The sequence below is a fragment of the Nicotiana tabacum genome, chromosome 14 (assembly GCF_000715075.1).
Source record: "Nicotiana tabacum cultivar K326 chromosome 14, ASM71507v2, whole genome shotgun sequence".
Lineage (NCBI taxonomy): Eukaryota > Viridiplantae > Streptophyta > Magnoliopsida > Solanales > Solanaceae > Nicotiana > Nicotiana tabacum.
Genome location: NC_134093.1, coordinates 17,687,466 through 17,759,554, shown reverse-complemented (window position 1 = coordinate 17,759,554; position 72,089 = coordinate 17,687,466).

Sequence of the window (72,089 nt, the reverse complement as noted above, 5' to 3'; positions counted from 1 at the left end):
GCCGCGTTCGTGAAGGCTTGCCCAGCTTCTGCCTCACGTTCGCGTCCACTGCTTTGCGATCGCGAAGGCCAAATCCAGCACCCCCAAATTTTCTTCTTTGCGGACGCAGGACTTCCTTCGCGTTGGCGATAAAGGAAACCAGATACCAGCAACAACAGTCCAAAACAACCCGAAATGATCCGAAACCACCCCGAAATACACCCGAGGCCCCCGGGACCCCGTCCAATCATACAAACCAGTCCCATAACATAACACAAACTTGCTCTAGACCTCAAATCGCATCAAACAACATCAAAATCATTAATCGCACCCCAATTCAAACTTAATGAACTTTAAAACTTCAACTTCTACAATCCATGCCGAAACCTATCAAATCACGTTCGATTGTCCTCAAATTTTTCATACAAGTCACATTTGACATTACGGACCTACTCCAACTTCCAGAATCGAAATCCGACCCCGATATCGAAAAGTCCACTTCCAGTCAAACTTCTCAAAAACCTTCAAATTTCTAACTTTTACCAAATGGCCCCAAAATGACCTCCGGACCTCCGAATCCACTTTCGTACGCACTCCCAACACCAGAATCACCATACGGATCTATTCCCAGGCTCGAAATCCCAAACGGACATTGATAACATTGAAATGTATTTCCACTCAAATTTAAGAAACCCTTCTAAAAATGCCAACTTCCATAATAGGTGCCGAAACGTTCTCGGGTCATCCAAAATTCGACCCGGACATACGCCCAAATGCAAAATCATCATATGACTCTGTTGGAACCTTCAAATCCTGATTCCGAGGTCGTTTACTCAAAAATCCAACCTTAGTCAATTCTTCCAACTTAAAGCTTCCGAAATGAGAGTTTTCTTCCAAATCAACTTTGAACTTCCGAAACTCAATTCCGACCACGCGTTCAAGTCATAATACCCGAAGTGAAGCTACCCATGGACTCAAATCACCGATAAATGTGCTAGGTCTTAAAACGATCGGTCGAATCATTACAGGCTGCTTCACCGCCTGCTCAGCCAGCTAGAGGTAGGGGTCAGGCAGCTAGAGGTGGAGGTCAGACCATTAGAGGTGGAGGTCAGGTTGTTAGAGGTGGAGGAAAGTCAGTTAGAGGCTATCCCAGAGATATAGCTCCGAGTGGTGGGGCCCAACCCCGATTTTATGCTTTTCCAGCTAGGCCTGAGGCCGAGTCATCCGATGTTGTGATCACAGGTATTGTTCCATTTTGCCATAGAGATGCTTCAGTTTTATTTGATCCAGGATCTATTTATTCCTATGTGTCCTCCTTCTTTGCTTCATATTTGGTTGTGCCTCTTGATTCTTTAAGTGCTTCTCTGCACATGTCCACACCGGTGGGGGATTCTATTATTGTAAATCATGCCTATCGTTCGTGTGTGGTTACTATTGGGAGTCTTAAGACTAGTGTAGATCTTCTACTTCTCGACATGGTAGATTTTGACATCATATTAGGTATGGATTGGCTGTCACCTAATCATGCTATATTGGATTGCCATGCCAAGACGGTGACCTTAGCCATGCCGGGGTTACCTCGATTAGAGTGGAAAGGAACTGCTGGTTATTCTACCAGTAGGGTTATTTCCTATATGAAGGCTCGTAGTATCGTTGAGAAGGGCTGTCTAGCCTATTTGGCTTATATCCGCGATACCATAGCGGATGTTCCTTCTGTGGATTCAGTCCCAGTTATTCGTGAATTTCCAAAAGTATTTCCTGCAGATTTGTCGGGGATGCCACCCAATAGAGATATTGACTTTTGTATCGATTGGGCTCCGGGTACTCAGCCCATTTCTATTCCACCATACTGTATAGCCCAGTCGAAGTTAAAAGAATTGAAGGAGCAGTTACAAGACTTACTTGATCAGGGATTCATTAGACCTAGTGGCTCGCCTTGGGGTGCACCAGTGTTATTTTTAAAGAAGAAAGATGGTTCAATGCGGATGTGTATAGGTTATCGGTAGTTGAACAAGGATACTATCAAGAACAAGTATCCATCGCCAAGAATCGATGATCTATTTGATCAACTTCAGGGCGCCAAGGTGTTTTCGAAGATTGACTTGAGGTCTGGCTATCATCAGTTAAAGATTAGGGCATCTGATGTCCCTAAGACAACTTTTCGGACCTTGTATGGGCATTATGAATTCTTAGTGATGTCATTCGGGCTTACCAACGCCCCAACAACATTTATGAATTTGATGAATCGGGTGTTCAAGCCCTATCTTGATTCATTTGTGGTTGTATTCATTGATGACATCTTGATTTACTCCAGCACTCTAGAGGAGCACGAGCAACATCTTCGGATTATGCTTCAAACTTTGAAGAATAATCAGTTATATGATAAATTTTCAAAATGTGAGTTTTGGTTAAACTCAGTTGCCTTCTTGGGGCATGTTGCATCGGCAGATGGCATAAAGGTGGATCCTAAGAAAATTGAGACAGTTTAGAACTGGCCTAGGCCTACTTCAGTTACAGAGATACAGAGTTTTCTAGGTTTGGCGGGTTATTATCGCGGTTCGTGGAAGGGTTATCATCTATAGCAAGCACATTGACCAGACTTCCCCAGAAAGGTGTTCCATTCAGATGGTTAGACGAGTGTGAGTTTTCAAAAGCTCAACTCTGCTTTGACTACGATGCCAGTGTTGGTATTACCCACAAGTTCAGGATTTTATACGGTGTATTGTGATGCATCTCGCATTGGGCTTGGTGCAGTATTGATGAAAGATGGCAGGGTGATTGCATATGTGTCACGACAGTTGAAATTTCATGAGAAGAATTATCTTGTTCATGACTTAGAATTGACAGTCATTGTCCATGCTTTAAAGATTTGGAAGCATTACCTTTACGGTGTCTCGTGTGAGGTATTTAGTGATCATCGTAGCCTACAATATCTGTTCAGGCAAAAAGATCTTAATTTGAGGCAGAGAAGATGGTTGGAGTTGTTGAAAGATTATGATATCACTATTTTGTATCAACCCGGAAAGGCCAATGTGGTGGCTGATGCTTTGAGTAGAAAGGGTGTGAGTAGGGGCAGTCTTGCGTATATTCCGGTTGGTGAGAGACCGTTAGCTGCAGATGTTCAGACTTTGGCTAATCAGTTTGTAAGGTTAGATGTTTCAGAACCCAATCGGGTTCTAGCTTGCACAGTCGCTCGATCTTCTTTATATGAGCGCATCAGAGAGCGGCAGTATGATGATCCTCATTTACTTGTCCTTAAAGACACGGTACGGCACGAGGATGCCAAATAAGTTGCTATGGGGGAAGATGGAGTTCTACGAATGCAGTGTCGCATTTGTATGCCTAATGTGGATGGGCTTCGTGAATTAATTTTGGAAGAGGCCCACAGTTCCAGGTATTCTATTCATCCAGGTGCTGCCAAAATGTATCAAGATTTGCGGCAACATTATTGGTGGAGGAGAATGAAGAAGGATATAGTTGCATATGTAACTCGGTGTCTGAATTGTCAGCAAGTTAAGTACGAACATCAGAGACCTGGTAGTTTGCTTCAGAAGGTAGGAATTCCTGAGTGGAAGTGGGAGCGTATGACTATGGAATTTGTTGTTGGGCTCCCACGGACTCATAGAAAATTCGACGCAGTTTGGGTCTGTCGCGACCCAATTTCACCTATAGCTGATGGCGCCCAACACTACAGCTAGGCAAGCCAACTAGTGATTTAAACACATATTCAACTCTTTAAAAAGAATTAACCGAGTAATTAATCTCTTATAACTTGCAAGAATTAAGATAATATAAAAGGATCTGGTAAATAAACAAAAATACAAGAACAAAATTAAATCAAAAAATTCTACTAGTGTGTGCCAAGACTTGGTGTCACACGTGTATGAGCTCTAGTAGATTATACAAAAATTCTAAATATTTTCTGAAATATAATAGACAGAATAAAATTTAAAGAAGAGGCACTAGTTGCTGCAGAACGGCTCAAAAAGGCAGCTCACCACTAAGCCTCTGGATAACGTGGGTGCGCGCTGATAGGTCCAACTATAGCACCTGTCTCAGGTCATGCACAAGAAGTGCATCAAGTGTAGCATGAGTACGTAAACAACGTGTACCCAGTAAGTATCAAGCCTAATCTCGAAGAGGTAGTGACGAGAAGGTCGACTTTGACACTCACTAAGGGTCAATAATAATAAATAAAATAAAAATAGAAATATTTAAATCAACATGATTTATAGAATTACAATAATTTTCTTTAACCAGCAGAAATAATTAAATTCCTTTAAATATGAAAATTCCCAATTTATTTAACTTCACAAGCTGCAATTAAAATATCAAGGTATCGTATAATTATTATTATTAGGCACGCTTTTTGCCGAGGTCGTACGGCCCGATCCAGAGTGTCGTATACACTACCGAGGGATGTGCGGCGCGATCCATAGATGCATCTATACTGCCGAGGCGTTCGGCCCGCTCCACAAGAAAGGAGGACATTTTCTTATGTACCTCCGGAATGAGAGTATATTTATTATAAGATTAATACAAGATGATGTACAATTTCTTTTAACAATTTATTAATTTATACAAAAATTCAAGTATATGAGATTTCAATCTTTTACTATCTTCCCTAGCAATTCACAATATAGTTCAAATACATTAATTAAATAAAGAATACAATTAGCACACGGAATTCATGATTTGAGTCCTAAAGTACCCGGACTTTGGCATAAATAGTAGCTACACACGGATTCTCGTCAGCTCGTACGTACGTAGCCCCCACAATTAGCAACAATTATTAATTTAAATCACATGTGGGGTAAATTCCCCCTTACAAGGTTAGACAAGAGACTTACCTCGACTTGCTCCAATGTAATCCACTAGTAGGCCTTTTTCTCGATTATCCAACTCTGAATGGCTCGAATCTAGCCAAAATAATTCGATACAGTCACCAAAAATGATAGGAATCAATTTCGTAAGAAAACACTACATTTTTCAATAAAAATCCCAAATTAACCCAAAAATCGCTTGTGGGCCCCATGTCTCGGAATCCGTCGTAAGTTACAAAATATGAACGTCCATTCAACCATGAGTCTACCCATACAAAAATTACTAAATTCCGATAACAATTCTGCCCTCAAATCATCAAATTTATCCAAGAGGGTTTTCAAACTTTTTCCAACTTAATTCACCAATTAAATGATAAAAACAATGATGGATTTGGGTAATTTAACCAATATTGAGTTAAGAACACTTACCCCGTTGTTTTCTCTGAAAATCTCCCAAAAATCGCCTCAATCCGAGCTCCAAATCGGTAAAAATAGAAAAGGGGACGAAGTCCTATTTTCAGAACTTAAACTCTCTGCCCAGTCATTTGCTCTACGCGATCGCGGACTTGTCCACGCGATCGCGGTGAAATATTCTCCCACTGCCTAAATTAACCGTTCGCGATCGCGAACTCGTCCACGAGATTGCGAAGCACAAATGCGTGACCTCCACTTCTGCTCCACTTACTCTACGCGAACGTGACCTTCTTCACGCGTTCGCTAATAACAAACTCCCATAGCTACGCGATCGCAGCTCTCTTCACGCGATCGCAAATTACAAAATCATCACTGCCTCAAACAAGCCTACGTGATCGCAAGCCATCTCATGCGATCGCATAGAACAAAGTCACCTCTGCCCCAAATTAGTTTACGAGATCGCGAATGAACTTATGCGATCGCGTATAAGGAAACCAGAAGAAAAATACCAGCAGCTATCAGCTATCTCCCAAAGGCCAAAAATGATCTGTTAGCCGTCCGAAACTCACCCGAGTCCCTCTGGACCTCAACCAAATACACCAACAAGTCCTATAATATCATATGAACTTAGTCGAAACCTCAAATCACATAAAACAACACTAAAACCACGAATCATACTCCAATTCAAGCTTAATGAAACTTAAAATTTCCAACTTCTACATTCGATGCCGAAACCTATCAAATCAAGTCTGATTGACCTCAAATTTTGCACACAAGTCATAAATGACATAACAGAGCTATGAAAATTATTGGAACTGGATTCCAACCCCGATATCAAAAAGTTAACTCCCCGGTCAAACTTCCAACCTTAAATTCATGTTTTAGCCATTTCAAGCCTAATTTAACTACGGACTTCCAAATAAAATTCCGAACACGCTCCTAAGTCCAAAATCACCATACGGAGCTGTTGAAATCATCAAAATTCTATTCCGGAGTCGTTTACACATAGGTCGACATCCATCCAACCTTTCAACTTAAGTTTTAAACTTTGGAACTAAGTGTTCCAGTCCATTCTAAAAACCCCACCGGGCCCGAACTAACCACCCCGGTCAGTTACATAATAATTATAAAGCATAAATTAAGCAGTAAATGGGGGAATGAGATTCTAAAAGTGAAAATGACCTGTTGAGTCATTACATTCTTCACCTCTTAAACAAACGTTCGTCCTCAAACGAGTTTAGAATTGTACCTAGGGTCTAAATAAGTGTGGATATCTGCTCCGCATGTCTTCTTCGGCCTCCCAAGTCACTTCCTCGACTGGTTGGCCCCTCCACGGGACATTTACTGCAGAAATCTTCTTGAACCTCAACTGGTGAACCTGTCTATCAACAATGGCAACTGGCTCCTCTTCATAACCCAAGCTTTTATCTAGCTGAACTGTACTGAAGTCTAACACATGTGATAGGTCGGCATAATACTTCCGGAGCATAGATACATGGAAAACGAGATGAACTCCTGATAGACTGGGAGGCAAAGCAAGCTCGTAAGCAACCTCCCCAACTCATCTCAACACCTCAAATGGGCCTATATACCTTGGGCTCAACTTTCCCTTATTCCCGAATCTCATGATTCCCTTCATCGGCGAAACCTTCAAGAGAACTTTCTCACCCACTATAAATGATAATTCAGGTGCTCTCTAATCCGCGTAACTCTTCTGTCTGGACTGTGATGTACGAAGCCGCTCCTGAATTTACTTTACCTTTTCTAAGGCATATTTCACCAAATCAGTACCATATAACTTAGCCTCACCAGGCTCAAACCATCCGATGGGCGAACGACATCGTCGACCATATAAAGCCTCATGAAATGGAGCCATCTCTATGCTGGATTGGTAACTGTTGTTATAAGTGAATTCGGCCAAAGGCAAGAAATGATCCCACCGACCTCCAAAGTCAATCACACATGACCTGAGCATATCCTCCAAAATCTGAATTGTCCGCTCCGACTGCCCGTCGGTCTGCGGATGGAAGGCTGTGCTGAGCTTTACACGGGTCCCCAATTAACTCTGTACTGCTCTCCAGAAATGTGAAGTAAATTGAGGGCCTCTATATGATATGATGGAAATTGGCACACCGTGCAACCGAACTATCTCCTGAATATAAATTCGGGCCAACCTCTCCGAAGTATATGTAGTCACAACCGGAATAAAGTGTGCCGACTTAGTCAACTTGTCGAGAATGACCAAACTGCATCAAACTTTCGCAAGGTCCACGGCAACCCGACTACAAAGTCCATAGTAATGCGTTCCCATTTTCACTCTGGTATAGTCATCTGCTGAAGTAGGCCACCTGGCTTCTGGTGCTCATATTTAACTTGCTGGCAATTTAGACACCTAGCTACATACTCAACTATGTCGTTTTTTATCCTCTGCCACCAATAATGCTACTTCAAGTCACGATACATCTTCGTAGCACCTAGATGAATAGAATACTGAGAATTGTGTGCCTCCTCTAAAATCCTTTTCCTCAGCCCATCCACATTAGGAACATATAAATGATCCTGGAGTCGCAGAATACCATCCGCGCCAATAGTAACTTCCTTGGCACCACCCCGTAGTACCGTTTCTCGAAGAACCATTAAGTGTGGATCATCATACTGGCGAGCCTTGATCTGCTCAAATCGTTAAGACTGGGCCACAACACACGCAAGAACTCGGCTGGGCTCTAAAATATCCAGCCTCACAAGTTTGTTAGCCAAGTACTGAATATCCAAAGCTAATTTCCTCTCCTCTGCTGAAATGAAAGTCAAACTACCCATACTCTCTGCCTTTCTACTCAAGGCGTCTGCAACTACATTTGCTTTGCCCGAATGATACAGGATAATAATATCATAATCTTTTAGTAACTCAAGCCATTTGCGCTGCCTCAAATTTAGGCCCCTCTGCTTGAACAAATGTTGCAAACTGTGATTATCAGTGTAAACTTCAAAAGACACCCCATAAAGATAATGCCTGCAAATCTTAAGAGCGTGAACAATTGTAGCTAACTCCAAATCATGTACCGGGTAATTCTTCTCGTTGGGTTTCAACTGACGTGAAGCATATACAATAACTCGCCCCTCCTGCATTAATACACAACCCACACCAACACGTGAAGCATCACAATACACTGTATACATCCCCGAATAGGAAGGCAACACTAACACTGGTATTGTAGTCAATACTGTCTTAAGCTTCTGAAAGCTCACCTCACAATCATCGGACCATCGGAACAGAGCACCTTTCTGGGTTAATTTAGTCAAAGGTGCTGCAATAGATGAAAAACCCTCCACTAACCGACGATAATAACCTGCTAAACCTAGAAAACTCCTAATCTCAGCCACCGAAGTGGGACGATGCCAATTCTGAACTGCCTCGACCTTTTTGGGATCAACTTTAATACCATCGCCCGATACAATATGCCCCCAAAATGCTACAGAATCTAGCCAAAGCTCACATTTAGAGAACTTAGCATATAGCTTTTGTTCCCGCGACGTCTGAAGCACCACTCTCATATGTTGCTCGTGCTCCTCCTTACTACGCGAGTAGATCAAAATGTCATCAATGAAGACAATAATAAACGAATCAATATATGGCCGGAATACTTGTTCATCAAATCCATGAATGCTGCCAGGGCGTTAGTCAAACCGAAGGACATCACTAAAAAGTCATAATGATTATATCTAGTTCGGAAAGTAGTCTTTGGAACATCCGAATCCCGAATCTTCAACTGATGGTACCCTGACCTCAAGTCGATCTTAGAGAACACCCTAGCACCCTGCAACTGGTCAAATAGATCATCAATACACGGCAATGGGTACTTGTTATTAATAGTGACTTTGTTCAATTGTCGATAATCGATACACATCCGCATAGTACCATCCTTCTTCTTCACAATTAATATCGGTGCACCCCAAGGCGTTACACTCGGTCTAACGAACCCTTTGGCTAGTAACTCTTCAAGTTGTTCTTTCAATTCCTTCAATTCTTTTGGATCCATGCAATACGGTGGGATAGATATAGGTTGGGTATCTAGAGCCAAGTCAATATAGAAATCAATATCACGTTCAGGTGCCATGCCTGGAAGATCTGAAGGAAATACGTCGGAGAACTCCCGAACTATAGGCACTAAATCAATAGTCGGAGTCTCTGCAGTAGCATCCTGAACATAGGCTAGATAAGCCAAACAACCCTTCTCAATCATGTGTCGAGCCTTCATAAAAGAAATAACCCAATTAAATGCATTAATAGACGAACCCTTCCACTCCAGCCTAGGCAATGATGGAATAGCCAAGGTAACAATCTTGGCATGATAATCTAGGATGGCATGATATGGAGATAACCAGTCCATGCCCAGGATAATTTCAAAGTCGGTCATCTCAAGCAGTAGATGATTTGCTCTAGTTTCATAACCACATAATGTAATAATATAGGACTGGTAGATCCGATCCACAACAACAGAATCACCTAAAAGAGTGGACACATAAACAGGAGTACTCAAGGACTCACGAGAAACACCCAGGAAATGAGCAAATAGAGATGACACATATGAATATGTAGACCCTGGATCAAATAATACGGAGGCATCTTTGCCGCAAACAGAGATAATATATGTAATCACTGCATCTGAGGCCTTTGCATCTGGTCTGGCCGGAAAAGCATAGAATCGAGCTGGAGCACCAACTGGCTGGCCTCCGCCTGGCTGGACTCCACCTCTAGGACGGCCCTACTCACCTGCCCTCTACCTCTTGGTGGTCTGACGGCTGGTGGAGCAACTGGTGCGGTAATCATAGGTTGCTGACCTTGCTGCACTGGTCTACCTCGAAGCCTGGAGCAGAATCTCCGCATGTGACTGGGATCCCTGCACTCGTAACAACTTTTCGATGTGATGGGCTGCTGAATAGAAGTCTCACCCTGGGGACCTGAATACTCACTGGAAGAACCCTAAATAGATTGTGGGCGATAAGAACCTTCTGGCATCGCACTGAACTAAGGTCGCACTAGGGTACCCCGAGGAGGCAGCGGTGCTGGATATGGGGCCCTGTTGGACTGCCCTCTCATGAACTGACCTCTACCCCCCTAGACGGAGCACCTCTGAACTCTCCATAATATATAAACCGTTTATCTCTCATAAACTACTCTCGGCTATGCTGACGCACACCCTTAATCCTCCGGGCTATCTCCACGACCAACTCATAAGAAGTACCCATCTTAACCTCTAGGGCCATAGTGTCCTAAATGCCAGTATGTAAACCCGCAACAAACCTCCACACTCTCTCCGCCTCAGTAGGGAGTATCATAAGTGCATAGCAAGATAACTCAGAGAACCTCGCCTCATAATCGATCACTGGCATCTTGCCCTGCTGGAGCTTCTCAAACTTAAACCACAACTCTTCCCTCATGGAGGGTGGAATATACCTATCCAGGAAAATACGAGTGAATCTGTCCCAAGTCATGGGAGGAGAATCTGCTAGTCTGCCAAGAAGATAAGACTTCCACCATTTACGGGCCCTGCCCTCCAGCTGAAAAGTAGCAAAATCTACCCCATGAGACTCCAATATCCTCATGTTATGTAGTCTGTCCCTGCACCGATCAATAAAGTCCTGGGGATCCTCATGTCGCTCACCCTCAAAGACAGGAGGATGTAGTCTAGTACATCTATCCAATAGCTTTTGCGGCTCGGCGGCTGCAGCTGGTCTGGGCTCAGGTGTAGCTACTGCCACTGGCTGGGCTCCACCCACGAGTAGTGCACCCTAGGTCTGATATAGAGCAGTTTCCTGCCCATGAGCCTGTGCGGTAGGGGTCTGTGCTCCCCCGACCACTTGATATGTGGATGGGTCTGCCGGAAATAAAATGGCTTGAGTCATAGTGTCCATGAACCACAACATACGGCCCATGACCTCCTGGAATCCCGGTGCAGACGTGAAATCCACCGGAGCTGGTTCTGCCACGGTCACCTCGCCCTGTTCCTCAATAATGGGATCCTCTGCTGGACCCACTGGTGGCATAACTGAAAGTATTCGGGGACGTCCTCATCCCCTACCACGGGCTGGAGCCCTCCCTCGGCCTCTAACAACAGGGGGAGTAGTTTTTCCCTAGTCTGGAACCTCATTAGAGCGTGTTCTCACCATTTGTGAGAGAATAAGAGAAAGATATTTAGTTCTACATCAATTGCACGATGGAAGATGAAGGTAGTTTCCTAACACCCTATAGCCTATCGAAGATAAGTACAGACGTCTCCGTACCGATCCGCAAGACTCTATTAGGTCTGCTCATAACTTGTGAAACCTACATGAACCTAGTGCTGTAATACCATGATGTTACGACCCAATTTCACCTATAGGTTGTGATGGCGCCCAACACTACAGCTAGGCAAGCCAACTGGTGATTTAAACATATATTCAACTCTTTAAAAAGAATTAATCGAGTAGTTAATCTCTTATAACTTGCAAGAATTAAGACAATATAAAAAGATCTAGTAAATAAAAAATAAATACAAGAACATAATTAAATCCAAAAATTCTACTAGTGTGTTCCAAAACCTGGTATCACAAGTGTATGAGCATCAAGTAGATTATACAAAAATTCTAAATACTGTCTGAAATGAAATAGACAGAATAAAATTTCAAGAAGAGGCACTAGTTGCTGCAGAGCGGCTCAAAAAGACAGCTCACCACTAAGCCTCTGGATAACGTGGGTGCGCGCTGATAGGTCCAACTATAGCACCTGTCTCAGGTCATGCACAAGAAGTGCATCAAGTGTAGCATGAGTACGTAAACAACGTGTACCCAGTAAGTATCAAGCCTAATCTCGAAGAGGTAGTGACGAGAAGGTCGACTTTGACACTCACTAAGGGTCAATAATAATAAATAAAATAAAAATAGAAATATTTAAATCAACATGATTTATAGAATTACAATAATTTTCTTTAACCAGCAGAAATAATTAAATTCCTTCAAATACGACAATTCCCAATTTATTTAACTTCACAAGCTGCAATTAAAATATCAAGGTATCGTGTAATTATTATTATTAGGCACGATTTCTGTCGAGGTCGTACGGCCCGATCCAGAGTGTCGTGTACACTGCCGAGGGACGTGCGGCGCGATCCATAGATGCATCTATACTGCCAAGGCGTTCGGCCCGCTACACAAGAAAGGAGGACATTTTCTTATGTACCTTCGGAATGAGGATATATATATTATAAGAGTAATACAAGACGATGTATAATTTCTTTTAAAAATTTATTAATTTATACAAAAAATCAAGTATATGAGATTTCAATCTTTTACTATCTTCCCTAGCAATTCAATATATAGTTCAAATACATTAGTTAAATAAAGAATACAATTAGCACACGTAATTCATGATTTGAGTCCTAAACTATCCGGACTTTAGCATAAATAGTAGCTACGCACGGACTCTCGTCACCTCGTGCGTACGTAGCCCCCACAATTAGAAATAATTATTAATTTAAATTACCTATAGGGTAAATTCCCCCATACAAGGTTAGACAAGAGACACTAAGCATGTCTCAGGTTCTGCACAAAAAGTGCAGCAAGTGTAGCATGAGTACGTAAACAACATGTACCCAGTAAGTATCAAGCCTAATCTCGAAGAGGTAGTGACGAGAGGTTGACGTTGACACTCACTAAGGGTCAATAATAATAAATAAAATAGAAATAGAAATATTTAAATCAACATGATTTATAGAATTACAATAATTTTCTTTAACCAGCAGAAATAATTAAATTCCTTCAAATACGACAATTCCCAATTTATTTAACTTCACAAGCTGCAATTAAAATATCAAGGTATCTTGTAATTGTTATTATTAGGAACGATTTCTACCGAGGTCGTACGTCCCGATCCAGAGTATCGTATACACTGTCGAGAGATGTGCGGCGCAATCCATAGATACATCTATACTGCCGAGGCGTTCGGCCCGCTACCCAAGAAAGGAGGATATTTTCTTATGTATCTCCGGAATGAGGATATATATATTATAAGATTAATACAAGACGATGTACAATTTCTTTTAATAATTTATTAATTTATACAAAAAATCAAGTATATGAGATTTCAATCTTTTACTATCTTCCCTAGCAATTCAATATATAGTTCAAATACATTAGTTAAATAAAGAATACAATTAGCACACGTAATTCATGATTTGAGTCCTAAACTATCCGGACTTTAGCATAAATAGTAGCTACGCACGGACTCTCGTCACCTCGTGCGTACGTAGCCCCACAATTAGAAATAATTATTAATTTAAATTACCTATGGGGTAAATTCCCCCATACAAGGTTAGACATGAGACACTAAGCATGTCTCAGGTTCTGCACAAAAAGTGCAGCAAGTGTAGCATGAGTACGTAAATAACGTGTACCCAGTAAGTATCAAGCCTAATCTCGAAGAGGTAGTGACGAGAGGTCGACGTTGACACTCACTAAGGGTTAATAATAATAAATAAAATAGAAATAGAAATATTTAAATCAACATGATTTATTGAATTACAATAATTTTCTTTAACCAGCAGAAATAATTAAATTCCTTCAAATACGACAATTTCCAATTTATTTAACTTCACAAGCTGCAATTAAAATATCAAGGTATCGTATAATTATTATTATTATTAAGTACGATTTCTGCTGAGGTCGTACGGCCCGATCCAGAGTGTCATGTACACTGTCGAGGGACATGCGGCTCGATCCATAGATGCATCTATACTGCTGAGGCGTTCGGCCCGCTCCACCAGAAAGGAGGACATTTTCTTATGTACCTTCGGAATGAGGATATATATATTATAAGATTAATACAAGACGATGTACAATTTTTTTTAACAATTTATTAATTTATAAAAAAATTCAAGTATATGAGATTTCAAGGTTTTACTATCTTCCCTAGCAATTCACAATATAGTTCAAATACATTAATTAAATAATGAATACAATTAGCACACGTAATTCATGAATTGAGTCTTAAACTACCCGGACTTTAGCATAAATAGTAGCTACGCACGGACTCTTGTCACCTCGTGCGTACGTAGCCCCCACAATTAGAAATAATTATTAATTTAAATCACCAATGGGGTAAATTCTCCCATACAAGGTTAGACAAGAGACACTAAGTCTGTCTTAGGTTCTGCACAAAAAGTGTATCATGAGTACGTAAACAACATATACCCAGTAAGTATCAAGCATAATCTCAAAGAGGTAGTGACGAGAAGGTCGACTTTGACACTCACTAAGGGTCAATAATAATAAATTAAATAAAAATAAAAATATTTTAAATCAACATGATTTATAGAATTACAATAATTTTCTTTAACCGGCAGAAATAATTAAATTTCTTCAAATACGACAATTCTCAATTTATTTAATTTCAAAAGCTGCAATTAAAATATCAAGGTATCGTGTAATTTTTATTATTAGGCACGATTTCTGCTGAGGTCGTACGGCCCGATCCAGAGTATTGTGTACACTGGCGAGGGACGTGCGACGCGATCCATAGATGCATCTATACTGCCGAGGCATTCGGCCCGCTCCACAAGAAAGGAGGACATTTTTTTATGTACCTCCGGAATGAGGATATATATATATATATTATAAGATTAATACAAGACGATGTATAATTTCTTTTAATAATTTATTAATTTACACAAAAATTCAAGTATATGAGATTTCAATCTTTTACTATCTTCCCTAGCAATTCACAATATAGTTCAAATATATTAATTAAATAAAGAATATAATTAGCACACGTAATTCATGATTTGAGTCCTAAACTACCCTGACTTTAGCATAAATAGTAGTTATGCACGGACTCTCGTCACCTCGTGCGTACGTAGCCCCCACAATTAGAAACAATTATTAATTTAAATCACCTATGGGGTAAATTCCCCCATAGAAGGTTAGACAAGAGACACTAAGCATGTCTCAGGTTCTGCACAAAAAGTGCAGCAAGTGTAGCATGAGTACGTAAACAACGTGTACCCAGTAAGTATCAAGCCTAATCTCGAAGAGGTAGTAACGAGAGGTCGACGTTGACACTCACTAAGGGTCAATAATAATAAATAAAATAGAAATAGAAATATTTAAATCAACATGATTTATAAAATTACAATAATTTTCTTTAACCAGTAGAAATAATTAAATTCCTTCAAATACGACAATTCCCAATTTATTGAACTTCACAAGCTGCAATTAAAATATCAAGGTATCATGTAATTATTATTATTAGGCACGATTTCTGCTCAGGTTGTACGGCCCGATCCAGAGTGTCGTGTACACTGCCGAGGGACGTGCAGCGTGATCCATAGATGCATCTATCCGAGGCACATTGCTAGATTTTTCCCTCGGGCATCTATCCCTCTCAAGTTGCTGCACCATCTGCTCAGGCAGCCAGAGGCAGGGGTCAGGCAGCCAAAGGTAGAGGCCAAACTGTTAGAGGTGGAGGTCAGGCTGTTAAAGGTAAAGATCAGCCAGCTAGAGGTCATCCCAAGGACGTAGTCCAGAGTGGTGGGCCCAGTCCCGGTGTTATGCTTTCCCAGCCAGGCCTGAGGCTGAGTCATCTGACGTTGTTATCACAGGTACTGTTTCAGTTTGCAATAGAGGTGCTTCAGTTCTATTTTATCCGGGATCTACTCACTCCTATGTGTCATCCTATTTTGCTTCATATTTGGTTGTGCCTCGTGATTCTTTGAGTGCTCCTGTGCATATGTCCACACCAGTAAGAGATGCTATTGTTGTAGATCGTGTTTATCGTTCGTGTGTGGTCAACATTGGGAGCCTTGACACTCGCGTAGATCTTCTACTTCTCAATATGGTTGATTTTGATGTCATTCTGGGTATAGATTGATTGTCACCTTATCATGCTAGAGTAGATTGTCATGCCAAGATGGTGACCTTAGCCTTGCCGGGGATGCCTCGATTAGAGTGGAGAGGGACTCCTGGCCATTCTACCAGCAGGGTTATCTCTTATGTGAAGGCTCGGCATATGGTCGAGAAGGGGTGTCTAGCTTATTTGTCTTATGTCCGTGATTCTAGTGCGGAGGTTCCTTCCATGGATTCAGTGCCGGTTGTTCGTGAGTTTCCAGAGATGTTTCCTGCAGACCTGTCTGGGGTGCCACCCGACAGGGATATTGATTTCTGTATTGGTTTGGCTCCGGGCACTCAGCCCATTTCCATCACTCCATATCGCATGGCCTTGCCAGAGTTGAAAGAATTGAAGGAACATTTGCAAGATTTGCTTGACAAGGGCTTCATTAGACCTAGTGTCTCACCCTAGGGTGCACCTGAGTTGTTTGTGAAGAAGAAAGATGGATCGATGAGGATGTGTATAGATTATCGGTAGTTGAACAAAGTCACCATCAAGAACAAGTATCCATTGCCGAGGATTGATGATTTATTTGATCAGCTTCAGGGTGCCAAGGTGTTTTCGAAGATTGATTTGAGATTTGGCTACCATTAGTTGAGGATTAGGGCATCCGATGTCCCTAAGATAGCTTTTCGGACTCGGTGAGGGCATTCTGAGTTTTTGGTGATGTCATTTGGGCTGACAAATGCCCCAGCAGCATTCATGGATTTGATGAACCGGGTGTTCGAGCCCTACTTGGATTCCTTAGTGATTGTGTTTATTGATGATATCTTGATCTACTCCCGCAGTCGAGAGGAGCATGCGCAACATCTTCGGAGCGTTCTTCAGACTCTGAGAGACAGCCAGTTATATGCTAAGTTCTCAAAATGCGAGTTTTGGTTGAGTTCAGTTGCTTTCTTGGGTCACGTTGTATCAGTAAGGGGTATTCAGGTGGATCCTAAGAAGATTAAGGCAGTTCAGAACTGGCCCACACCCACATCAGTTATAGAGATCTGTAATTTCTTGGGATTGGCGGGTTATTACCGTCGGTTTGTGGAGGGGTTCTCATCTATAGTAGCCCCATTGACTAGGTTGACCCAAAAGGGTGCCCCATTTAGGTGGTCAGACGAGTGTGAGGCGAGCTTCCAGAAGTTCAAGACAACTTTGACTACGGCACTGGTATTGGTGTTACCCTCAGGTTCAGGATCTTATATAGTATATTGTGACGCATCTCATATTGGTCTGGGTGCGGTATTGATGCAGGGTGGCAATGTTATTGCATATGCTTCGCGGCAGCTGAAGGTTCACGAGAAAAATTACCTCGTTCATGATCTAGAGCTGGTAGCCATTGTTCACGCGCTGAAGATTTGGAGGCACTATCTTTACGGCATGCCATGTGAGGTATTCACGGATCATCGGAGCTTGCAGTATTTGTTCAAGCAGAAGGAGCACAATTTGAGGCAGGGGAGGTGGTTGGAGCTATCGAAAGACTATGATATCACCATATTGTATCATCCCGGGAAGGCCAATGTGGCTGTCGACGCTTTGAGTAGAAAGTCAGCTAGTATGGGTAGCCTTGCATATATTCCAATTGGTGAGAGACACGCTTGCATTAGATGTTCAGGCCTTGGCCAATCAGTACGTGTGGTTGGATGTTTCTGATCCCAGCCGTGTTCTAGCTTGTACAGTTGCTCGGTCTTCTTTGTTTGAGCGCATCAGAGATCGGCAGTATCACGATCCTCATTTGCTTGTCCTTAAAGAAACAGTGCGGCATGGTGGTGCCAAGCAGGTTACTGTTGGAGATGATAGATTTTTGAGGATGCATGATCGTATTTGTGTGCCTAATGCAGATGGACTTCGTGAGTTGATTCTTGAGGAGGCCCACAGTACTCGGTATTCTATCTATCCGGGCGCCGCCAAGATGTATCAGGACTTGCGACAGAATTATTGGTGGAGGAGAATGAAGAAGGATATAGTTGCTTATGTAGCTCGGTGTCTAAATTATCAGCTAGTAAAGTACGAGCATCAGAGACCTGGTGGTTTGCTTCAGAAGATAGAGATTCCTGAGTGGAAGTGGGAGCGTATCATTATGGATTTCGTTGTTGGACTCCCACGTACTCAGAGGAAGTTCGATGCCGTTTGGGTCATTGTGGACAGGCTGACTAAGTCAGCGCACTTCATTCCTATTGCAGTTTCATATTCTTCAGAGCGATTGGCCGAGATTTATATCCGCGAGATCGTTCGTCTTCATGGTGTGCCCGTGTCTATCATATATGACCGAGGTACGCAGTTCACCTCGTACTTCTGGAGGGGAGTACAGCGTGAGTTGGGCACGCGGGTTGAGTTGAGCACGACGTTTCATCCTCAGACAGACGGACAGTCCGAGCGCACTATTCAGATCTTGGAGGATATGCTCCACGCATGTGTAGACTTTGGAGGATCGTGGGATCAGTTCTTGCCCCTTGCAGAGTTTGCCTACAACAATAGCTACCAGTCAAGCATTTAGATGGCTCCCTTTGAGGCATTATATAGTAGACGGTGTCGATCGCTAGTCGGATGGTTTGAGCCGGAGGAGGCTCGGTTATTGGGTATAGACTTGGTACAGGATGCCTTGGACAAGGTCAAGATTATTTAGGATAGACTTCAAACAGCTCAGTCCAGGCAGAAGAGTTATGCCGACCGTAGAGTTCGAGATGTTGCATTCATGGCCAGGGAGAGAGTGTTGCTTCGGGCATCACCATGAAGGGTGTAATGAGGTTCGGAAAAAAGGGCAAGTTAAGCCCTAGGTATATCAGACCTTTTGAGATTCTGGAAAGAGTGGGAGAGGTGGCTTACAGGCTTGCGTTGCCACCGGGGTTATCATCAGTTCATCCGGTGTTCCATGTGTCCATGCTTCGAAAGTATCTCGGCGATCCGTCCCATGTGTTAGATTTCAGCTCTGTCCAGTTGGACAAGGATTTGACTTACGAGGAGGAGCTGGTGGCTATTCTAGCCCGACAGGTTCGCCAGTTGAGATCAAAGAGTTATCCTTCAGTTATAGTGTAGTGGAGAGGTCAACCCGTCGAGGAGGCTACTTGGGAGTCCGAGTCGGACATGCGGAGTAGATATCCACATCTTTTCACCAGCCCAGGTACTTTTCTATGTTCGTTCGAGGACGAACGATTGTTTTAGAGGTGGAGAATGTGATGACTCGATCTTATATTTTAGAACCTAATTTTGCATTTGGAGGTCTCAAAAACCTCATCTTAGCCTTCCTCGATTTGCGTGCGCAGTCCGAGTGTTCTTCCGGAAGTCTTATATGTTAAAAAATGATAAAAAGAGAATTTTTGCCTTAAAAAATCTATTTAAGTTGACTTTGGTCAACATTTTTAGCAAACAGACTCGGATCCGTGTTTTAACATTCCCGGTAGGTCCGTATCGTAATTTGGGACCTAGGCGTATGCCCGGAATTGAATTCCGAGATCCCTAGCTCGAGATATGGATTTTTGATGAAAAATTAAAAGTTTGGAAGTTTAATGATTTATAGAATTTTCTGATGTTTGGTCTTGTTGATAACGGGTTTGTATTTTGGTTCCAGATCCCGGTACAGGTCCACTATAATATTTAAGACTTGTCTGTGAAATGTGGTCAGAAACGGAGTTGATTTGATGTGATTCGGACGTCCGGTTGTGAAAATAGAAGTTCTAAAGTTTTCATGAAAATTTTATTTGATTTGGTGTTCAATTCGTTGTTCTAGGTGTTATTTTGGCGATTTGATCGCGTAAGCGAGTTCGTATAATATTTTAGGACTTGTGTGCATGTTTGGCTTGGAGCCCCGAGGGCTCGGGTGAGTTTCGGATGGGCTACGGGATGATTTGAACTTAGGAAAATCTGGTTTTTTGTAGTTTCAGGTGCCTTCTAGTTTCCTTCTTCGCGTTCGCGAAGGCACTCCCGCGAACGCGAAGTAGAAACTGGAATGGCTGGGTTTTTCGTCTTCGCGAACGCGAAGGCTGGGTCGCGAACGGAGAGTGATGGGGGCTTTGCCCTTCGCGAATGCGACCCTCTCAGTGCGAATGCGTAAGGTTTGGGACCTGGAGGAGGGGTCAGGATTTCCTTCATCACGAATGCGAGCAAGGGCTCGCGAACGCGAAGGCCGGGCGGGTACCCTTCGCAAACGCGAAGTGGGACTCACGATCGCGTAAGCTTGACAAGCTCTGCTCTTCGCGAACGCGACATTGTCCTCGAGAATGCGATGAACACTGTCGCCCAGCTATTAAACAATCCCATTCCTTCAAATTTTCAAAAGCTAGATGGCCTAGAGATAATTTTCAAGAGACATTTTCTTCCCCAAAGTGTTGGTAAGTGATTCTAAACCACTTTTTTCAGTTACCCATTACATTTCACAAATTTTCAACCTAAAATCTAGAGTGTTCATGGTAGAATTGGGGGTGTTGGGTAGAAACTAGGGATTTGGAAAATATTAGGATTTAGACCTCAAATTGAGGTCGGATTCCAAAACCAATTATATATCCAGGCTCGGGGGTGAATGAGTAAATAGATTTTGGTCTGAACCTTGGTTTTGACCGAGCGGACCTGGGGTCGATTTGTTTTTTTACTTTTGGGAGAAATTTTAGGAAATCTAAATTTACGCAATATAATTGATTCTTTTAGCAATATTTGATATTATCGAGTCGTTTTGGAATAGATACGAGTGGTTTGGAGGTGGATTTTAGAGGAAAAGCTGCGATTGAGTATTGAGTGACTTCGGAGCGAGGTAAGTGGCGTGGTTAATATTGACTTGAGAGAATTAGGAACCCTTGGACTATTTGCTATGTGAAATTCATGTGAGCGGCGTTTATGTGAGGTGACGAGTACTTATGCGCTGCCAATTTACATGTTTTTCCATGTTTATCCCGTTTTCTCATATTGTCTCCTTCCCATGCCTAATTGTTATATGTTTAGACTAGTGTTGTTAAATTCATCGTTCTTATTATGTTTACGGATTTTCTGGTGATAATTGAGTATTGATTCCGAAGTTGAGGTTGATATTATGGAACCAAATGTTGAAATAAGGCTTGCACTTGTTATTCTATCTCCCTGTTATTATTTGTTCATTGCATTATGGTAAGGGAGAGTGTTAATGCACGAAGGGTGATGTCGTGTCGTACTGTGAGTGTTAATGCACGAAGGGTGATGTCGTGCCGTATTATGAGTGTTAGTACACGAAGGATGATGTTGTGCCATGATATGAGAGTTAATGCACGAAGGGTGATGTCGTTCCGTTTCTATTGATTTTATGGTGAGGTTGAGAGTAAAAGCATGAAGGGTGATGCCGTGCATTTTTCCTTTAATGTATTCACTGTTCCTGTTGATTCATAGTATATTGGTTGTTCCAGTCATCATTCTGTGGTAGTTCGTTATCTCGTATTTCCCTCAGCATGTTTCCCCCTCCCGATATTTCCTGTCTAGCTCTTCATTGCTATTATTTGTATATACACTATTAAATTGTATATGTTGATTTGTAAGTGTCTTGTCTTATCCTCGTTACTGCTTCGTCGAGGTTAGGATCGTCACTTACCAGTACATGGGGTTGGTTGTACGGATACTGCACTTTGCACTTTCTGTGCAGATTTTGGTACCGACTCAAGTTGATCGAGATTTTAGCTGTTGGGCCCGCTATCCGGAGATTCAAGTTAGATCTATCAGCGTTCATAGACCTTGAAGTCCCCGTCCATCTTTTTTGTTTTACTGTTTCTTTCATTCAAACAATTGTATTTTTCTTAGACTATTACTTGTAGTGAATTCTAGAATGCTCGTGAATTGTGACTCCAGATCCGGGTGGTAGTAATTAATGTAGTTTTTATATTATTCCGCACTCGCTATGTTTCATGTTTGATTATTTGCTGTTATAACTGAATGGAATAAGTAATGGTATAATGATTCTCTAATGTTGGCTTGCCTAGCAAGTGAAATATTAGGCGCCATCACGGTCCCGACGGTAAGAATTTCGGATCGTGTTGATTGGATTATGTATGTGTTGTTAAGGGTTGTTTTGGTGTTACTCTAACATGTGGATAGGCCCAGTTACAGGGAAGACTCTGGCGAAATATTTGGCAATTTTGGGAGTTAGTAAGAATACGGGAGATTGAAATGGGTAAAAGAAGAGATAAGTTATGTTATGTGTTTGGGGCGGACTCTAATTCTCATTCGAGGATGAATGATCCTAAGCGGGGGAGAATGTAATGCCCCGTAAACTTTCTCTAAGAAATTTAAGGTTTTCTGGTACCAAGGTAGGCTAATGTATTGTATTTTTGGACTTATTGGGTTGAACAGTGCCTTGGGGAGTTGAATTATTTTGACCTAGCAAAGCCAGGTCTGTACCGCGCTAGACCGTGCTATATCCCTCGCGAAGCCAGGTCTGTAGCACGCTAGACCGTGCTATATCCCTCGCGAAGCTTGGTATTTAGCTCGCTACAGAGCGTGCCTAGCCTGGTATTTAGCTCGCTACAGAGCGTGCCTAGCCTGGTATTTAGCTCGCTACAAAGCGTGCCTAGCCTGGTATTTAGCTTGCTACAAAGCGTGCCTAGCCTGGTATGTAGCTCGCTAAAGAGCGTTCCTAGCCTGGTCTGTAGCCCGGTCCGGAAATTTGGAGAGTTTTTATAACCCGACCCCCATTTCATTTAACTCGTTGTAGGGTTCAAATTTTGGGTATTTTCTGGTGTTTTAGAGAGAGGGGAGAGCTATTCTAGAGAGAGGAAAGGAAGGACTAAGGATTTCACTACTCTACCTTGAATCAAACCTGAAATCGCATCAAAGGGTTGCTAGAGCTTCAAAGAGGTAATAATTTCTTTCTACAATCCTTCAATTTTCGAAATCCAACTAGAAATAGGTAATTAGTAAGATGATTCTTGGATGTGAAAGTATTAGTTATACATGCTTGTACCAATAAGGTTTGTGGAAAGATTGTTGAGTTCAAATGGGTAAAGATTGGATTGAAAATGGTAGAAATCCTCAAAGACTTTAATTGAGAAGTTGAAAGGCAATCCGATGTTGGAATTCGATAAATTTTGTACGGTTGAACTCGTATCGGAACGGGTGTTCGGATTTTTTGAGTTTTTTCGGGATTCGAGACGTGGGTCCCACTATTAATTTTTAAAATAAATTTCATATTTTAATCCGGAAAATTTATAATTTCATATGGAATTAGTTCCTATGATTCGTGTTGAGTATGTTGAATTGTTTATGATTAGATTTGAAACTTTCAGACACGAATTCGCGACGTAAAGGTGCATTGGAATCTTGAAATTTATTTGCAAAGCGAGGTAAGTGTCGTGGTTAACCTTGACTTGAGGGAGTAGGACTTATTTGTCTATTTGCTACGTAATTTAATGTGTGGGTACAACGTCTATGTGAGGTGACGAGTACTTATGCGTTGTGGTTGAGTCAAAGCATGCGGGTGAAATTTGTTTATTGTGAATAATTACCTATTTAATTAAGATATTCCTACTTAAGTTTATTATTGATTATTTGATCATTATTCGTGAAATTATTATTTATTTAATTATTGTTGAATATTTTGGAAGGTGAAATCGGTATTATGGTATTGAATTGATTGATAAGTGCATATCCCCGTATTTAAATACTCTTCCAAATTTATATTATTATTTTCATAGTAAGGAAGAGTGTAAAAGCACGAAGGGTGATGCCGTGCCATTTTTATTATTTATAATATCATTGTCATAGTAAGGAAGAGTGTAAAAGCACGAAGGGTGTTGCCATGCCATTTGTGAGTGTAGAAACACGAAGGGTGATGCCGTGTCATTTTCAGAGAGTGTAAAAGCACGAAGGGTGATGTCGTGCCAAATGAGAGTAAAATCACGAAGGGTGGTGCCGTGCCATTTTCATATCATCAATTGCTCATTTTATTGTTGAGGAATTATTTGGTTGCTATGTGATAATTCTCCTGCTGAAATTATTATATCAACCCCCTTCGCACGTTCCCTCCCAAATTTATAAAGTGTATTATTATTGCTTCGTATTTGTATATACTTGTACAGGTTATTTACGTACGTGTCCTGTCATAGCCTCGTCACTACTTCGTCGAGGTTAGGCTCGACACTTACGGAGTACATGGGGTCGGTTGTACTCATACTACATTCTGCACTTCTTGTGCAGATTTTGGAGTTGGTCCCAGTAGCGTACCATAGACGTGCTCGGATTCAGCTACTCAGAGGAGACTTGAGGTATAACTGCACAGTGTTCACAGTTCTGAAGTCCCCTTCTATCTTATCTTAGTTGTGTATTATCTTTCAAACAACTTGAATTTTATTCAGACCTTTATTTGTATTATTCTAGTAGCTCGTGCACTTGTGACACCAGATTCAGGGATGTATTTTGATAATTCGGTATTTATGGCCTTCCGTACTTTATTTCGGTAATTGACTTCTATTTAATTAAATTTGCTTAAAAATAGTTAAGATTACTTTAACGTTGGCTTGCCTAGCAAGTGAAATGTTAGGCGCCATCACGATCCTGAAGGTGGAAATTTCGGATCCTGAAGGTGGGAATTTCGGATCGTGACATTATCCTCTTTAATTTCCCTCAGTTATGCAGCTAATTCCAGAGAAGGTGAAAAGTATTACTTGAGATTATTGTTGGATTATGTCAAAGGACCCTCTTGGTTTAGTGACTTACTTACTATTAATGGAATAAAGTACAAAATATTCAAAAAAGCTTCAAGAAAATGAGAGTTCTTAGAATTCAATAGCAATATTTTAGAATCTATATGTGAGGCAGGCCTCTTCAAAATGTCATCAGTTCTCCAAAATTTATTTGTATTATGTTGGTGCATTGTTATCCACCCGATATGAGGAATATGTGAAAAACATATATTACGAAGATAAGTTAAAGGACTACATCCTTCGCTAAAAAGCATTGATTATTTCTTATATATATAAGCACGAGTATTAAAAAAAATATGATATACCTAAACTTGATCATGGGCTAGATAATGTTTCATTATAATGCAGAGAAATAATTGAGCAGGAGTATACAAAAATACACATGAAAGATTTCAATGCGTAATCAAAGCTAAATCTTGAACAAGAACAAGCTTTTTAGACTTAACTCGAAGGGATCAACTTTGGTAAAGTAGGACTGTTCTTTGTTGATGAACTTGAAGGAAGCGGAAAAACGTTCTTATTATGCATTACTTGAAAATACCAGATCGAAAGCATAATCGTGTTAGCAACAATAACAAATGTTGAAGCAATAATGATTTGACGAGGGGTTGTACAATTCACTCTAGATTCGACATATATACCTCTTCAAATATTGAGAGATTCACCAAAAATATATGGTGATAAGTTTGAAGGAAAATTTGATAACCTAGGGATGAAGCATATATCAGACATTTGAAAAAATTGATAAGAGCTATAGAGATATAAAACATCAATATTGGTTAAAAGGTAACTAGGTAAGGATATAGGAGGAGATATTATTCCAAATTTGATGAAAAAGATTCAGCAAACAAAAAGAATATGATAGCAATAATCGGTCTAACATTCAATGATTTCTTACTTGTCAAATATGATCCTTTCTTCTTCTATATTATTTCTTAATAAATTTAATATGTTCTTTTTTATTTAATTAACTGAAGATCTACGTGGAATGCACATATATAGAAACTAGTACTAACGAAAATGTTGTATGTTTTTCAAGTATCCAAACAAAATAACAATTATGACATGTGTCATTTTTCCTAATTTCATTTCGACATCCGCAGTTTATTTTTATTACTGATGAACTTTTCTTTTATCAGTTTTGAAATATCTATCTTATCTGACTTTTAGGTTTTTGTGTAACTAATGATGAAATTAGCAAAAAAAATAAAAGTGGAGAATTAGAGTTAGGATGGAGAAACATCAATGCATTTAATTCTTGTTGTTTCAAAGTCAAATAATCACCATTACAAGTATCTATCACTTAGTATGATGCTAATAAAGGGATGCTATTGTATTAATGTGAAAAGGCAAACTTTTTGAAGAAATCACATCTTATAGGTGTAAATCGTACTCTCTGATAGTACCAATTTCCTTCTTGGGGGACCTTTAGAAAATCACATTTTTAGGCCCCCAATAATTTAAGGCCTCAAAATTAGTACATTACTATATAACTAAATAAATTTTGTATAATTAAATTTTTATCATTAATAGATATGGTAATTCAATCACATATATATTGTAATCAAAACTACTCCAACTCGTTCATTTTTCCTCACATAAATCAAGTTTTTTAGTTCTCATGTCTTAATTGGAAGGCAGTCAAGCCAACAAGTGACTAAAAAGGAAAAACAAATTTCAATATTCAGTTAATTCAATTCCTGTTCTTTATAAAATCAACTTCTACTTTTTTTTCCTCCTCATACTCATATATCAATTCTGCCAAATAACAAGGGTATTGATATTATGAATTGCATATTCATTTTTATTGTTCCTTATATACAAAAGATAGAAAGATTTTTTAAACTATTATTTTACATAAATATTTAAAAGAGTTTTATTGAATATATATTAAGATTTGACATTAGGCCACCAAATCGATTGAGCCGGACGAATCCGACAGAGAAGATTTCACCACAACACCTCCTTTTTCCGGGTTTTTTTAATGAGCATAGCTTCTTAGCGTTATTTTTTAACGCGAATAATAAAAAACATTGCGGCGGGTTCGGATAATGGGGCATATAATATTATTCATATGTTTTGCATGACTCAAAGAGCCACGTGGCCCAATAATAAGATGCCAACATGTTAAAATCATGACACAAGGGTTCTGCTGTTAATTGGAGGGGTAATTTTAGCAATAAAAATAATAATGTGAATATTTTTGGACCAAAAGATGAACGGAGGGATAATTTTAAACTATTTACCAAATGATAGGGGTAATCTTAACACTTTTTTCATATTTTCGATTGTTTTTCAATTTTCTTATTTCTATTTATATATGAGAAAAGTGTTTATTTCTTTTACTTTTTAATTTCAGAAATAAAAATAGGAACTGATTTCTAATTGATTATGCTCTAATTAAGAACTTCCTAAGAGTAACTGCATCTTTGTTTTTCCTTTTTTGGTTTAAAAGATATATTATATATAACTAATGTGCATCAACACAAAACATTATGCCTATTACTTTGATTTTTGAATGAGATGGACCCCATGACCCCGGAGATATCGGAGTCGCAAGAAATTAGCTAGAGAAAAGATAATCTTTTAAAAATATTTTAAAAATATATGGGTCAAGAAATTCAAGACTTAATCTTTGCAGAGATATTGAATGGGCTCAATTTAATTTGTGAATGGGCCAACAGGCCGAATCACTGTATTATCATGGGCCTCCATTTTGATTTTGCACACTATCTTTTGGGGCGAATCGTCAAAATTACTACAATTTTCATGTTACGTTGGTGGTGAAAATTGAAGAAATTATAAGAACATGTAAAGAATATGTTGAACTTGCTATAATTTTCATTCTATAATTTGTGGTATTCAACTCATAATTGTTGATTCGTCAATTAATTAGTTTTAGGAAAAGATGGACTGTGAAAGATAATCTTTAGAGGCTTCTTTATTCCAACTTTCATAAGTTAAACATTTAGGGCTCTCAATATTTTTTACCATCCAGATCTTATAAAAAGCAATTTAAACATTAGTGTTCTTAGCATTGATCCCTATAAAAATATAGTAGATACACGTTAAATCTATTATTTTTATAATTTTAATGAATATTTACACATAAATTTATATTTCGTCTCGAAAGCTATGGATTCAATTACACCCCTAATTATATTAATGCTACATCTGCCACTGGCTGTTTCGTCCATAAAGCAATTTTTTTTTTCTTCTTCATTTTTGGAATAAGAACAATATTCATATGGAAATTTAGGCATTTTGCTTGTCATATCTTCCTTCTTAAAAGGGATCAATTATGAGATAAAAAAAATAAGTTTTGGTAGGTATCACCTAAAGTAGATTAGCTTTAATTTTTGGTAATTACTAGAAGTTGGTCTGAAGTTTGATTAATTATTGCATCAGTACAGTTCGACACAGAACATGCAAAGGGTTGATGGGGGTATTGTAGCTGAGGAAAGTTAGGTATATATGATAAGGATTTAACTTACAAACGCTGATATTTTACGAGTGGCGAAGTCATAAATTTTGTAAAGGGTATTGAAAGTTTAATAATATATATTTATAAAAAATAACTTTTTGATCTATATACATAATATAATTTTTTATATATTCAGTATAATTTCTATACGCCACTGTTGTATAGAACTTTTATTTTATTAGTGTAATTTAACATGTTATTGCTGATTGTCTATGTCTTTCAGGTAACTAGTTAAACACATATGATAAAGATATTTCTCTGATTAAATACTGGTTATTGTTAAATCTTAAATTGTCTTTGCCCACATTTGTCTTAGCTTGTTAAATGGATCAAATTTAGAGTTTAATTATCAATGTAATATGTTTTGTGTTAAAATTATTAGAATTTGAACTTAAATTAATTAGTTTGTAGCCTAAAAGAGAGACTAGCTTGATCTAAGTTGTGAATTACTTATACGGACTGATTGATAATGTGTGAGATAAGTAAGGTCCATTAACTATTGATCTAGTTTCGTACATTCTAGGTCAAGGACGCTCTGTGTACGTACACACATGACAGAGAAAATTTATATTGAGAAAATAGTTTTGTCTCAATATATCAATTAAGAATATATGTCTTAACTAGATAAAAAACAACAACAACAACAACAACACAGTAGAATTCCACTAATCGGATCTTAACTAGATAAATTTATCTATATATTTCACACAATTTTCTTAATCGTCCTTTTCCTCTTTACTTTCTATGTTGGTTGGAGGTTGAATATGGGAGAACAACATAACTTTATCTGGATTGTAAAATCTGACTTTCCAACTGTTGTTTTATACTTGAAATTGTTTTTTATTTTTATTTTTTTAATGAAAGGTTCTACTTGTACAATACAGATCTGCACACTACATATATGGGTGAAGTTACATGTCTTAAAGAGTGGTCAATTGACCACCCTTCGTCTAAAAATTATACTATTATATAGAAAAAATATTAAATTTTAAACGTATATAACATATACTGAACTACTTTGTACTACGAATATACACACATAACCTAAAGATAAAGGAGATGATAGGGTAGCTGAGTCAAATAATGATAATAAATGAACGTATTTGTTTTATAGCTAAATAATGCAGCACCAGATTAAAAGTGAGGGATTTTTATTTTTATATATAAAAAAGTTAGAGGCCCTACGCAATTTCATCAAAAATTTAATAGGGGTTAAGACTTAAGAATCTAAGCTTGGGGACCCAAATGAACTTTTTCTCCTAAGACCAGGATTAATATAGATATTATATTGTCATTATCACCTAAAAAAGTAACAATGTTTAGTGTTTTGCACTTTTGCTACAAGAAGAAATTTGCTGTAGACTAAAGAATCGTCTTGATAATCTTGTAATATAAGGTTTAATTAGCAATATAATATATATATATATACGGCAATGTTTAGATTATAAGAGTAATTTTCGACAAATCTTGATCGATAGGGAAACAAGAATGCCATATTAATCTCTTTGAAGATTCTTTTTGAATCTTTTAATCCCTTTTAATATATATAATTGCAGAACAATTTATAGTAGTTCATATTACGCTACAAACAATGTCGTTTTAATAATATAAGTTCTTTTATTATCGAAGATGTTAAGTATTATAAGAAGATTCAGCTTTTACGTTTATCTATACTCGATATTTAAACCAATTTAATAAATGTATGTTGTATATTTGTACAAATACTTTTATCGCTTAACTGTAATTAAATAATATACATTTTTATCGATTTGACATAAATATCATGTGCGGGTAAATCTTTACCGAGACGGAACTATTAGACACCTTCTTTTTCAAGGCATTTGTTACAATCTAACCCCAAAAAAAATCCTGTTTCAATACTATTTTTCGAATATATATTTTGTAAATTACAGTATTGAACCCTTGACGAGCGGAACATGATAACTATATTATTTAAATAGTTCTTTGTTTTGCTTTTCTATTATCAGTTTGGACTGTTATTACTCTTAAATGAGACATCGGCTAATTCACTTTTTTGAAATAAATTAAAATATAAAATTATTCAAAATAAAGTAAAATAAGTGGAATACAAAATATTGACTCTTGGTAAGTGGAAGAGACTACAGTTTCTGAAATAGGAGTAACGTTTTTTCTAAGTAGTAATAAGTGTGGTGGAAATCGAAGGCTGAAATTGCTTATCATGTTTTAAATAGTCAAATCAATTTGTTTCTGAATTGCACAACAACCTTCATTCAGTCGCTTTTGATTGTGAAAGTGTAACCATCTAAAGTTAAACAATCTTTTTAGAGTTGTCTCAAGTTATTTAATTCAACTTACAGCTATAATAACATCGCTATATAACAACAATTCATTATAAAACTAATTTTTTGTGGAACTAATTTTCATGCTATATTATAATATATGTTTTATATAATATCACTTTGCTGTAACAATCAAAAAAGATCGGAATAAATGAGACTGTTATATAGATGTTTGACTGTATATTAAATATTCTCATTGATGATTTAAGGGATTTTCCTTTTGTAAATCTTATAATTTGACTTAGATTTGTTAATTATTTCTTCCAAATGAGACCTAAATATGGTGATTTTCTAAGGGAGCAACGAACGTGGATTATTTAGTAACGGAGTGTTATAACTTATAAGTCCGAATATTGGGTGATTTATATATTATTGAGGTATAGAGTTCAATTGATTAAGGGAGCTGAAAAAATCACTAGTTATCCACTATAAAATTACGTAGTTGTTTTTTTTTATTACATTTTATTGGAAGGAATTAGCAAAAGATGACGTGAGAGGGGCGGATAGCGGGTTCATTTGAACGTAATACTTTCGATGTAAATTTATGTGTAAAAATTCACTAAAATTATAATAAATAGTAGATACAAATCCATATTTTAAAGTTTAATGAGTTAATTTTAAAAACCTTAAAAATTGAACCCATAGAATTTAAAACATGAATCTGCCACTATCATGTTTTCCGTGGATATTAACTTCAAATTTACTATTCGAACAACTTTTTCAAAAGAAAATGGAAATAACTTTTCTCATCTCAAATTTCTTGCTTAATTTGTTATGTTTTTCCCTTTTCTTTTGGGGGTATTATGAGGAGACTAGAGAGTTATTGCTTCTTTTGTATTAGATACTTTATTTGGAAAAATTTCTTGTGTGTTAAATCAATCACCTTGGAGAAGCACTCAATAAGAGACTGAATAGCTCCACTACAGAAAAGGAGAAAAACCGATTTCATATTATTAGTGTTTTCTTTTCAAAAAAGGAAAGTTTTGCGTAAACTGAAATAAATTTGTATGTGTATTGCAGAAATAAGAAAAAACCAATTCTACAAGGTAAGAGGAGAAATTCTTTTAAAAATCAAAATATCTGGGTTTGTTTTTGTAACATTGTATACGGTCGAAATAGATTTCGGCCTCCGTACGTTTGATCGAGTTCGAATGGTAAGCGATCGAAGTGAGAGCTCGAGACGAGTTCCGAGAATAGTACAAACAAGCCTCGAGCTCCAAGACCGATCGAGGAATCGGCTCGGTATCATCATCAAGCCCATGACCAAATCGAACCGTAAGGCAACGTGAAGGTTGTCCGAGATGCACAGACCGATTGACACTCAACCCGAATGTCGAACTCGAACCAAGGCCGAGGGCTCGAGCCAATACCGAGATCGAGTGAGTATTGAGCTCGCAGACATGAGTCGTTGCAACCACACTAGGGGAGAGAATCTTGGCAGGAATCGAGGAAGAGGCAATTCATCATGGATTCTTCACTATATATTTTTTATTATAAATAAAGTAAGATCCATTTACTATAAAAGGGGGAATCCTTGTAAGCGCAAAGGAGGGTTCACACATTGTAAGAAAAGACTACTTCTATTTATTGAAGAATAAATCTATTGAGCTTGTTTGACTCAACATACTCACTCTTTTTGTTCAGTAATTTATATCCCGTTTCTATAGCCAAGAATCTAAACATTTCCACTTCTACGTACGATTTATGTCAAGCTATATCACATATCCTTAGAACTACTTATAAATTCAACTATATCCGATTTTTCGGGTAAACAGTTTGGCGCCCACCGTGGGGCTAAGGATAACGTGGTTGTTTGATACAAATCCGCAATACGCACCAGTTTACAACTCCGAATCGGCAATGGCAAACACTCGATTCATGGCTTTACCTATCGACCACGAAGCCGGCCTTCAAGATAAAACCAACAACTTGATACCCAGGGCCGGAAGGCCACTTAACGATGTCACTGAAGCTTGAGTCGAAGTACCTGAGATCCGAGTCGAAGTACCGCTTGATGTCAATTCACAAGTGGCTCTTAAGGCGAACCAACGTTCTGAACCAGAAAAAAGCATTCAGGGCGGCACTCGATCCGTAGGTCGAGACGCCCATAACGTGAAGGAGATCAGAGTCAGCTTACGGGTGATCTTCGAGATGTTACAAGCCTAGCAAATAGCGATAGCTCAGTTGCAGAGCCAAACTCAGGTACAAAGCAGGCCGGATCCGCTTCGAGAAATTACCCACAGAACGGAGCCAGCCACAGTGAGGTCAAACGAGCAAGAATGGGACTACTCTCGAAATTACTAAATTGCTCGAGGAACTCACAAAACAAGTCGAAGCTAACGATAAAAAAGTAGAAACATATAATTCCAGGGTCGATCAGATCCCGGGAGCTCCGCCAATGATAAAAGGGATGGATTCGAAGAAATTCATTCAAAAACCTTTTCCCTCGAGTGCAGCCCCAAAACCAATCCCCAAAATATTTCGTATGCCCGAAATTCCCAAATATAACGGTACGACCGATCCCAACGAACACGTCACCTCTTACACGTATGCCATCAAGGGTAACGATTTGGAAGACGACGAGATCGAATCCGTGTTATTGAAAATATTCGGAGAGACCCTCTCGAAGGGAGCGATGATTTGGTATCATAATTTGCCACCAAATTTCATCGATTCTTTTGTCATGTTAGCGGATTCGTTTGTAAAGGCACATGCTGGTGCCATAAAGGTTGCAATAAGGAAATCAGACCTCTTCAAAGTAAAGGAAAGGGATAATGAAATGTTGAGGGAGTTCGTGTCCCGATTTCAAATAGAACGCATGGAATTGCCACCGGTCACAGACAACTGGGCCGTCCAAGCTTTCACCCAAGGGTTGAACGAGCAAAGTTCAATAGCATCACGTCGGCTGAAGCAAAATTTGATCGAGTATCCAGCAATAACTTGGGCGGATGTCCACAACCGATACTGGTCAAAAATCAGGGTCGAAGACGACCAGTTGGGAGCTCCTTCTGGATCTATGCATCAGAACAGGACAACTATTAAAAACCAGAGGGATATCGACAGAGAGCGAAGGTCAAACAGAGACCGATATCAACCGTACGTCGCAGATCGAATGAACAACGGCTCAGCGCGCAATTCCGCTTGGAATAATCGAAGGAGTGATCGAGGACAAAATTCTCGGGGGCTTATGAGCAAGAGTGGCTTCGATAAATATGGCGATCCTGTAGAGGCACCTCAGCTATCGGAGTACAATTTCAGCGTCGACGCATCGGGCATTGTATCGGCGATCGGAAGAATCAAAGATACTAGGTGGCCCAAACCCATGCAAACCAACCCTTCCCAAAGGAACCCGAATTTGATGTGCAAGTATCATGGTACGCATGGCCATAGGACCGAGGATTGCAGACAATTAATAGAAAAGGTAGCTCGCCTATTCGATGAGGGCCACCTTCGAGAGTTCCTCAGTGACCGAGCCAAGAATCATTTGAGAAAAAGGGACGCCAGGAAAAAAGATAAACAAGAGGAACCTCTGCATATCATTCATATGATCATCGGTAGGGTCGATACTCCACAAGGACCCGTGCTCAAGTACGGCAAGATACCGGCCACAAGGGAAAAATGAACTCGAGGTTATGTACCCAAGGGCACTTTGTCATTCGGAATTTAAGAAGCCGAGGGCATCTCTCAACCTCACAACGATGCTCTGGTAATTTCTATCCTATTAAATAAAGCTCAAGTTAAGCATGTTTTAGTGGATCTAGGTAGCTCTGCGAATATCATCCGATCTTGGGTAGTAGAGCAGCTCGGTTTGCAGAATCAAGTTGTGCCCGCAGCTCGGGTTTTGAACAGTTTCAATATGGCCAGTGAAATGACTAAAGGGGAGATTACTCTACCAGTGAATATAGCTGGAACCATCCAAAATACCAAATTCCACGTAATCGAAGGGGATATGAGGTACAATTCCCTACTCGAAAGGCCTCAGATCCACAATATGAAGGCAGTGCCTTCGACCCTCCACCAATTAATGAAATTTCCTACGTCGGACGGCGTGAAAACAGTATACGGGGAGCAACATGCTGCGAAGGAAATGTTTGCGGTCGATGAGGTAACACAGATACCAACTCTATCGGCCTCGAAAAGATCGAGCACTAAAGATAGGCGAGAAACCAAATAGCAATCATAGCCACCAGTCTCGACCGAACCGGTGGAATAGGGAATAGAGGATGACGAGGAAGAGTTTCTGACACCTCGAGCTTTCATCATCCCCGATGACTCTAACGCCACCAAATCTATGATCGAAGAACTAGAGCAGGTTATATTAATCGAATATCTGCCCGAGAGAAAGGTATACCTGGGATCAGGATTGACTCCCGAACTCAGAAAAAAAACTTATTCAATTTCTTATCGATAACATAGACTGTTTTTCTTGGTCCCATTTAGACATGGCAGGGATCCCACCGTCGATAACAATGCACCAGCTGAGCTTGGACCCTAAGTTCAAACCGGTGAATCAAAAAAGAAGACCTTAGTCCGAGATAAAACACGCATTTGTAAAGGATGAGGTAACTAAACTTCTCAAAATAGGGTCAATTCGGGAAGTAAAATATCCCGAGTGGTTAGCCAACGTAGTTGTAGTCCCTAAAAAGGGGAACAAACTTAGAATGTGCGTAGATTATAAAGATCTAAACAAAGCATGCCCCAAAGATTCTTTTCCACTGCCTAGCATCGATCGCATGATCAATGCCACAACCGGCCACGAGATCCTTACTTTTCTCGACGCCTACTCCGGGTACAATCAAATTCGAATGAACCCGGAGGACCAGGAAAAGACTTCATTAATCACCAAGTACGGAACCTTTTGCTATAATGTAATGCCATTCGGGCTAAATAATGCAGGAGCTACTTACCAATGCCTAGTGAATAAAATGTTCGAAGAACAAATAGGTAAGTCGATGGAAGTTTACATTGATAACATGCTAGTTAAGTCCCTACGCACAGAGGACCATTTGACCCATTTGCAGGAAAAGTTCAAGATCTTAAGGAAATACAACATGAAGCTCAACCCCAAAGAAATGTGCTTTCGGGGTTGGATCGGGCAAGTTACTTGGTTTCATGGTATCGAATCGGGGAATCGAGATTAACCCCGACAAAATTAAGGCAATCGAAGACATCACCATCGTGGATAGTGTGAAAGAAGTGCAAAGGTTGACCGAGCGGATAGCTGCCTTAGGCCGAATCATTTCAAGGTCATCAGATCGAAGCCACAAATTCTTCTCTCTACTCAAAAAGAAGAACGATTTCGCCTGGACCCCAGAATGCCAACAGGCACTAGAACAATTGAAGCGGTACCTATTGAGCCCACCACTACTTCACACTCCGAGGACAGATGAGAAGTTGTACTTATACTTGGCGGTATCAAAAATCGCACTAAGTGGCGTCCTAATTCGAGAAGAGCAAGGTACATAGTTTCCTGTTTATTATGTAAGTCGGACCTTAGGGGAAGCAGAGGCTAGATACCCTCACTTAGAGAAATTAGCACTTGCACTAATAAGCGCCTCTAGAAAGTTAAGACCATACTTTCAATGTCACCCCATATACGTTTTAACCACTTACCAACTTCGCAATATTTTGCACAAGTCCGAACTATCGGGTCGATTGGCCAAATGGGACATCGAACTCAGTGGGTACAATATCGAATATCAACCCCGTACAACCATCAAGTCCCAAATTTTAGTGGACTTCATGGCCGATTTCACGCCAACCCTCGTACCGAAAGTTGAAAAGGAACTCTTGTTAAAATAGGGTACGTTGTCGGGGGTTTGGACCCTATACACAGATGGTGCTTCAAATGTGAAGGGGTCCGGGCTTGGCATCATACTGAAACCTCCCACAGGTGGCATTATTAGACAATCCATCAAAACCACTAGATTAACTAACAATGAGGCCGAGTACGAGGCCATGATTGCAGGTCTCGAGCTAGCTAAAAGCCTGGGAGCAGAAGTCATTGAAGCCAAATATAACTCTTTACTAGTGGTGAACCAAATAAACAAAACTTTTGAGGTTCGAGAAGATAGGATGCAAAGGTATTTGGATAAATTACAGGTAACTCTACACCGTTTCAAAGAATGGACCCTACAACATGTGCCTCGAGAACAAAACTGTGAGGCCGACGCACTCGCAAATTTGGGGTCGTCGGTCGAGGAAGATAAGATCAACTCGGGGACTGTCGTTCAACTCTTGAGATCTGTAATCAAGGATGGACATGCCGAAATAAATTCCATGAGCTTAACCTGGGATTGGAGGAATAAGTATATTGAATATTTAAAGAACAGAAAACTCCCATCGAACCGTAAAGAATCGAGGGTTCTACGAACCAAGGCTGCTCGATTCACGCTGGTTGAAGATGGAACATTATACAGAAGGACGTTTGACGGACCACTGGCGGTATGTTTGGGACTAGGAGACACCGATTATGTTTTACGAGAGGTCCATGAAGGCACGTGTGGAAACCACTTCGGCGCCGAACCATTAATTCGCAAAATCATTAGAGCAGTGTAATACTGGGATAGCATGGAGAAGGACACTAAGGAGTTCATTCGAAAATGTGATAAATGTCAAAGGTTTGCATCGATGATCCATCAACCCGGAGAGCAGCTTCATTCGGTCATTTCTCCATGGCCATTCATGAAATGGGGAATGGATATCGTCGACCCCTCTACCATAGGCCCCAGGTAAAGCTAAATTCATTTTATTTATGACTGACTATTTCTCTAAATGGGTTGAAGCACAAGCGTTCGAAAAAGTGAGAGAGAAAGAGGTTATAGATTTCATCTGGGACCACATCGTGTGTCGATTTGGGATACCAGCAGAAATAACATGCGACAATGGTAAACAGTTTATCGGCGGTAAAGTGACAAAATTCTTCGAAGACCATAAAATAAAAAGAATACTGTCTACACCATATCATCCTAGCGGGAACGGACAGGCCGAATCAACGAACAAGATTATCATCCAAAACATAAAGAAAAGATTGAACGAAGCTAAAGGAAAGTGGAGAGAAATTTTGCCCGAAGTCCTTTGGGCATATCAGACAACATCTAAATCCAGTTCAGGAGCAACCCCATTTTCCTTAGTGTATGGCTCCGTAGCTCTAATTCCGGTCGAAGTCGGGGAACCAAGCGTAAGGTTTTGACATACATCGGAAGAATCGAACTACGAGGTAATGAATACTAGCCTCGAATTATTAGATGAAAAACGAGAAGCGGCACTGGTTTGAATGGCTACACAAAAACAACGAATCGAAAGGTACTACAACAAAAGAACCAACCTCCGCCATTTCAAGACCGGGGACTTGGTCCTAAGGAAGGTCACCGTCAACATTCGAGATCCTAATGAAGGGAAGCTCGGCCCAAATTAGGAAATACCCTATCAAGTCCTCGATATAGTCAGGAAAGGGTCTTATAAACTTGGAGCAATGGATGGAAAACCATTACCAAACAATTGGAATATATCGCTTCTCAAACGATATTACTGTTAAGGTATGATTTTCTCTTCTCTATCATCTATATATGTATATTAGACACTAACTCATTGCAGGAATTCAACGAAAAATATCAATACCTCTGGTTTCAAAGCACGCGTTGTACTCTTTTTCCCTTAAGTTTGGCTTTTATCCCAAATGGGTTTTTCCGGCAAGGTTTTTAATGAGACAACAACTATGTGCTACCCGGGGACTAATCAATAGTATCTGAGGCTCCTTCATAATCAACCTTGAATACTAGGGGGGCTACCAAGCGAATAAATCAAGTTCGGCACAAGAAAGTTGCTCCATATCAAATTCATGTCGAACAGGGTCTCGATAGAGAAACGTGTAAGGACCAAATGGTCAAAACGAACCATGCCCACATAGTTTTTCTCGAACTCTGGCACAAGATACAAACACATGTGTAATGACTTATAAAGGAGAACTTCTTTTTCAGATATCTCACACTTTGAAAAGTTTTTCCTGCTTCATGATTCAAACAGGCTTAAAGGCCAACCACTATCAAAGGGATTTTTGATACAAGCGATCATAAAAGGCCTACGGGCTAAGATATTCTGAGTTCGAGTTCGAAACAATCACTCACTCAATTATTAAAGCCTAAGGGCTATCTTACTTCGAGTTCGAGCAATCATTCACTCGATCATAAAAGGCCTACAGGCTTAGATATTTTGAGTTCGAGTTCGAAACAATCACTCACTCAATTATTAAAGCCTAAGGGCTATCTTACTTCGAGTTCGAGTAATCACTTACTCGGTCATAAAAAGCCTACGGGCTAAGATATTTTGAGTTCGAGTTCGGAAACAATCACTCACTCAATTATTAAAGCCTAAGGGCTATCTTACTTCGAGTTCGAGCAATCACTCACTCTGTCATAAAAAGCCTACGGGCTAAGATATTTTGAGTTCGAGTTCAGAAACAATCACTCACTCAATTATTAAAGCCTAAGGACTATCTTACTTCGAGTTCGAGCAATCGCCCACTCGGTCATAAAGGCCTACGGGCTAAGATATTTTGAGTTTGAGTTCGAAAACAATCACTCACTCAATTATTAAAGCCTAAGGGCTATCTTACTTCGAGTTCGAGAAATCACTCACTCTGTCATAAAAAGCCTACGGGCTAAGATATTTTGAGTTCGAGTTCGGAAACAATCACTCACTCAATTATTAAAGCCTAAGGGCTATCTTACTTCGAGTTCGAACAATCACTCACTTGGTCATAAAAAGCCTACGGGCTAAGATATTTTGAGTTCGAGTTCGAAAACAATCACTCACTCAAATTATCAAAGCCTAAGGGCTATCTTACTTCGAGTTCGAAACGTTCACTCGACTACTAAGCATGTGGGCTACTTTTATTTTTCGAGTTCGGGCAAGCGCCCACTCGACCACTAAGCCTGTGGGCTACTTTTATTTCGAGCTCGAGCGAACACTCACTCGGCCATAAAGGCAACGAAGGCCGAATTCGATGAAATCACCTAAATCCTCATGAAAACATCCGCAAGGCATGAATGAAATCTTCATGAAGCAAGTCAGTAAAAGAAAAAGATACTTGTATTGATATACAAAGATGGTTTACATAAATAAATGCAACATAGAAGAAGGTAAGGGCTAAGATTCTGGGATATCATCGAGAGTGGTCTCTTCTCCACCGGGCTCCCCCCATCTTCGGACCCGTTCCTGCTACCATCATGATTATCATCATCATCGCCATCAGAAGCCAAGGCTTCAGCATCAGCTTCGAGTTCTTTCGCCCTTTTTATCTCTTCAGCAGAAACCTCGAGCGTGTATCTCCTCGAGGGTCTCCCTCCGAGACCGACACTTAGCAAGTTCGCCAACCCAATGTGCTCGAGTGTTGGCAGTATCTGCTACCTCTCTTGCCTCCATTTGAGCAGCCTCGGCATCGGCCCGATACACGGCAATGGACTTGTCTTCCATGACTTTCGACGACTCAACCTCCGCCTTGGCCTCAGCAAGCCTTATTTCAAGCTCCTCGATCCTCTTGGCCTAAGCCGAACCTCTTTGCTTAATGCTTCGAAGCTGAACATCGGCCGATAATAATTTGGCCAAGATGGTTTCTTTTTCTGCAGCCAGGCGGTCGATAGTCTCCTTCCACCGGTCACATTCAGCCTTGATTTGATCGACTTCTTCCCGAAGTAACCCGATCTTTTCAACCTTTTGCTATAGCTAAGATAACGAAGGGTTAGCTTCCATAGTTGGGTCAAACCTATACTCTAATAGAATGAGGCTCGCCTGCTTATCTAGTTCGGCCTCTTCTTCACGAGCCTTAGCCAAATCTGCTTGGAGGTTCTTCACGGCCTGCTTTTGGCTGCAAAGAAGCCGCAAAGCATCTCTCTCCCCCGAGACCTTCTGAAGCTCGACCTCACACTAGCTAAGGTTGACTCGAAACCTGCTAATGGCATGTACAGTAGGGAAAAAGCATAAGTCAAGTTTAGAAAAGAACGAAGAAACCAAGCACAGTAAGATCATTACCTGAGAACTAAAACGTTGGGCCTCTTCTAGGAGAAGAGAAGCGTCACTAATATCGGAGGCATCATCAACTCCAGTAAAGCAATCCCGAAAAGGGTCCCCTACACTAGAGCCTCCGTCCATATCGGGGGTCTTCAATTCTCGAGCTTTCTTTAACACCTCCTCAGAAAAGGTCGGAAGAGAAGGTAAATGACCCACTATCATAGTCCCAAGCGAATAACTCGGGACGCTTTGATCGAGACTCGGGGTATAGGAATCGACCCCGACCTGTATAGCCGTCATCGGCTCAGAAGGCATGGCGACCTCAATAGCTTTCGCAGATCGGATCACCAAAGCCGAAGCACCATCTCCTTCTTCTTCTTCTTCTCTCAGTCGTTGGACCGAGTCCGTCGAAAGAGCGATTGCCTTCCTCCTCACCCTTCGAGTTTTGGGCTTGGGGTCCTCTGGCCGAGAGACAGCTTTTCCCATCTTATCTTTTCCCGGTTCCGGGACCGGGGACTTGGTTCCTTCCTCACCACTCGAAGGCTTCAAAACGACATCCTTGGTTACACCTGCATGAAAGGAAATTGGTAACGAATGGAGCATAAAAAATATTTCGAAGAACATGAGAAATGACCCTTACCGTGATTCTTGGCCTCCCATCTACCTTTTTCCAAATCACGCCTAGCGCGTTCGGCATAAGAGAAAGTCGAGACTAACTTCCGAACCCAATCTTCGAGGTTGGGTACCGCTTGTGACATCCAAGGAGCAGCTGTATATCGGAGAAAGATATCAAATAGAATCAGAGAAAGATATGAAAAGCAACGCCTTTTGAAAACCACTTACGGTCGAAATTCCATTCCTCGGGGAACGACATCTTCTCTTCTGGAATGAGGTCACGGGTCCTCACCCGAATATAACGGCCCATCCAACCCCGATCCTTGTCTTCGTCGATGCTCGACATTAAAGCTTTCGATGCCCGGCGATGAAGCCTGATTAGTCCTCGAAAGATTTGAGGCCGATACAATCGTATGAGGTGATTTAAGGTGAAATCTAGCCCCCCGGCCTTGTTGGAGAAGAAGCGAAGTAAGGTTACTATGCGCCATAGAGAAGGATGAATTTGACCGAGGGTGACCTGATATCTTTTGTAGAAATCAATGATCACTGGGTCGACGGGACCCAACGTGAAAGGGTAAGTATAAACACTTAAAAACCCCTCCATATGAGTGATGACGTTCTCTTCGGGAGAGGGAATTTGCAACACAATCTCGGGACCCCAGTTGCAGTCTTTCCTCACAGCCTCGAGATGGCCCTCTATTATCGAGCACATATACATCGACACATGCTCACATCGACCCGGAACCGACGAAGGATTTTCAACCTTAAAAATTGATCTTTAGAGTACACGGGCCAAGAACATACTCGTGGGGAGGTGGCTCTACAAGCGGCGAAATAGAGGTAGAAAGAGTAAGAGAATTTGGGAGATTGAAGATGTAAAAGTGGTAAATGATAAATGAAAGTATTATTTATAGATTTATACCGTGGCGGTTCAGTATCAGCGGTGGCCGACCACCGTCTGACGTGCATTAAATACCTTGAAAGACTAAATCGACGGGACAGCTATCACATACGTCATGATCGAGCCCAGTAAAAATATCAGCTTATAATCCTATCGAGCCGTCGAAAATCATATCGCTTCTCACCACATTCTTGCTGGGAAACGAGGGGACTATCTGTATATGGTCGAAATAGATTTCGTCCTCCATATGTTTGATCGAGTTCGAATGGTAAGCGATCGAAGTGAGAGCTCGAGACGAATTCCGAGAATAGTACAAACAAGCCTCGAGCTCCAAGACCGATCGAGGAATCGGCTCGGTATCATCATCAAGCCCATGACCAAATCGAACCGTAAGGTAACGTGAAGGTTGTCCGAGATGCACAGACCGATTGACACTCAACCCGAATGTCAAACTCGAACCAAGGCCGAGGGCTCGAGCCAATACGGAGATCGAGCCAGTATTGAGCTCGCAGACATGAGCCGTTGCAACCGCACTAGGGGAGAGAATCTTGGCAGGAATCGAGGAAGAGGCAATTCATTATGGATTCACTATATATTTTTTATTATAAATAAAGTAAGATCCATTTACTATAAATGGAGGAATCCATGTAAGCGCAAAGGAGGGTTCACACATTATAAGAAAAGACTACTTCTATTTATTGAAGAATAAATCTATTGAGCTTGTTTGACTCAACATACTCACTCTTTTTGTTCAGTAATTTATATCCCGTTTCTATAGCCAAGAATCTAAATATTTCCACTTTTACGTACGATTTATGTCAAGCTATATCACATATCCTTAGAACTATTTATAAATTCAACTATATCCGATTTTTCGGGTAAACAAACATATTTTCTAATGTGGATAAGCTCTAAATTCCTCTTCCTCCATCGCGCATGCGCGCGCACACAAAAGGAAAGTCCTAAAGCCAACATTTTGGCAAAATAATATTTTTTAACTTATAAAAGTTGTATAAGATATGGTTGGAAGATAGATTCAGCATATTCAGATTTAGTGAATACTGTAATTATTTACTCACAATTTCGTCCTACTGAAAATTCAGCTTCTAAAAAGTTATAATTTAAACTATAATATAACGAGTTTGAATTTAACGATCACATAGTAACCGCGGTCCAATTGAACTTTGTCAAGTACATCCTGTCACTATTAATGCAAATTTTGAAATTGGGATTAAGTAAATCCCATATTCTTAGGGTATTTGAAATTTTTTGGAAAAGGAAAAAAAGAAAGAAAAGAAAAAAAGGTGTGATGTTAAAAGAAGCAAACATGTTTGTTTGGATATCAAGCATCAACAAAGACTTTTAAGGATAAATGGATAGAGACAATCAAATAATGAAAATCATAAAAGGAAAAGAAGTAAATTAAACCCCTCAATTTCTTACAAATTATTTATTGACCCACCATAAATATTTATTATGAAAATGTTGCAATCAGATGGGCCAAACTTTCAAGAAACCAACATTTTAGGAGGACCTCATCTCATGTGATTGGCATGTTATCCCTATTTATTTTTGTCTTTGTTGGGGGCAGATTTACTGTTATTGGAAACTAGAAAGTTATCTCCGTGTGACTTATAGGTCATATGTTCGAGCCGTGGAATCAACCACTAGATCTTTTAAAAATAGAATAGGAAAAATAAGGGAAAAATCGATTTTATTTCCTTTTTTTGTATTCAAAAGGACCAGAACAAGAAATAAAATTTACATATCTTTCTAATTATATTCTTTCTCTTGCATGTTCCAAAACAAATAGATAAATAAGAAAGTCAGAAATTCTACCATTGTTTTCTTACAGATGGCAAATTAGGTGAGGCGGGACGTGAAGTCTCATTACGTAAAGATTTAAGAGCCATTTGGACATAATTTTTTTTTCTTTTTCCAAAAAACATTTTTAAGTTAATGTTTTAGTTATATATTTAATTGATTTTTTTTTAAGACGACGACGACAACAACAACGACAACACTAACAGCAAATAACATGTTCAATATAATCTCATAAGTGGGATTTGGGGGTAGAGGTGGAGCTAAAATTTCAAGCTTAAGGGTTCGAAATTCTAAACATTCTGAGTTAGTGGGTTCTAAATTATTAAATTATAAATAATCAATAAATTATTCAAGACAAATACAAGGTTTGAACCAAAGCTATTGGGTTCACTGAACCTGTAGCCGGGACACTGGCCCAGCCCCTGTTTGGGAGGGTAATGTGTGCACATCTTTATCCCCTACCTTGTGCAGGTAGAAATGTTGTTTATGATAGATCATCAATTCAAAGCAAGCATGCATAATCAATTACAACAGAATAGAGAAAGAAATCAGTACTAAAAAAGTCAAAGAAGTAGTAACACCAACATAATAGTGACAAAACCCAAACAAAAGCAACGGTAGTAACAGAAACCTAGGAATATGGAAATACGAGGATAACACTACTACTACTTAAATGGAAGGAAAGACACTCGACTGCCTACTATCCTTCTACAATAATTTTTGACTTTCACATGCTCCGATTAAGGGTCATGTACTCGGTAAGCTGAAGAGGCGCCATCCTTTTCTACTTGTCCTCATGCCTATCATCGTAAATCTCTCACATCTCCTCTTCAAATTTAAAATGAGTTTTAAAATGTTTTAAAGATAAGTTTCAAATTTAAAAAAAAGTGATTTTACTTCTTTTTCAAGTAAACAATATTTTCCTCTTACAAAATTGCGACATTTTAATGAAATTCAAAAACTTCAAAAACTAACTTAATTTTTGTCCAAGAATAATTTTTAATTTCAAATTTTTTTTTCAACTTTAACTTCAAAAATTACTAATACTTTTTTTTTTTTCAAATCTCACATTTTTTATGTTCAAATGCCTACTTAAACCCATTCCACCTCACTTTATAATAAATTATTAGCTCGTTCTATTTATGATTTACTCAGTCCTTCTCAGTTCGACAATATTCATCCCGTCCATTTTTTTTTGGCCAAAGTAAGAACTGATTTATTGAAGGAAGTTTTACCTCATGTAGCAAAGGTTTACACCTTATTTATTATAAATTAAAATTCTTTTATAATATTATTTTTAATAGTTACCTTTTATTTTTTATAGCAAAATATGTATTTATGGTATACACTACCGTTAAGGCATTAAATACGCTGTGCATTGTTTTTCTCTCTCATTCTTTCAGTTATTCTCTTCAAAATCACCGCACAGTCTATCTTCTTTCTCTTTCCACGATCTCTCTCTCTCACAGCAAGATTGTATTCGCTATTGTTGAACCATGATTCTCTCACAGCACGTTTATCTCTCTCAATTTCAACGTTTTTGCTCCAAAACGTTGTGGTAAGTGTTAAAATTTTTGGGTTTTTGGCCGGTTCAAGTTTCTTCTTTTCTCTTCACTTTTTTTAAAATCTTCACCATTGTTAGATTTTCGGCAGAAAACTTTAAATTTCCTCTTCAATGGCTGATTCAATAACTTCGACGAGGGTTACAAGAGGTATACCCACTAAATCACTCAATTTCGATGGGCCATCTTTCGATTTGCAAATCACTCATGAGGAACTTTTATTTGCAGGTTCATCAGCAACCATTGAAGCCAAAAGGCGAACAAAAATATGCAATGACTCTATGAAACAAGGTCAAGATGAGAAATCTTCGAAAAAATCACACTTCCTAATGTGGAAAGAGAAGAAAACTTGTCGATGATGCTTCTGGGAGCAAGGGAAAAGAGGTCGCTAAAGGAAGTAGCTCGGGAACACAGAAGGACAAGGTAATTGTAGATGTATTTATATGTATTTGAGTCTGCATGCACTGATTTTTAGTTTTTACAGTGATTTTCTCTTGTTGTATTTAGATGTATTTATATGTATTTGAGTCTGCATACACTGATTTTTAGTTTGTACAATAATTTTTTCTTATTGTATTTAGATGTATTTATATGTATTCTCATAAAATAATATTTTTAAATACACCAATAGTTCTATCATTACTGCCATAACTCACAGTTATATTTTGTAATTATTAGTGTATTTTGATGTATTCATGAATGAGTTATGTATTCATGTATTCACTATTTTGTATGTACCGTATTTTGTTTGCAACGAAAATAATGTATTTCTTACATACATTTATTTATATTGTTTTGAACCCATAAACAACCTACATTAAAAACAATTAAGGTAATGTATCAACCTAACTATATTCATCTGTATTTTCAAGCATGTATTTATCTTTTTTGTTGTGCTTGTATGCAGGAAATAAAACTCTTTGTTAACACCCGCGTATTTTATCGCGGCATATCAGTTCCTATACTAACACCGACATAATCTCCGACCTCAAAGAAAAGCTTACTTCAGAGCAGTACAAACTATTTGGTACTACTTGTTTTGGAGGATTCCTCGGTATGAAGCACTGTGAGGTTCAACATCAGTTGTTCAAGTGCTTCATGGTTCTGGAGCTGGAAGAAAGTCCAATTGACTCATTTTTAATACATGTGAATGGTACAACATTATGTTTTTCACTCAGGGGGTTTACGGTAGTTACCAGTCTTAATTATGTTAGTGACGCTGACGATTTTAAGTTTAACACAAAGATGCCTAACAGGATTATGGAAACATACTTTAGCGGTGCAAATATTGTCAAGAAGAAAGATTTATTGAAATATTTTGATGACAAGAATTGGGGTTTTGAAAATGATGGAGATGCCATTAAAATAGATGGTCGAGAACGAGGGATATTGTGATTACCCATGGGGTAAGGAGGCATTCAATGCCCTTCTTAAATCTATTAGCAAGAAGATGGATTCCCAGAAGAAGTATTACATGATAGCTGGGATGCCTCTTGATATGCAATTATGGTTGCACGAGTGTTGTTCAAAGGTCGACCCCAAAATTGCACTCCGAGTTGATAATTGGATTTCCAGAATACTCAATTGGATGTCCAGTGATAACCAGCCAACTTATACTTACTGGATGAACGATATGTTCAACGACCAGGGAAATATGATAATTTATTATTATTTAATTGACTGGTATTTTATTCAACATATGTTTCTATTATTAAATACAGTGTTAAAATTCAATGCAAAATACAGTTGAATACATCATACATCTATGTCCATGTTTTCACAAATACAGAAATACAGGAAATACATAATACAGTAACACAACTTTTATATTTAATACATTGTTATAAATATTTTATAGAATACATGTGAATACAAGTATATACATATCTTCCCATATACATAAAAAGAGTACAATAGTAATGATACAACAAATGTGATTTACATTGAGTGTATTTTTATTTTCAGATGAAATACAATGACATTCAACCAACCGCTAGTGAGCTTGCAGTTATTCAGGTGCCTCCGGATGGGCTGATGTAGACCAAAGTCCTCTTCATACTGTCCACAATAAAGAGGATTCTGATGACTTTAGTCTTACACCGCCTCTTCAGCCAAAGAAGAAACATGATGCAAGCGTTAGTCCATCATTATCACCACCTCACAAAAAGCGCAAACGACAACTAATTGATCCCTCAACTGCAAAGAGTCCAATACCATATGTGTCTGCTAAACCTCATGCCAAGAATCCTCCTACTGCTAAGATTGAAATCAGGGAAACTATATTGAGGGATAAGAAGTCAGTTGATTTTAAATCTGATGATTTGTCTGTCTTAAGGCAGGATCTAAACTCATTCAAGGATTATGTAAGTATCGTTAATGCATATTCATCTTTACAGTATATATATTAACTTTCCTATATATTCTAACCCCTCTCTAATTGTTTGTGTAATTATAAGGTGATAGGCGAGTTCACTTCTCTACGAACATTGATCAATGACAATTTCAAAAAGCTTTCTAAAAATATTAAAGCCAATCAGAATACAGAAAGGGTATATCAAAGAAAGAAATATACTGAGAGACATAATGGTAGTATTCAAAGGTCAACCGAGGATAACTTGTATGATAATCCCGGAATTCAAATACAACATGATACAGTTATTGGGGAGAATTCAGAGGTGAAATATTTTTACCTGTTTAGTATATATGTAGTATAATGATACATGTTTAATCAGTGTATTTAGATGTATTCAGTATTAAGTTATGTATTAATGTATTCATGATTTTTCGAATACATATTTTTAATCAGCTATTACTATGCTTCAGTTTACTCAGGTATACAACAACATACATAATTCAGAATACACTCATATACATGAGAATGCAAACGTTATATTAGTGAATACATTTACATAATATAGGTGAATACAGTAAGATACATGTGAATACATGTAACGACCCGACTAGTTGTTTTGAGTATTTGTACTTTTCTTGATAGTTTGAGGGCATGATTAGCTCTGTATGATGTATTATAACTTGTGTGAATCGTCAGTTTTGGTTTTCAGGTTTTTCGGAAGTAATTTGGAAGAATGAATTTTATGTTTGAAGCTTTAAATTGGAAGAGTTGACTAAATTTGACTTTTGTGTGTTTGACCCTGAAATGGAGTTTTGATGGTTCTATTAGGTCCGGATGGTGATTTTGGACTTGGGCGTATGCTCAGATTTGCATTTGAATATTTTTAGAAGGATTCAGCGCTAATTGGCAAAAGTTGGAAATTTGAAGGTTTGGAAAGTTCATAAGTTTGATTGAGAGTTGACTTTGAGGATATCAGATTCTGATTGTGGTTCCGGGAATTGAAATTGCTTTGTTAGGTCATTTGGGACTTGTGTGCAAAATTTGAGTTCATTCCGAGTTGATTTGATATGTTTCGGCGCGCGTTTTGGAAGTTGAAAGTTCAAAAGTTCCATTAAGTTTGATTTGAGGTGCGATTTGTCGTTTCGATATTGTTATGCGTGATTTGAGGCATCGATTGGGTCCATTTTATGTTATAGGATTTGTTGGAATGTTCTGACATGGTTCCGAGGGGCTGGGGCATATTTCTGATTGAGTTCAGACCATTTTTTCTTCATGTTTTCAATACTGTTGTGTTCTGGGTTCTGGTTCCTCGATTGGTCTTCGCTATTGCGAAGTTTGTGATTCAATTGCATAGAGAAAAACTTAGAGCTGGAAGATTCTTAATCTCGGTCGCGTTTGGAGGACCGCGATCACGTACCTTAGAGCTGGTTACTGTCCGCGTTCGCATGGTGTAGGCAGCATTCGCGTAGTGTTAAGAATGGGCAGCTGGGAACTGGAATTTCTTCTACATGTTCGCGTAAGAGGTGACGCGTTCACGAGAGGTGGGAGTCCGTGTGCTTCGTGTTCGCATGGTTCAATTCGCGATCGCGTAAAGGATTTGTTGGAGGCAGTGTGGTTTCTTCTTCGCGTTAGCGGATCTTTGTACGTGATAGCATAAGGTATTTTCTTGGGCAATGCTTTTCCTTCTTCGTGATCGCGATGTTATTTCCGCGATCGCGATTTATTAATTCGCCCAGTATAAAGTACTCTATTTTGGAGGTTTTGACCATTTTTGCATATTTGGAGCTAGGGAGTTTGGATTGAGGCAATATTTGAAGTGATTTTTCATCATATGGATTGGGGTAAGTGTTCTCTACTCGGTTTTGATTTTATTTCATGAATCTATCTTCATTTTTGGCATTTGATTGACGATTTCAAGAGAGAAATTGAGGGTTTTTGTCTAAAGTTTCATAGAGTGAATTTTTGAGTTTTGAATATCGATTCGAAGTCGGATTTGAGTGAAACTATTATGGTTGGACTCATAATTGAATGGGTTGTCGGATTTTGTGAGCTTTGTCGTATTCTGAGGTGCGGGCCTGGGTTTGACCTTTTGGTTGAATTTGGGCTTTTGATTAAAGATTCGACCTTTATCATTTGGAATTATTTTCTTGGGCTTTATTTGATGTATTTGAGTTGATTTTGGCTAGTTTTGAGTTGTTCGACGGTCGGTACGCACGATATGGCATTTGTAGAATATCATTTGGCTTGCTCGGTATTGGATTTGGCTTGTTCGAAGTAAGTAACACTTCTAAACTTGGTGTTGAGCTTATGAAACCTCGAATTACGTGTTATGTGATCGATGCCGAGGTGATGCGCATGCTAGGTGACGGGCGTGTGGGTGTGCACCGTGTAAATTATGATTTTATCGATTCTATGGAACTGTGTAGCTATCTTATCTGAGCATATTTATTGAACTCTCTGTGTTAGAGCACTCGAGCTGTAATTTAAGCTAGAAATGATGTCTAGGCTATATGCTTATCCTGTTGGGGCCGACTGAGGTCATTTCTATTGTTGAGTTATTTGTTTACAATTCAATTACGTACGCAGTTATACACATTCCTTTGCATATCATATCTAAGTCTCTGTTACCATTTATTGATACATCACATCATCATTTTGGGCTGATTTTCATGACATTATGAGCCCGAGAGACTAGAGAGATTGATGACTAAGTGAGGCCGAGGACCTGATTGTGAGGATATTGATACTATAGCACGTGAGTTGTATGTGCATCACGTGAGTTGACCGTGCTGATCCAGATATTGATATTATAGCATATGAGTTGTCTGTGCCGCATGTGAGTTGTCCGTGCGGATCCATTAATACTTTGGCACATGGGTTGTCTGTGCAACACGTGAGTTATCCGTGTGGATCAGGCTTTATTGATTCATGCCAGGATTTGGCTTATTACAGCGCTTGGGCTGGATCGGCCCCTCCGGAGTCTGCACATCCACACTGGGCACAGTTGCTAGCAGTTATTATGTTAGGGCTGAATCTGCCCTGTACAGTACTGAGTGACTGAGTGTGTCGAGTGATTGAGCGTGATGAGTGAAAAGTGTGAGACAATGAGATTGAGTACTCTGAGAGTGCGAGTACATGAGTTCATCACTGAGATGTGTTGCATTTGACATGTATACTTGAGATACATGCATAGAGATGCATTTCCTTCTGGTACCCGATTTTGGTGACATTTATGATTTCACCTGTTGTAACGATCTAACTGGTCATTTTGAACTTTAGCACATCGTTCAGCGGTTTGAGACCTTGAGTAGCTTCACTTCAGATATTATGACTTGTACGTGTGGTCGGAATTGAATTTAGGGAAGTTCAGAGTTGATTTGGAAAGAAAATTTTAATTTCGGAAGCTTTAAGTTGGAAGAATTTACCAAGGTTTGCCTTATGAGTAAACGACATCAGAATCGGGATTTGAAGGTTCCAGTAGGTTTGTATGATGATTTCGGACTTGGGCGTATGTTCGGGTTGAGTATCAGGTGGCCCGGAAGCATTTCAGTGCTTATTGTAGAGAGTTGACATTTTGAAGGTTTTAGAATTTTCTAATTTTGGTTTGAAGTGGATTTATGTGTTATCGATGACCGTTCGGGATTCTGAGCCTTATAACAGGTTTGTATTCTTATTTATGACTTGTACGCAAAGTTTGACATCATTCTAGAATATTTTGGTAGGATTCGGACGCGTTCGTCGATGTTTAAAAGTTTAAAGAAAGGTTTGAATCGTCGATTCGCAATTTTGATATTGTTTGGTGTGATTTGAGACCTCAAGTAGGTCCGTGTTATGTTATGAAACTTTTTGGTAAGTTCGGACGGGATCCCCGGGGCCTCGTGTGTGTTTCAGACGAGTCATGGATCACTTTGAAGCTTTGTTGTATTGCTGAAGGGCCTAGGTACTGGTGCAATCGCTTCTGCGGAAAAGTGTCGCAGATCCGACGCCGCAAAAGCGGCCAGGCAAGCGCATGAGCGATTTTGGTTGGGCAGTGCTGGGACCGCAAATGCAGTCATGTCGCCGCAGAAGCAGGACCGCGCATGCGGAGTCGGGCAGCGCAAAAGCGGTTGTCTTCGCAGATGCGAAAATAAGACTCGCACTTGCGATGGCGCAGAAGCAGAATTATTTCTGCAGGTGCGAGAGTGCGACTGGGTAGTAGGCTTCGCAGATGTGCCAATCCGTCCGCAGAAGCGAAACTTGGCAGATTATTAAGAAATCGAACTTGGTCATTTTTCTCATTTCGTTTTGGATTTTTGGAGCTCGGTTTGGGGCGATTTTGGAGGTGTTCTTCACAACTTCAACTTGGATAAGTGTTCTATATCCGAAAGTGATTATATCTCATAAATCCATGGTTATATTCATCATTTATTTCGAATTTAATGGAAGAAATTGAGAACAATTGTGAAGTCTTCCGAAAGTGTAAATTTGAGATTTGGAGGACGATTCGTTGTTGGAATTTAATAATTTTGGTATGGTTGAACTCGTATTGAAATGGGTGTTTGGATTTCGTGAATTTTTGTTGGGTTCTGAGACGTGGGCCCGAGTCGACTTTTTGGGGCGATTTTTCAATTCTTTGCTAAAGTCATAGTTTCATTATTTAAATTAGTTTCTTATAGTCATACTAATAGTATTTAATTATTTTTGCTAGATTCGAGCCGATCGGAGTTGGAAAATCGAGGCAAAGGTCTTCTTATTGATTGATTGAGCGAGGTTTGAGGTAAGTGACTTGTCTAACCTTGTGTGGGTGGAAATTTCCCTTAGGATTTGGTACTATTATGGTATTTGCAATACGTGAAGGCCGTGTACGCGAGGTGACGAGTGCGTACTCGGGCTAAATATTAAAAAATCTGATTTTTGCTAAATTGTTACTTTTTCCCTTAATTGAGTTACTCTAGCACGTGTAGTCATCATGTTTAGCCTAATATCACATGTCTATTTGTCTTATCTTTTACTTGCAATTTTTGCAACATGCTTAGTTGAATTACATGTTTCCTTGATTTTGTATTCGGTCTTTAACTGTAGGATTCCTTGCTGTAATTTCATTGTCCCATTGGTTATGTGTTGTATATTTACTTTTGGGACTACGAGGAGGTACCTCGGGAGTGCCCCTGTTGTGTATTTATTTTTGGGACTATGATGCGGTACCTCGGGAGTGCCTCGGTTGCATATTTACTTTTGGAACTACGAGGCGGTACCTTGGGAGCGCCCCTGTTGCATATTTACTTTTGGGACTACGAGGCGGTACTTCGGGAGTGCCCCTGTTGTTTACCTCTATTTGATGTGTTGTTGTTTTTGTTGTTGTTGTTGTTTTTGTTTCTTTATTTGTAAGAATCTTGTTTTCCCTCACGTGTTGTAGTTTTTTTCTTGAATCCCGTGTTGTTACTTTTCTGTAAATTCTCATTGTTCACTTCTCAGTCATTTCATTATATTATTATATCTTGTGCCTTGCCTCCTATTATTTCCAGTAGGGCCTAAACTGACCTCGTCACTAATCTACTGAGGTTAGACTTGACACTTACTAGGAACCATTGTGGTGTACTCATACTACACTTCTGCACATCTTTTGTGCATATCCAGGTATTGATTACCCAATAATGTACCAGTGAGCTAGCCCGTACGTGGAAACTTCAAGGTACATATACCACCGTCCGCAGACCTCGGAGTCCCTCTCTATATTTATTATGTTGTTTTCCTTATTCCTCATTCCTCATTAGACCCTATATTGTCATCCTTGTTGGAACTCGTTACGGTTCGCTGGTGTTATGGTCTTTTTCGATTTGCCTTCGGGGAAGGATGTTGGGAAGTGGCACCTAAGAAGCGGTTGTCAAAGATAGCAGAGTGTAGCGGTTTCAGAATCGAATTGGTGTTTCTAGTGTTGATGGCTCGAGAACGAAGATCTTCTAGGAGGTTGGGAGTTGGTAGCAATTTATCAGTTCAGGTGCTACATGTATGGATCTGATTTGAGGTTACATTTGGGCAGCGAAGTATGAGGGAGGACATGGCGGGAGGTGTCTCGCGATGGTTGAATTACTAGTAGATCAAGTATGAAAAGCAGAGGTCGAGCAGTTACTTAAAGAATATGGTTTAACCGAATTGAGAGTGGCGGAGTAGTATGTAGATTCTGTGGTAGGATAGACATATGCCTTGAGAAAGTTCAGAGCGATTTGGGAGTCAAGGTGGAAAGTCCTAGGTCTACGGACCTTATTTGAAATAGTGGCTACTGCACTGAGGAAGATTGATTATGACAGAAAGGAGTTGCTGGAAATGAAGATGGGTGTGAAAACTTGATTATCGTTGGGATGGAACATGACTTCGAGTTTGGAATGTATTGTCGGACTTTCAGTTGATGTCAATGGGGAATGAACAGACTTGTAAAGCTGGTGGATGAGCACGGGCTCAAGAGGGTTTACTGATTTCGTGGTAGTTGTACGCAATGCAGCGTCATTGGGAGATGTCAGTATAGAATTCCACAGGTGGGCTATCTCCTGTGGATAGGTATGCGGTTGTGTGATTTTGATAAAGTTTCTACGAAGAGTTCTACTTACTATCCACCGGGAGGTCAAATAGGAAATTGTGGCTGATAATTTGAGATGCTTTATGAAAAGTTTAACAGGAGGTTTCGAGAATTTGGCGGGTTAACGGTGCGAGATCATGGTGATTGAGAAGGAGGAATCTTTGTGGGTTCTAGATTTATGTGATTGTAGCTTAAAGCTAAGTGGGGGAGCCCACCGTCTACGATTAGATCGCGTAGTTGCATGCTTGTGTGGTTTCTGGTTATCAGGGATTAATAAGTTATTATGACTAAGGAAAGAAAATATCAGGGGTAATTCGAGCAAAGAAATTGATAAATATGTGATATACTTCGCTTTATCAATTCATGTGTAGTTTTGGGAAGACCCAGAGTTTATGCTTCTTGTGGATGTGATGTACAAGGAAAAGAATTCAGCCGATTTTTTTTAGAGGGTGTTCATGTGCGAGCAGCACATTGGAGTTTGATTATATTCGGGACCAGATCTGAGTGAGTGACTCTCAACAACGGTCCTAGTGGATTCAAGAATTAAAGTGCAGCGGCTAAGGATTTCGGGTCTGTTATGTGGTTAAGGAGTGAGTTTTTGCAGTGGATTATGAACGGGATTTGGAATTTTTTATGTTATTATCGGGTATGCGGTGCAGTATTAGAGAAAAGGGAGAAATAGCTTCGAATTCGCAGAAGATCTTGCATAATAGGTGTACCAGCTGGAGATGCTATTGTGCGTTTGAGAAGGGTATGAGATGATTCATGGGTATTGAGATGATGTGGTCTCGTGATTCGGGTCACTCGGGATGAGTGCGAATTGAGCTTGTTATGTATTGAATGGAACTATTATTATTTCCAAGGCAGGTCAGGAGTAAATTGAAAGAAGTTGGATCGGTTTGTAATGGTTGAACCGGCGTGATTGTGGCAATGATCAGTTCCTTCGGCATATGAAGTTATACATGTGGTTTGTGGTTGTACATACAGTCTTGACAGCCACCAAAACTTGATTGATTTGGGAGGCATTTGATTCAATTGACCCTGTTGTGTAAATGGATTCCGAAAGAGTCATGGCGGTTTAGATCACGACTTGAGGTTTGTATTTTCTGCAGTTTGGGAATTCAGTTGCGTGTTGCATTGGTCCTTCTAAAATGAGCTAAGTGAAAGGTTTCTAGCCAATGAAGTGTTTATTCTACTAGTAGTTCAAGGGTTATGGTGAATACTTGTATTATCGCGTAGCCGCATGATAGGTGCAGTGACCGGTATGGGAATTTGAAAGTTGGCATTTTCTTTAATGTCACTTGAGAACGGCGTTCTATTTAAGAGGCTTTGTGTATTGATTTGCGGATTCTTGATTTGCTTTACAGAATTAGTACGGTTGGTGGTATGGATGTGCGTACTTTGCTACCCGGGCGGAAGGTCGTGGGAGCGTACCCCACGGGGAAATTTGTATAAGTGTGATATGTTAGTCACCTGATTGTTAAAGATTGAAATCAAGTACGGAGTTTTTTTATACTATCATTAATGTGGGAGTTTATGTCGGGAAGGTGCTCTATTCCCTTGGTTATGAACTGTGGGAGTTGGTCCGGAGTGGGCGGCTGCTCGTGTGTGTTATGAATTGGGCCATTGTGGATCCTTGGAAGGCTATTATCCTAGTATGGTATGATCAGAATCGGTTTTAAGTATGTTGGTGGGCCTAATATGAATGTGTATTCTACGTCAGGTCGGATGTGTTCATTCGTCATAGCATTTCTTACTGAGGAGTCATCGGGCATTAGATGTTATTCTCATCGTCAACTATTCCATGTAATACTCTATTATGCCGTGTGGGTTGTGAGAAGGCTTGCTTATTCGCACATGTGTTATGGTTCCGTGTAGCTTGTGGTATTATATGAGCAGGATGGCTCTCGAGATGCGGGTCATTTATTGCACCTTAGTCGTGCTTGGGTTTCGTAGCATATGGCGCTATCCGTCTCCCCAAGATTTGTATTACGCACTTGGCGTGCTTGTGGTCGATATTCGGACACTTTGTAAGTATAAGCGTTATGGCTTGATGTGTGTTTTCTTCTTGATTGTTATGTTTGGATCGTGTGGCACGCCGCCGCGAGCATGTTGTGTGGATCGGGTTGCACGCCGCAATAGTGTCATGTTGGATCGGGTTGCACGCCGTAACAGTGAGATATTGAGCATAGTTCCTTACACTTATTTTGTGTGCCTTATTTTTCATCCCTACGGTAGGTTCATAGCATCTATTCGGCCATTTTATTCGTTACGCAGGCTGGGTAATTCCTTGCCCGAGTTTGTTTTTCCTTATGTATCATATTTGAGTTGTAGCTTGTTGGCGCATTGATGGCGCCATATGAAATCTCGGGCAATGTTTGAGGTGGCTCATTGCTTGGGCAGCTTGTACTGGATAAGACGAGGTTATTGAACCCAAAATCGATGAGAACGTATTTTTGTAAAGTATATTAAAGAGCAAATATCGTTATTCAGTTGAGAATGCGGTAATGGTTCTTGTCAGGAGGACAAACTCTATTATTTGTTGGTTCGGCATGTGGTTATGAGTTTCTACACATCTCTTCTGTTGTGGCAGTATTGCGAGAGTTGGTTCAGGGCTTATATGTGTAATCCTGTTAAGTCTTATGATGGTAGGCTATAATCTCATGTTTTAGTCGATTATTACATTCCAATTTACTGCACTTTAGTTGAGTTTGAGCTTTAATCGCTAGTGTTTTGCACTAATTGTGTCTTTTATACCTTGTAGGAGTGATTTCGAGCTATGTAGATGTTATGGAATGAATTAAAGTGATTTGGAGCTTTGAAGTTTGAGTAAAATCTCAAGGAATTAAGCCGGGATTGTATTCGGGGATCAACGGATGATAGTGGAACAAAACGAAGAATCGAGCAGGTATATTGTGCAGTGTCTACTAAAATGCACATAACATTTCACTCGGAACTTCTTTTGGGCTCCACAATATATTGGTGGAAAGCCAATTCAAAGGGCTACAACTTACAGGTTTTACATTTTTCCCAGTTGTCAACGGAACATGGTGAAAAGTGCGCGAGAAGTGAGCAACCGCGCATTGACCGCGCATATGGGGCAGAACAGTATGAAAAGTGCGCGGCCAAGTGCGCGAGCACACTTTCAGGTGCGCGACCGTGCACGTACAACTCCGAAAAGTGTCCTTTTTTGCGTAGGAGAAGGTGTATTTGTTTGGACCCGACCCTACTTGGTATATATATATAGAAAAAGGGTATTTTGAGGAGTTTTGACATAATTTAGAGCTAAGGAGAAGAGGGAGAAGCAAGAGCACAAGGATTTCGCCATTCATCCTCACTCAAGAGAAGGGTTCGGATGTTTTATGTTTTCCTTTGACTTGAACTTGATTGTGATAAATTTCTCCATATCCATGGAGTAATTCTTCCTTAGGGATTGATGGATTTGGTGTTTCGAGAATTATTTGTGGATATTAAATCTAGTTTTATGTATTGAATCATTTTGGATTTTTTATTGTTGCATATATATTCACATATTTATGTAATTGAAAGAGGCATAATTTGTGATGTTTTGCATTATCTTGTTGGTTGAATTTATTGATTCTTCTTAGTAATCGAAAGAGGCTAGTTGAGTTATTGTTTAGACCTAATTAGGAGGATAATCGAAAGAGGTTCTCCTAAAGATTAACACAGTACGAATTCTTGCATATCTTCACTGAGCTTAACTTAGTTTATATTGTGAGGATAAGACTTAATCGAGAGAGGAGTTTCTACTGAACGTTCGAACTAATAATAGAGTGAATTCGAGAGACTCACTTGAACCATAGAGTTAAGTAACTAGAGTTAATTCCCAAACAAGTATATTGCACCTATCCAATCAACCCCTATTTTCTCCCATTGATATCTTCTTTGCTTACTCTTGTTGCGATTTTCATTAGCCAATAGTTTAGACTTTTAGTTAATTTTAGTTTAATTCACACAAATCCAAATTGTTGATCATCTTGAATAGCAATAAGACTAGAAGCTACGAAAATACTGTTTAAATCCAATCCATGTGGATACGATAATTTTCTATACTATATTTGACTAGCGAGCATAATTTTGTGTTGTGTTTTTAGCTCGTCAAATTTTGGCGCCGTTGTCGGGTATTGGTAATCAATTGTGTTTGAAATAGTTTTTAGTGCTAATTCAGGAATTAGGTTTTAGTTTTTTTTTTTTTCCTTTTCTATTTTATTTTCTTTATTAGTTAACTTCTTTTCAAGATTTGTTTTGTAGTTCCTAACATGTTGGAGAAGATACTGTAGATATTGAACTCTAAATGTTGTGAAGATGGAGTACAACCAGCCTAAGAAAACGGTTGAAGAGTGAGCAGCTGAATATTATCAGCGGTCTGCTATGTGTTTTAAATATGGTGGAAATCATCTATGGTTTGACTGTCAAGCAGGTATGTATTCTTCCTATGGTTTGTATTTTGAAGAGTCTCACTTTGTTTCTAGTTCGTACAGGTATGAGGATTCATATGGGCACAATCTTGAATCTGGTTGGGATGAATACCCTTATTATGACTGGAATGGAAGCGAAGTGAGACAACCACCTCAAGGGGAGAATGATAGTTTGGAAGAGCTTGTGTATAAGTTCATAAATAAGCCGGTAGAGAGATTTACACAAGATGATGAAGCCATTAATAACCTAACAACGTAAGTGAGTCAAATAATAAGTACACTTTCAGAAAGCTCATTGCGTTATGATGGTGAATATATAGAGGAGATACCCTGTGAGAATGAGCCTACCCAAGAGGATGAGCATCCACAGAGAGAGATTTCCACTGTTCAAGAGGTCTTTAATTCAACTGAGATGATCGAGAATAAGGTTGTGGTTGAGTGTGAAGCAACGGAAGAAGAGTTCAAATCTCCATCCACCTTTCCACATTTTCGACCTTTAATAGAAGAGAATGAGAAACAAATGGTCTTGGACATACCATAGGAATATTCACTTGACCTTTCTTCTTTATTTTCTTATTCTAACCTTGATCATGTGGATTTTATTTTTGGGAATTTACAGGAAGATACATGGATTGATCCTGTGAAAGAATGCAGAAACAAGTTAAGGATAATCCTGAACGAGCAATTCACCGCTCAAGATGAGGACAAGAAAGAAAGAAAAGAGCGGGTCTTACAGGTATCCTCAGAATAATTGGGTTTAATGAGCTCCATAAAGAATCCCAAGGAGCAAAAACGAGAAATGAACTCAGAATTAGGGGTGGAGTTCATAAGTTCTCGGAAAAGAAGAAAATTCAGGGAAGTTTTCTTTACCTTATGCTTTTTAATTGTGTGTCATGGGGACATGCCACAACTTAAAGTGTGGGGTAGGGGGATAATTGTATGTTGTATGTATATGTGTTAGTTTTTGTTGTTTTAGTAGTTAGAAAAAACATAAAAAGTATTAAATTTTTTGATTTTTCCCGACGACGGATATCATTCGACGGGTTTCTTGAGGGAATTAATTCAAAAAAAAGATAAAAAGATTTTCTTTTGTAGTTAGTGTATTAATTACCCTTTGGTTTTTCTTTGTGGCGCAGTTCTTTTTCAAGAGTTTTGTTTGAACCGGGTGTAGTTAGTTTTTATTTTTGTTAGAAGTAGGAAACCTTGTGCTATGATTTGAAATGGAAGCAATATCTCTTGACTCGATCATGCCTTGAGAATAGTGAGTGCTTTAGTTGTGACACCTAGGCTCAATTTTTGACTCTTGCATAAATACCTTAAATCTTATGATTTTAACGTTGCTTAACTGCTTTGACTAGAGTGTCTTGATAATCCAATCTTGAGTGAATTATGTGCCATGTGTGCGAGGTTTGGTGTTATTCTGTGCATTGCATTTGATGTCTAGAACTTGCCCTGTGTATTTGCAAAGCAAAATAGTAGTTTTATTCAGTCTTAGAAGTGATATAGACATTTCTTTGTTGCGCCATTTATATGTTTTACCCACCTAATTGTTATGTATCTTAGTTAACCCCTTTGAGCCTATAATCCTGTTTCTTTGGTAACCACATTACAAGCCTTACCCTTTTGTTTGAATTGACCATTTATTTGCACCATTTACCTCCCATGAGCACTTAAAATTGTTATGAACTTTGTAAAAGTTGAAGTGTGGGGGTGGTTGGTTTGGCTTTTGAGTGGAACTAATGAAATAAGGAGAAATGTGCACTTTTTGGAAAAAGTAAGAGCCACTTGAATTGAACAAGAAAAGAAAAAAAATAGTTGTATTGTTGCGAACGAGATTCACTGATAAATGGTAACTCTTGATGCAATTGTGCTTAAAGAATAGGGAGTTAATGCATGTTGATGTTAAGGTGGAGTATGGTTTGACATAAGTGTGGGGTTTGAACAATGATATGAATGTATTAAAGTGCGTAGAGAGATGTAGTCACTCTTATATCTAAATGTATCCTACCCGTCCCGCATCCTACATTACAACCATTTAAAGTCCTATTTGATCATTGACTGAATGAACTTGATTAGTTGAGGAGTACACTATGAGCAAGCCTATGGTTCATCTTTTGTGGTACATGAATGTTATTTCTGAGAGTTAGTGAATTCTTTCTATCTTGAGTTCCTAATTGTTCTTAATTTTTATTGTGTGTGGAACTACCCTCGTTTGTTGTGTGAGGGCACATGATTCATTAAGGAAAGGTAATGTCATTGACCTCTATGTTAGAGTAAGTGAGTGAGTTGTGAATAATGCGTGGTACTTGTGAGTCAAATCTTGAGGTGAAGATGTTACACTATTGTGCTTAGTCTATTTTAAATATTCTTGTTGTGATGATAAGAGAGTTGCTTAGTAAGGTTGTGTCTATATAAAGTGTGGTTTGATTGCTCGAGAATGAGAAATGGTTTAAGTGTGGGGTATTTATGGTAGGCTATAATCTCATGTATTAGTCGATTATTACATTCCAATTTACTGCACTTTAATTGAGTTTGAGTTTTAATCGCTAGTGTTTTGCACTAATTGTGTCTTTTATGCATTGTAGAAGTGATTCCGAGCTATGCAGATGTTATGGAATGAATTTAAGTGATTTGGAGATTTGAAGTCTGAGTAAAATCCCAAGGAATTAAGCCGGGATCGTGCTCGGGGATCAACGGATGATAGTGGAATGAAATGAAGAATCGAATGGCATATTGCGCAATAACTAGTTCAATGCACATAACCTTTCACCCGGAACTCCGTTTGGGCTCTACAATATATTTTTGGAAAGCTCAACGTTCTACAACTTTCATGTTTTAGGTCTTTTCCAATTCCCAACATAGCAGGGTGAAAAGTGTGCGGGAAGTGCGCAGCCGTGCACTGACCGCGCATATGGGGCAGAACAATGTGAAAAGTGCGCGGCCAAGTGCATGGGCATACTTCCAGGTGCGCGGCCGCTGTCCTTTTTTTGCGTAGGAGAAGGTGTATTTGTTTGGTCCCGACCCTACTTGGTATATATACATAGAAAAATGGTATTTTGAGGACTTTTGACATAATTTAGACCTAAGGAAGCTAAGAAGAAGAGGGAAAAGCAAGAGCACAAGGATTTCACCATTCATCCTCACTCAAGACAAGGGTTTGGATGTTTTATGTTTTCCTTTACCTTGAACTTGATTGTGATAAATTTCTCCATATCCATGGAGTAATTCTTCCTTAGGGATTGATGGATTTGGTATTTTGAGAATTGTTTGTGGATATTAACTCTAGTTTTATGTATTGAATTGTTCAGGGTGTTTTTATTATTGCATATATTTTTACATATTTATGTAATCGAAAGAGGCATAATTTGTGATGTTTTACATTATCTTGTTGGTTGAATTCGTTGATTCTTCTTAGTAATCTAAAGAGGCTAGTTGAATTATTTTTTAGACCTAGTTAGGAGGATAATCGAAAGAGGTTCTCCTAAAGATTAAACCACTATGAATTCTTACATATCTTCACTGAGCTTAACTTAGTTTATATTGTGAGGTTGAGACTTAATCGAGAGAGGAGTTTCTACTGAACATTCGAACTAATAATAGAGTGAATTCGAGAGACTCACTTGAACCATAGAGTGAAGTAACTAGAGTTAATTCTCAAACAAGTATCTTGAACCTATCCAATCAACCCCTATTTTCTCCCATTGATATCTTCTTTTCTTACTCCTGTTGTGATTGTCATTAGCCAATAGTTTAAACTTTTAGTTAATTTTAGTTGTAATTTACACAAATCCAAATTGTTGATCATCTTGAATAGTAATAATACTAGAAGCTACGAAAATACTGTTTTAATCCAATCCCTGGGGATACGATAATTTTCTATACTATATTCGACTAGCGAACATAATTTTGTGTTGTGTTTTTAGTTCATCATATTGCGGGCACCGATTTTGTAAAATTTCAGCGATTGTGGTCGAAGGATGTTATTATGGTCAAGCGACTTATGTGGTGCATGGTGTGATTTTAGTGGAGGAGCATGGTCATGCTGCGTGCAGTATCTACTGATTGATGCGGTGTTCGCATGTTAGAATCGGGTCTCGTGGAAAATTCTGTATGTTAAAATTTGGTTCTAAATCTTGTTAGCTAAGGTTATAGGGAGGATCCTCCATATGGCTCGTGCTAATGTGCTCAACTGAGTTGTGGTGGCACGGGTAGGTGCACGAGGTGTTAAATAGTGATTTTGGACAACCCCGGAGCAGTCCTTAGCACGTTCGAGGATGAATGTATGTTTAAGTGGAGGAGAATGTGACGATCCGACCGATCGTTTTGAGCTCTAGCATGTCGTTCAGCGGTTTGAGACCTTGAGTAGCTTCACTTCAGGTATTATGACTTGTACGTGTGGTCGGAATTGAATTTCGGGAAGTTCGGAGTTGATTTAGAAAGACAATTTTAATTTCGTAAGATTTAAGTTGGAAGAATTTACTAAGGTTTGATTTTTGAGTAAACGACCTCAAAATCGGGATTTGAAGGTTCCAATAGGTTCGTATGATACTTTCGAACTTGGGCGTATGTTCGGGTTGAGTATGGGGTGGCCCGGAAGCATTTCGACGCTTATTGTGGAAAGTTGGCATTTTAAAGGTTTTAGAATTTTCTAAGTTTGGTTTGAAGTGGATTTTGATTTTATCGATGCCCATTCATCATTCCGAGCCTTGGAATAGGTTTGCATTGTGATTTATGACTTGTTCACAAAGTTTGGCGTCATTCTGAGCCTTGGAATAGGTTTGCATTGTGATTTATGACTTGTACGCAAAGTTTGGCGTCATTCCGAAATGTTTTGATAGGATTCAGACGCGTTCGTCGAAGTTTAAAAGTTTGAAAGTATAAAAAAAGGTTTCGATCATCGATTTGCCACTTTGATGTTATTTGGTGTGATTTGAGACCCCTAGTAGGTCTGTGTTATATTATGGAACTTGTTGGTAAGTTCGGACGGGGTCTCGGTGTAACGACCCGACCGGTCGTTTCGAGAGTTACAGTCTCGTTTTCCCCATTTCTACTTCTTTTTGTGTTATTCAGCTATATTATGTTATATCGGGTTAGTTGGTTCGGGATCGGAGTGGTTTCAGAGTGAATTGAGACACTTAGTCTCTTAAGTAGAAACTTAAGTTGGAAAAGTCAGTCGGATGTTGACCTATGTGTAAACGAACTTGGATTCGAATTCTGATAGTTCTATTAGCTCCGTTAGGTGATTTTGGACTTACGAGTGTGTCCGGAATGTGATTTGGAGGTCCATGGTAGAATTAGGCTTGAATTGGCGAAATTGAAAATTTGGCGATTTCGGTCGGCAGTGGAAAATTTGATATCGGGGTCGGAATGGAATTCCGGAAGTTGGAGTAGATTCGTAGTATCATTTGTGATGTGTGTGCAAAATTTGAGGTCATTCGGACGTGGTTTGGTTGGTTTCGGCATCGGTTGCCGAATTTGGAAATTTAGAAGTTCTTAGGCTTGAATCTGAGGGTAATTTGATGATTCTATGTTGTTTTGAGTGATTCAAAGGTTCGACTAAGTTTGTATGTTGATATATGACTTGTTGGTATTTTTGGTTGAGGTTCCGAGGGCCTCGGGGTGATTCCGGGTGGTTAACGGATTTGGCGAAGTTGGAATTTGCAGGTGGAGCTGTTGATACTACTGTTTTCGCACCTGCAGAAGAAAGCCTCGCAGGTGCACGTGGGGAGTGCGCAGGTGCGGGCAACTCTGGGCCAAGGCTGGGAACGCAGGTGCGAAGAATTAGCCGCATCTGCGAGCCCGCAGGTGCGAGGCCTTGAGCACAGATGCGAAAATGAGAATTTTGGGCTGGTTTCGCAGATGCGCACCAGGGACCGCAGATGCGAGTTCGTAGGTGCGGAAGCTGGGGGATTAAGTGAGTTGCACAGTTTCGGCTCCTTAAATCGCAGGTGCGGTCGCGCGGGTACGAGAAAATGGCCGCAGGTGCGAAAAATCTGGGCAAAAACCATAAATAGAACCCTTCGCGATTTTGGTGCATTCTTCACCATTTCTATTCGGTTTTTGGAGCTTTTGGGGGTGATTTGAAGAGGGAATCAATGGGGTTTCGTTGAGGTAAGTTACTTGAGCCCTAATACTTGTATATATGGTGATCTTTTGTTGTTTAATCATGGTAATTAGTGAAAATGAGGGGTTAGGGCTTGGATTTTTTGGAAAGTAATTTCAGGATTTGAAGGACCAAACGATGTCAGATTTTGATGAATTTGGTATGGTTAGACTCGTGAGTGAATGAACTTTCTAGTTTTGTAAATTTTGTCGGATTTTGAGACGTGGGTTCGGGGGCCGGGTTTGAGCCAATTTCGGATTTTGGTCTAATATTTAAGCTTTTCTTATGGAATTCATTCCATTAGCGTATATTGATGGTATTATACTAATTGTTAATAGATTTGGAGCATTTGGAGGCTGAGTCCAGAGGTAAGAGCATTGCGGGGTAGAGATTTGACCGGTTTGAGGTAAGTAACGATTGTAAATCTAGTCCTGAGGGTATGAAACCCCGGATTTTGTATCATTTTACTATTTTTAGTGACGCACATGCTAGGTGACAGGCGTGTGGGCGTGTACTGTTGGGGATTTGTGACTTGGTCCATCCCGTAGCAACTGTAAAGTTGCATACTTTGTTGAAACCATATGATACTTATATGTTTTAGAAAGAATTTCTGTAAATTGGGCTGAATGCCATGTTTTGTCCTTGCGCCAAGGCTGTTTGGACCCTTAGGGGCTGTTTCTTACCATACTCTCATTGTTTTCGATTGAAAATCTATACTCAGTCATGTTTATACTTATTTGCCGCATAACTCAGTTTTATGACTCTATTTTGATGCATATTAATGTTTTGGGCCGAATGCCATGTTTTACTGAAATGCCCGAGTGGCTTGAGAGGTTTATGACTGAGTGAGGCTGAGGGCCTGATTTGTGAGGATGAGTGTGGATCGGGGATGCCCGCCTGTAGCATACTTTATTATTATGGCACGTGAGTTGTCCGTGCAGCACGTGAGTTGTCCGTGCAGATTATAGCGCTTGGGTTGAAGGAGCCCCTCCGGAGTTTGTACACACCCCCATTGAGCGCAGGTACCTACTGAGTGCGAGTGTCGAGTGCCGAGTGCTGAGTGACTGGGAGGCATGAGTGATTGTGAGGTATGCCCGAGTGACAAGAGTGATTGTTAGGTATGCCCGAGTGGCACGAGTGACTGTGAGGTTTGCCCGAGGGGCTGTTTCTGAGTGATGTTTTGCCTGAGGGGATGTTTATGATTTCATCATTTTTGCTCACCTTTGCATTTTACCTCTGTTTGAAAACTGTTGAAAAATATCTTTAAATGATTTTTACTGGAACTGGGTTAAACGAGATGTTTTGATTCAAATTCTGATTTTTTTTTTAAAAGCATGTGGTATTTTACTGAGATTTCCCAATATGAATGTTATATGCTTTATTGCTCGTCACTACTGCTCAGTCTTTATTTATTATTGTTACTTACTGAGTTGGCGTACTCACATTACTCCCTACACCTTGTGTGCAGATTCAGGTGTAGCTGGTCACGGTAGCGGTTATTGAGTATTCTGGTTGCAGATTTTCTAGGAGATAGCAAGGTAGCTGTTTGGCGATCGCAGCTCCTCCTCTTCTCCCTCTTATCTTCCTCTAGTTGTATTTAGCTATTTTTCAGGCTGAGTTAGCCTTGATATTGTTATACATATTGTAGTAGATGCTCATGACTAGTGACACCCCGATGTCGGGCTTTTTCTTCTGCACTTTTATTTTGATTGGAACTCCTTTACGAAGGTTTTTATGTTAAATAACCTTGAAATTATCTTTAAAATAAAAATATCGGTTTGTTTTGGAAATGAGTCGTCTTGCCTAATTCCATTATAGGCGCCATCACGACAGGGGTTAGTTTTGGGTCGTGACACCCGAGGGCCTCGGATGTGTTTCGGACGAGTCGCAGATCACTTTGTAGCTTTGTTGTATTACTGAAGGGCCTGGATACTAGTGCAATCGCACCTGCGGAAAAAGTGTCACATATGCGACGCCGCAAAAGCGGCCAGGCAAGCGCATGAGCAATTTTGGTTGGGCAGTGTTGGGATCGCAGATGCGGTCGTGTCTCCACATAAGAGGGACCACACCTGTGGAATCGGGCATCACAGAAGCAGTTGTCTTCGCAGATGCGCAAATGGGACTTGCACCTGCGATGGCGCAGAAGCGGAATTATTTCCGCAGGTGCGAGAGTGCGACTGGGCAGTGGGCTTCGCAGATGTGCCAATCCGTCCGCAGAAGCGAAATTGGACAGATTATTAAGAGATCGAACTTGGTCATTTTCCTCATTTCGTTTTGGATTTTTGGAGCTCGGTATTGGGCGATGTTGGAGGAGTTTTTCACGACTTCGACTTGGGTAAGTGGTCTATATCTGAAAGTGATTATATCTCATAAATCCATGGTTATATTCATCATTTATTTCTAATTTAAGGGAAGAAATTGAGAAAAATTATAAAGTCTTCCGAAAGTGTAAATTGGAGATTTGGAGGACGATTCGTTGTTGGAATTCAATAATTTTAGTATGGTTGAACTCGTATCGGAATGGGTGTTTGGATTTCGTAAATTTTTGTTAGGTTCCAAGAAATGGGCCCGGGGCATCTTTTGGGGGCGATTTTTCAATTCTTTGTTAAAGTCGTAGTTTGATTATTTAAATTAGTTTCTTATAATCATATTAATAGTATGTAATTGTTTTGGCAAGATTCGAGCCGATCGGAGTTAGAAAATTGAGGCAAAGGTCTTCTTATTGATTGATTGAGCGAGGTTTGAGGTAAGTGACTTGTCTAACCTTGTGTGGGGGAAATTTTCCTTAGGATTTGATACTGTTATGGTATTTGAAATATGTAAAGGTCGTGTACGCAAAGTGACGAGTGCGTACTCGGGCTAAATATTGAAAAATACAGTTTGCTAAATAGTTGCTTTTATTCCCTTAATTGAGTTACTCTAGCACGTGTATTCATCATCTTTAGCCTAATGTCACATGTCTATGTGTCTTATCTCTTACTTGAAATTTGTGCAACATGCTTAGTTGAATTACTTGCTTCCTTGATTTTGTATTCAATCTTTAACTGTAGGACTCCTTGCTGTAATTTCATTGTCTCATTGGTTATGTGTTGTATATTTACTTTTGGGACTACGAGGCGGTACCTCGGGAGCGCCCCTGTTGTGTATTTATTTTACGGACTACGAGGCGGTACCTTGGGAGTACCCTGGTTGCATATTTACTTTTGGGACTATGAGGCGGTACCTCGGGAGCGTCCCTGTTGCATATTTAATTTTGGAACTACGAGGAGGTACCTCGGGAGCGCCCCTATCGTGTATTCTCTTTTGGGACTACGGGGCGGTACCTCGGGAGCGCCCCTATTGTGTATTTACTTTTGGGACTACGAGGTGGTACCTCGGGAGCGCCCCTGTTGTTTATCTCTATTTGTTATGTTATTGTTATTGTTGTTTCATAACTTGTAAGAATCTTGTTTTCCCTCACGTGTTGTAGTTGTCTTCAACGCCTTTACCCTCGCACGGTACTCGACGTCTAAGTCGATGGAATTCTTCACCTTACGAGACAAACTTCAACTCAGACGGTTAGTAAATTTGTATACAAATATACATTCTGGTTTTCTCATTAATATCCTATTAACTTCTATCAAACTATGTTTTATATCACTATGTTAACTATAATTAGATGTCGCTATTTATGACTCTGATGAACTGTAAGTACTTCAGTGAAGTTGACTCCCATTTTGACAAAAACATCCCTTTAAAGATGATTTAATCTCTAGGCCACATCATACTTTAGTCATTCAAGAATTCGATAAATGGGTTCGTGATGGTCTGCTTGCTAAACATGAACAAAGATAAGTTTTGTTCGATGTATAATGTATGGTTTTACCTTTTATAATGTGAAGACTAATGTTTTTTTTTTTGCAAATCCTTGTAGAAAGGATAAGGATGACCATTACAAGAAACAAAAGTCAACACTGCCTAAACCGTTGGATTTCGGAGTTCATGAAGTCACTGGCAAAAATTAGTTTTACCTTCTATCATTTGACGGGCAACTATGGAATGACGACGTAAGATATATCCCGTATACATTCAATTTAGTTATATTCAATATTTTCATTGTTTGTATTCAATGTATTACAATATGTATTCAGTGTATTTACCTGTTGTATTCATGGTGTTTCAATATTTGTGTTTCACTGTTTCATTCAGTATATTCAAAGTTTGTATTCATTGTATTCACTATGTTGTTTTCAGTGTATTCAAATGTATTTGTATTAACGATAGTTAAGTTATTCATAATAAATGTTATTACTGTTGTATTCAGTATATTTCAGTGGTTGTTTTCACTGTATTTTTAGTTGTATTCAGTGTATTCTACTATATTCACTGTATTTCAAAATTAACTATATTCACTATTTATATTCTGTTTTAGTTTCACTGTTGGTATTCAATATATTTCATTATTTTGTATTCGTTGTATTCACTATTAAGAAGATGATTTTTTTTTGTATTCAATGTATTGACGCTATGTATTTATTAATCCACAGTATATCGACGTCATATTTTACTACTTGAGAAAGAAAGGCAAGTATAACCAAAGTAACACATTCAAATACACTACTGTTGATTGTATATTCAAGACAAGGATTGCTGAAATTTTTGACAAGTATAATGATACAAGTAATAATGCAAGTGTAGCCAAAGAAGAAGATGTTGTATGCGAATACATAAGGGGCTACGTTGGATTTTGGCAATTGTATCATTTAAGGAGAGATGTATCAATATATATGACTTTTACCGATCAGCAGGTCATGGTGCTTATGTTAGTTCTGAGATAGATAAGCTTGCTAAGCTTATACCTATGTACCTTTCGATCTATGGTTTTTACAGATACAAGGAAGGCATAGATTGGTCCCGGGAACCAGCATACAATGACACGGCACAAACTAACTCTTTTGATGTTGTGTTTGTTTCAAATGTGCCTCAACAAAGATCTGGGAGCATATATGCATTCAATCCTTTTATATATATATATATATATATATATATATATATATATATATATATATATATATATATATATATATATATATATATATATATATATATATATATATATATATATATATATATATATATATATATATATATATATATATATATATATATATATATATATATATATATATATATATATATATATATATATATATATATATATATATATATATATATATATATGGATTGGTTCCAGCAACAACCTTTGATCCTAATTTACTCTAACTAAGATATTGTAATGACCCGACCGGTCATTTTGATCTCTAGCATGTCATTCGGCAGTTTGAGGCCTTGAGTAGCTTCACTTCGGGTATTATGACTTGTACGTGTGGTCGAAATTGAAATTCGGAAAGTTCGGAGTTGAATTGGAGAGAAAATTCTAATTTCAGAAGCTTTAAGTTGGAGGAGTTGGCTCATGGTTGATTTTTGAGTAAACGACCTCAAAATCGGGATTTGAAGGTTCCGACATGTTTGTATGATGATTTTGCACTTGGGCGTATGTTCGGAGCGTGTTTTGGATGACCCGGGAGCGTTTCGGCGCCTATTATGGAAGTTGGCATTTTGGAAGAATTTTATAAATTTTAGTTGAAGTGCATTTCAATGATATCGGCGTCCGTTTGGGATTTCGAGTCTGGTAATAGCTCAATATGATGATTCCGGTCTTAGGAGCGTGTCCGGAAGTGGATTTGGAGGTTCGTAGGTCATTTTGGGGTCATTTGGGTGAAAGTTGGAAATTTAGATAATTTTAAGAAGTTTGACCGGGAGTGAACTTTTTGATATCGGGGCCTGATTCCGATTCCGGAAATTGGAGTAGGTCCGTAGTGTCGAATGTGACTTGTATGCAAAATTTGAGGTCAATCGGACGTGATTTGATAGGTTTTGGCATCGAATATAGAAGTTTGAAGTTCTAAAGTTCATTAAGCTTGAATTGGGGTGCGATTCATGATTTCGGTATTGTTTGATGTGATTCGAGGCCTCGAGAAGGTCCGTGTTATGTTATTAGACTGGTTGGTGTGATTAGATGGGGTCCCGGGGGCCTCGGGTGAGTTTCAGATGCTTAACGGATAGATTTGCGGACTAAAGAAAATTCTAAGGCAGCTTGTATCTGGTGTAACCGCACCTGCAAGGTTTTGGCCGCAGGTGCGGAGCCGCAGAAGCGGCCAGGAGTGTCGCAAAAGCGATTTTGGTGAGCTGGGTAGTGACCCAGATACGAGACTTCTTCCGCATCTGCGATGGCACAGATGCGGCCTCTTGGAGTGCAAAAGCGGAGTGGAGCGCAGGAGAGAGGTACATTGGCGCACCTGCGATGTCGCAGGAGTGGGACATTGTCCACAGGTGCAAAGGAAGGGGGGGCCTCCAGTGTTTTCCACAGAAGCGGTCTTAGTGCCGCAGAAGCGGCCTTTGGCTTCACAGGTGTGAAAGTCGCCTGGGCAGAATGTATAAGTTAGCCAAATTGGATTTTGGCTCATTTCACCTGTTTTCTCTCATTAGAGCCAGTCTTGGGTGCGATTTTGAAGTGCCATTTTGTCATCCTTCATAAGGTAAGTAATTCCCATATATTGTGAGTTAAATACATGGTTTATATATGGATTTAAACATGAAAATTAGTAGAAATTGGGTATTTTGAAGAAAAACCTAGAAATTTGTATTCTTGGATTTTGATCACGAATTAGGGCAGGAAATTGAGAAAAAATTAAGTTCGTAGTGCTATGGGTAGTGTTTGTCTTCGAAAGGTTTCGGTATCCGGGCACGTGGGCCCAAGGATTTCTTTATCAATTTTTCGAGCGGAGTTGGAAATTGTTATAAATTGATTAATTATGAGTATTATAGTATATTTTGATTGGGTTGCATCTTATTTGACTAGTTTTGGATCGGCGGTCACCAGTTCAAGGTGTTAGGGCGGTGTTGGAGCCGGTTTGGGAACGTCGGAGTGAGGTAAGTCTCCTGTCTAACTCTGAGAGGGGGAAACTACCCCTAGGTGGTATCTTTGATGTGTACAACTTGTTGCAGGAACTACGTACGCACGAGCTGACGAGTCTCCATACGCAGTTAGATTCATGTTATTGTCCGAATAAACTTAGGTTCACACCATGCCGTACTTGTACTATAGGGATTA